The sequence below is a fragment of the Adiantum capillus-veneris genome, chromosome 16 (genome assembly GCF_014529385.1).
Source record: "Adiantum capillus-veneris isolate H3 chromosome 16, ASM1452938v2, whole genome shotgun sequence".
Lineage (NCBI taxonomy): Eukaryota > Viridiplantae > Streptophyta > Polypodiopsida > Polypodiales > Pteridaceae > Adiantum > Adiantum capillus-veneris.
Genome location: NC_140946.1, coordinates 88,957,615 through 89,029,547, shown reverse-complemented (window position 1 = coordinate 89,029,547; position 71,933 = coordinate 88,957,615). Strand labels below are relative to the sequence as shown.

The window sequence follows — 71,933 nt, the reverse complement described above, 5'->3', positions numbered from 1 at the left end:
TGGAGGACTCTTTTCCTAGTTCATTTTTATCCTAACTTCTAGGAGCCATATTACCAATGTTATTATCATTCTCACCTAGAGAACTATTAGAGGGGCCTTCTTCCTCTGCCTTGTCATTGGCTTTATGGCTGATAGGGTCAAACACATTTTCTAGAAGGAGGACCGAAGGAGTTTTCATTCTTGTAATTGGCAAACTTCTTGTTTTTATGGTTTTTAACAACTTTCTTCTTGTGTACTGGTTGGAACCCTTGGCTCTCATCTTGAGGAGACTCCTACTAGACTTTATCTTCTTGGGTAGCAAGGGGCCTTAACTCAAGACAGTCTTTAATGAAATGGCCTTGTTTCAAGCAGTGGAAGCAAGCATTGGGAGGGGTTTTGTAGGACACTCTTTGAAGGTGCAAGGATATGCCCTCCGAGTCTCAAATAGGAATACAAGTTTTGAGGTCAACTTCTATGAGGAGTTGGGGATTTCATTTGGGGTTGATACCACCCTAGCTCTCTACACCATGACTCTACCAACACAGTTTCCTATGTTCAATAGGCAGGTTAGGGAAATCAACCCAAACAAGCACTTTAGTCGGCTTTGGGCCTCTAGGGTTAAATCCATTATACCAATTGAAGATAGACAAGGGGGTAGACTTGATAAGCCATTGGCCTTGGCTAACAATCTGCAGGGCAGCAGGGGAATCATAAAAGAAAAACAGGTAGTAGTTGTTGAGGAGGTACTAAACATGTGAAATCCTCACATTTCCCTTTTCCTCGTTCTGAGCAATCCAAGATTTTAAAGTTTCCATAGAGGGTCTAACCCCATGACAGAGTCCTATCACAACTCTTTTCTTAAGTTGACTATGCCAATGTTGTAGAGCATTAATGGGAACGGTAACCCCCTCCTCTTCAACAGGGTTGTCATCATCCTCCTCAAATTCATCATGCATAGGGTTATAATTATCTTCAGCCGGTATTTGTACATTAGCAAGCACCACAACGTCGTGCGCAAGTGAAGCATTGCCAAACTTGTTCAAGCCTTTTTGGAGTGAGAAAATGAACATTATTGGGCCCATGGACAACAAGCTTACCTGAAATATTTGGGGCAATCATAGCAAGAGGAAGGTCCTTCTCATGAATTGTATGCACCTAGAAAGGGGACCTCATCGGCTATAGAGCAGCCGCAACAATGTAGGAGAAGGATTGCCTATTTCCCGGAATGCTACCATCAATGCCCCATGCAAAGACATGGGGCCTGCCCCCAAAGGAGGAAAGGCGCAGAGCGAGGTTAACACCGCACCATAAGAGCGTCACAGCTAGAGACATGGGAAAGGGGTTCAATGAGAGGAGGAGGGAATGGAAAGGACAGGGGTATGGTCATGCAGCTCAAGAAAATAAGGTTTTAATGTCATATCAACAATCCCAAGAGACCTTATACGACGGGGCTTGAACTCAAAACTTGCTCCTTGAGAGAGAGAGAGAGAGAGAGAGAGAGAGGACCACTATGAATAGCGTAAAGAGGGCTATAATAAGTTGAGCGCATCGCCAACGAGACGACACTCAGCTTGCTTGGTTGCCAGCTTCACGCAGCAGCCATCGATTGACGTTTCCTCTTCCCCAATGGAACCCAAGGCGAGCCCGGAAGACAATGGATCTGCCCCGCCTCCCCGCTTGCCTCTCTCCAAGATAATAAAATCGGTATTGCGTTCCTCCACTCCAGTAGCTGCGTGCGTGCGTGCGTGTGTGTGTGTGTGTGTGTGTGTGAGAGAGAGAGAGAGAGAGAGAATTGACAGCTCAATCACATGGTCCACACGTATCTGGGTTTCTTCTTAACAGGCAAGGAAGCGCATCCTCATCACCGGAGGAGCTGGTTTCATTGGATCCCACCTAGTAGATCGGTTGATGGAAGATGGGCTTAATGAGGTAACTGAATTGGATTCAGGGTTTTGTTGGTCCATAAAGTGCATAAATTTACTCTCTCACATACATTATCATCATACAAATAGTAAGATTCAACCGTGCAACTATCTTTTCTGTGGAGCTCAGTCTTCAATACGCATGTGTATGATGAGTTTCTTCTTTCGGACTTTTCATAATCTTGCTTGGTGTGTGAGCAACAAGCTTAAATAGTGCAGTTTTTTTGGTTGTTAGGTTATTGTTGCAGACAATTTCTTCACTGGAAGCAAGGACAACATTCGCCGATGGATAGGCCACCCAAATTTTGAACTTATTCGCCACGGTTAGTTCTGCTACGTTTTTATAGTTTCTAAAAGCAATGTACTATGATTGTAGTTCTGCTACTTATTCGCCATGGTTAGTTCCACTGCTATTTTTGAAGAGCTGTGATATATGTGAAAAATTGGAAGTTTATAGGATTCCCCCCTCCCCTTAGAAAGATAGTGCAGGTGTTTTTTCCCAAATTTACTGCACTGTCAATATATTTGTGATTCTCTGCAGATGTGACATCTCCTTTACTGGTGGAGGTGGATCAAATTTATCACTTGGCATGCCCAGCCTCCCCAATTTTTTATAAGTATAATCCTGTGAAGGTAGATTGGAGATTTTTGGATGTAGGTTTTAAATGAAAGCACACATCAATCTGCTACAGTTTTTCTAATGGGTTAGACTGATTTGTACTAGACTACGAAAACCAATGTGCTTGGGACTCTGAACATGCTTGGCCTAGCCAAACGGGTCAGAGCGAGGTGCGTCTTAATATTTCTTCAAACAGATTTTTTATTCCATACTGACCCCCTAGTGATAACCAGAAAGGAAAGATTCTGGTACCAATGAAATGAAAGATGATGATGGGGGTTAGGATTAATATATCAAAGTGCCTATTGCTGTATTCAAGCCTGAGTATTTTTTGTTTTCTCTGAATATGATATGCAGATTTCTTTTAACTTCAACATCAGAAGTTTATGGAGATCCATTGGAGCATCCCCAAACTGAAGAATATTGGGGCAATGTGAATCCGATAGGTTGGGCTCAGACCAATTTCTATGTCTTTAAACTTCATACTCATTAGCCTTGGTTCTTTCACGAAGTTTTGAGGGTTTTCTGGAATTGCAGGAGTGCGAAGTTGCTATGATGAAGGAAAAAGAGTTGCAGAAACCCTGGCTTTTGATTATCACAGGCAGCATGGTCTAGGTACATTTACTTGAGGAAGTTTAGTCATGTGCATTTTTTGTGGGTGTTAAATTTTTTAAATATGGATTTTGTTTGCATGGAGATATCTTTCCAGAAAAGGTGAGGCAGTAAGTGACATATTTTCTTTAAATGTGTGTCTTAGAAATAAGGATTGCGCGAATTTTTAATACATATGGGCCACGCATGAACATAGATGATGGGCGTGTTGTTAGCAATTTTATTGCGCAAGCTCTGAGGTATTGTCGCATCTTTTTTAACAATTCCTCAATATTTTTGTTTTGTCAAAATGTTTTTTGATGTGATTTTTGAATGCAGAGGTGTTGAAATGACGGTTCAAGCACCAGGGACACAAACACGAAGTTTTTGCTATGTTTCTGATATGGTATGGAGATAGGATATCTTCTGAAACATTCCTTTTTCTATTCTTATATAACTCCTATGCACTTCCTTTTATGTGATTGATTTACATTTCTTGGCTTACGGATTGTCTTAAGCTGTTCTTTTATGTGTAGGTGGAAGGCCTTATCAGACTTATGGAGGGAAATGATACCGGACCTATAAACCTTGGAAACCCTGGTAACAATCTTCTTTTGATTTTTTGTATTTGCTTGATTCCATTAGAATCTTCAGTTTTTGTAGATCAACATCAGTTGAGCAGACCATGCCCTTATGTTAGTAATACTTATGTGTGTGCAGGGGAGTTTACTATGGTAGAACTGGCTGAGTCAGTGAAAGAGGTATCTATTCGCTCGGGTGTATGTGTGTGATTAGTCCTCCGCATACTTTAAACTGCGCTTTTCCTTTTGCTATATTTTCAATTTTCCTAGTTTTGAGAATTGTTTCATACAATTCACTGTTTTGACATTTGAAAACAGCTGGTTGCACCGTCAGCTACTTGGAAGATGGTTGATAATACACCAGATGATCCTCGCAAACGCAAGCCAGACATTACCAAGGCAAAGTCCATTTTGGGTTGGGAGCCTAAGGTAACTCTTCGAGATGGTCTTCCCTTAATGGCTGCCGATTTCAGAGAGCGCCTAGGCGTCGCCACTAAGCAGCAGTGAGAAGTTTTTCTTGACAACATTAGTTTAGTATATACAAAGAGATTGAGAAAGGTGGGTGAACTTGTCCATATGGGCTGAGTTCATAGCCAGGGAAGAAGTTTTGGTTGTAGAGTTCCTTCTTATTCTTCGTGTGATAGCAATTGGCTGCCATGTTAAAAGGCAACACATTTTTTCTAATACAAACAGGTTGACAGAGTTTTGAAAACTTGGATTTGAGATTTGTTTGATGAAAAGAATATTGCAATGCTGTCGGTCTAATCTCTTGTGTGTGTGTGTGTGTGTGTGTGTGTGTGTGTGTGTGTGTGTGTGTGTGTGTGTGTGTGAGAAATGAAATGAAATGAAATGTTATATTAACGTCTTCAAAAGGCCATAATGACCTATGAGACCCGAAAGTTACAAAGTGGTAGATCTGATACAAAGTTAGAGTAACAAAATAACCTAACAACAGTACAAAACAAAGATATATACTATGGGGTCCTAAGTTGATCGATGTGAACCAAACAAAAAACTAAGCAAAAAATGGGCGGCTCGTTGGGATAGCTGAATCACAAGAGATCTAGCATCGGTCGTTGGCGAATCTCATCAATTTCCTCCATGGTTAGTAGTTTGATCGGGCGTCGTGCATGCCTGGCCAGCATGCTCTGGATTTTCTGTCGTAGCCTCCGTCGATGCTGTGTAGTTCTTCGCAGTCGCGGGTGCCTGGATTTCCCCAGTTCAATAGCTCGGTCAATCAGTGTGCCTCTGGTGTGAGACGAGGGGGAGCTCTGCTGTGGGAGTGGCTCTTGCGGTTGTCTCGTGTCTGCTCTGAAGAAGTCTGTGATCCGTCTTTGAGACTGGCTAGCCTCACCCTTCATCAAGCTATCTCTGTGTCTGCGCAGCTCGAGCAAGAACAAACCCAGACATCTCTGATCTTCGTATCCCATGACTCTTGAGAGTGGTCCAAAACCTTCTCTGAACAAGCAATGGAAGCGGCCTCGTATCTCGTAGTAGACGGGGCAGCGACATGTATAGTGTAGCTTTGTCTCCGGTTCCATGTTACACAAGGGGCATGTTCTGTCCTCTGTTGGTACTCCGTTGATCTCCCAATCTCAATCCGCAACTGGTGAGAAGATGTGCGTAACTGCCCAATAGCACATCATATCCCATGAGACAAGTGGGTATCCATGTATTTGGGTCTCGCCACAAAAAGCTGGAGAAGGTGGTTTCTGTAGAAAGCCAACTTCGTGCCTAATTCTTGTGCTGGTTGTATCCATGTCCTTCTGGTGTCTAGCTGGGTCAGGTCTTGGCGTATGAGCTTGGTGATCTTTGACTGTGTAAGAGTGAGAGATGGAATGGTGGCAGCCGGTCTATGCTGAACCCATGTGCCTGAAACCATGATGTCATCTCCCCATACCAGCATGTTGTATCTCCTTGTATGGCTAACTATCGAGAGGATTAAAGTGCTATGCGAGCATATCTGTCTCTAGGAAGTTCCCGTGTGCGGTTTAAGAAGGAGACTGATCTAGTGAGTGCCTCCACCACAAGTAGTGGGGCCGCTAGCTCTACTCGGATAATGGCCCGTGGTACTGATGCCTTGGCTCTAATGAGCCGCGAGATCATAGAGACGAGAGGTTTCTCCATGTTCCCCCGTCTGTCTGAGCGACCCGGCCTCCCGTGGTGATCCAATGAAGGTCCCCATATCTCGGTTCTATAGAGCGATGCTGAAGCCACCAAGGTGTCAAACAGCCAGAGCTTCGTCCGGGGCTCCTGAAATTGAATCTGCGAACACATCCTCTCCAATCTACCCAATGCTGCGTGGGCTCTAGTAAGTCTGGTCTCTGCTGCTCTTCTGAGTGAGAATGTAGGTCCGCTAAAAACCACTCCAAGGTAAGTGTAAGCGTCTGTGTACTCCACAGTCTCTTGGCCGTATGTGAATGTAGGTGCTGACCTCCTGATCCACTGTGGGGTGGTATTAAACACCATAACCTTGGTTTTACCAAGTTGACAGACAAACCACTTTCGTGGGCAAACGTATGCAAAGCATCCAATTGACGTTGCATTCCCTCTGGGGATTTGGAGATCAACACTATGTCATCAACATATAACAAAAGTGGAATCCATGTCCCTGCCAACTGAGCACCTTTATCCCCATCGCTGTCAATGTAGTCAGAAATCTCATCCACATACATACCGAAAAGAGTGGGAGAGAGTGGGCAGCCTTGCTTCATCCCAATAGTGGAGTGAACCGGTGTAGAAAGTCCCTCCGGGGTGTGTACATGCCCTACTACTGATCTGTACAATGTCATGATCCCCCAAATGAGTTCTGTGGGTACTCCCATTTCCTGTAATCTGCGCATCAGTCTAGCTCTGGGTATCGTGTCGAAAGCTTTGCGGAAGTCCACAAAGCTACAATAGATCCGTCTCCCATGACATCTGCCTTCCTCGATGATGGCCCTGAGTGTTAGGATATGGTCAAGAGTAGAGAAGCCTCTCCTGAATCCTGCATGCCCAGTGTTGGGGTATAAAGCCCAATGTGGTCGCCCAGGTAAGTGGGCGGGCCGCCAGGTATGTACACATTCTTTTGTAAAAACCTAATAAGAACTCACTATGCTCTACACATTACAGTAGAGCGAGTTCACCATATCGTCGTGCTCTTCTTCTCGCACTCTCTCTCGCGTCGCACTTTCGCTCGTACTCCTTCAACTGGTATCAGAGCTCAGATCGAGGCTCGGGGCAGCACTGCAGGAGGCTAGAGTCACCAACTCAGATTGGAGTGAAATTCGACAGGCGAAGACATGGCCCCAAATCTCGTGGGCAAGGCAGAAGGGCTTGGTGTTGTCAGAATTTCATTTTGAGGTCATCTCGGCCACCGTTTGGCTTCGACAAAGGTCTACGTAGGCCATTTTCGAATACGTGGTCTCGACGGGTGCAGATCCGACACTGCAAATTTGGGGTTTTTGGCCTACGACTGCAGGTGCTGAGGATATCGACACTCCCAGAGTGTTGATTTGTGGCTGTCTACACATCGAAGGACGGCTCACAGTTCTTGGAGGCGTGTCACATACGACACGGGCGCATCTACACACAGACTGTAGGCGACATCCACTAGTTCATCAGGTAGCTTGTGTTTGCTGCTTGATATTCCAGATTTCATCCTGACATTGCAGGTACTTCCACATGGGATGTATTGTCAGAGATGATGTATGTCTGTTGAGGGTTTGCTGGCTGTGAGTCACGCAGCAAACAACCGCCGCAGCGGTTACAGCATACAGTGGGAAATTTGTGAATGTATGACTTTGTGGGAAGTCTATGTACTGTCAGATTTACTGCAGCCTTTGTTGAGGGTCGAGTGAGGTTTTATTGAGCTGGGGGATTCTCGAATGTTGAGATCCTTTCGGTGATACAGGTCTTGGAGCGATCCCTCGAGCACCCTTAGATAAGCAGCTAGGATGTATTGACTGTGAGTGACAGTTGGGATTGCATCTTTGCTTTACTGCCGTTGAGGCATTGTCGCTGTCTATGCTTACAAAACAGTGACAGGACAGTGAGAGACAGTACAAATGCAGAACAGGTTTACCCGCAGCTTACAGTGGCAGAGAGACAGTGTTTTTTGAGCTGTTTTTAGTACACCAGTGCCATTTTACAAAGGAGATTCTGCCAAAATTTTTGCATAATCTGAAGCTTTCTTGGTTCATTTGACAGGTTGATATTGGTTCAGAGGTCAGTTTACAGGGGAAACTCTGCCGAATTTTTCCCAGAAAAGTAAACTACTGTGAAGCGTAGCTATGGCAGGATCACAAGACACTGCTCTTTACAATATCAAGAAGGTGGATGGAACCAATTTCCCATTGTGAAAGAAGCAGATTTGGCACGTGTTGGTACAAAAGAAGCAGATAAAACCTATAAAGCTCAAGAGGATAAAACCAGAAGATATGGACGAAGATGAATGGAACGAAATGGATGAATTGGCACTTTCTACCATTATGCTGACTTTGGCAGAAAGCGTTTACTTCAATGTAGCAGACGAGATGTCGGTTTATCAAGCATGGATAAAGCTGAGTGATCTTTATGAGAAGCAGAGTGCAGTTTCACAGGTATACTGGCTTAAGAAGCTTGTTGACTTGAAGATGAAAGAAGGGACCCCTATGTCCAATCATCTGAATGAATTCAACACCATCTACAGTCAGTTGTCAGCTCAAGGTGTCAAGTTTGATGAACCTGTTAGAGCTATGTTCCTGTTGATCACATTGCCGGAAAGTTGGGACACTTTTCGCACAGCTTTGAGTAATTCTGCACCTCCATATGGTTTGAACATAGCAGGTGTAGAAGGAATTCTGCTTACTGAAGAAACCAATAGAAAGACAATGGACAAAGGCAAAGGAACAGCCTTAGTTGTCAGGGGAAGGACCAAAGAAAAGTACAAAGGTGGAAAGAGGAATCAGTCTCGTAGCAAGTCCCGCAGTGCCAAAGGCAAGAGTGACATAGAATGCTACCATTGTGGCAAGAAGGGTCACATGAAAAGAGACTGCAGAGAATGGAAAGCAGAAAAAGGCAAAGAGAAAGCTGAAGACCATGGTGAGAAGAATAAGTCCTCAGTGAAGATTCAAGAAATAAATGTGACAAACACTGTTGCAGAGGATGACAGTCTAGTGTCAAGAGACATCTACTTCTTGAAGAATACAATGGACTCAGCTCTTCTTACAACATATGATGGAAATGCAGTGAGTGACTGGATTATAGACTCAGGGGCATCACTTCATGTGTCTCCAAACAAGGAGTGGTTTACCTCTTATGTGACCACTAAAGATCATGTTCGGCTAGGCAATGGGCAGACATGTGAGATCTTAGGTGTTGGAGATGTTCAATTGAAGTTTCAGAATGGCTCTTCTTTCACGCTGAAGAATGTGAGACATGTTCCCGCAATTACAAAGAGCTTGATCAGCACAGGTTTACTTGATGATGCTGACTACGTCACCACTTTTGGACAGAACATGTGGAAGATATCCAAGAGTTCTATGACAGTAGCACATGGAGTAAAGTCTGGAGGACTTTACATGATTTATGTATCAAATGTCTCTAAAAATGTAATCAATGTAACCGAGCAGCCGAACGTTTCTTTGTGGCATAGCCGGTTAGGACATATGTCCAAGAAGGGAACGGAAATCTTGTCTCGTTCTGGTTATTTGCCTGGCTTTTCATTTAATGATTTTGAATTCTGTGAACATTGTCTGTATGGTAAGCAAACACAGCAGCCACATAAGCATAGAAGCAGTAGAAGAGATACACAGTTGGCACTTGTTCATAGTGATTTGTGTGGACCTATGCCTAACCTATCTCTAGGGAGAGCTTCTTACTTTATGACATTTATAGATGATTACTCGAGGAAAGTATGGGTTTACTTTCTCAAGCACAAGGATGAAGCGTTTAGTGTTTTCAAGACGTTTGTGACACTTGTGGAGAATCAGAGTGGCAAGAAGCTTAAATGCTTACGCACTGACAATGGTGGAGAGTATGTTTCAAAGGCCTTTCAGGACTTTTGTGAGTCAAAAGGTATAAAACGTGAACTTACTGCTCCTTACAATCCTCCTCAAAATGGTGTTGCTGAGAGGATGAATAGGACCATACAAGAGAAGGTCAGAAGTATGTTGTTTAATGCACAGCTGCCAAATGGGTTTTGGGTTGAAGCTGTACCAACAGCTGTTCATCTTGTAAATAGATCTCCTAGCAAGGTTTTGCAGAAGGATTCAGTGCCAGAGATGATATGGTCAGGCAAGGTGCCCTCATACAAGCATCTCAGAGTCTTTGGCTGTGAGGCATATACTCACGTTGCAAAGGAATTTAGGAACAAACTTGAGCCAAAGAGTAGAAAGTGCATCTTTCTAGGCTATGGTAATTCTGGTGAGATGGGGTACAGACTTTGGGATCCTGAATCCAGAAAGGTTATCCGCAGCAATGATGTTCACTTTAATGAAGCCAAATATCATTCTAAACCAGAGAAAGTTGAGGAGATTAGAAGAGTTGTCTTCCAAGAAGATGGACCTGCACGTGCAAGACAAAATGTCAGGGCTCAAGAGGAGCAAGGACAGGATAGATTGGAACCACAGGTTGTGGCTGAGCCTGAGCCACCTATTGTGCGTAGATCTGGACGTGTCACGCGACCTCTTGATAGGTTTGTTCCATCTATGAACTATGTCATGTTGACTGATTGCAATGAGCCTTCATGTTACAAGGAAGCAGTGCAAATGAAGGACTCCGGGAATTGGCAATTGGCCATGCAGTCAGAGATGACAGATCTGCATAAAAACCAAACATTGAAGCTAGTTAAATTACCACGGGGCAAAAAGGCTCTACCCTGTAAATGGGTTTACAGGTATAAGATCACCGCTCATGATAGTCAGCCAAAGTACAAAGCAAGGCTTGTTGCCAAGGACTTTAAGCAAGAACAAGGCATTGACTTTGATGAAGTCTTCTCTCCGGTGGTCAAGATGACTACATTGAGATGCTTTCTTGCATTGGTTGCCATATTAGATTTGGTGTTGCACCAAATGGATGTTAAGACAACGTTCTTGCATGGTGATTTAGATGTGGAAATTTACATGCAGCAGCCAGAAGGGTTTGTTGAGAAAGGCAAGGAAGATTGGGTATGCCAGTTGTTAAAGAGTCTTTATGGCTTAAAACAATCATCGAGGGCATGGTACCATAAATTCCACAAGTTTATGCTTTCTCAAGGCTACAAACGTAGTGAGTTCGATCACTGTCTATATACAAAGAAGGCTAAGGATGGTAGTTGGCTGATCCTTATTTTGTATGTGGATGACATGTTGATTGCTGGCAAGCACTTGGAAGAAATTTCAACTTTGAAGTCAAAGATGGCAAAATCGTTTGACATGAAAGACATGGGTGAGGCAAGTCATATACTTGGTATGCGCATTGAGAGAGACAGATCAAAGAAGTTGATTTGGTTATCTCAAACAGAGTATATTGACAAGGTTTTGCAACGTTTCAATATGGAGAAGGGAAAGGCACTGAGTGTTCCATTGCCACCATATGTGAAACTTAGCAAACAAGATTGTCTTGTGTCAGAGGAAGAACAGGCTGAAATGGATAAGATTCCATATGCGTCTGCAGTGGGTAGTTTGATGTATGCAATGATTGCTACTCGCCCAGACATTGCATTTGCAGTGGGAGTAGTAAGTCGATACATGTCAAACCCAGGCAAGAAACATTGGGAGGCAGTGAAAGGAATATTGAGATACCTGAAAGCTACAAAGAGTATGTGTATATGCTATGGGAGTCAGGAGCTAAGTGTGAAGGGTTTTACAGACTCAGATTATGCAGGTGACTTAGACAACCGAAGGTCTACGTCAGGGTATGTCTTTCCATTGGCTGGTGGAGTAGTATCATGGCGTTCTAGATTACAAGATTGTGTTACTCAGTCTACTACAGAGGCTGAATATGTTGCAGCATCAGAGGCATGCAAAGAATCAACTTGGCTTAATCGACTAGTAACAGATTTGGGAATCAAAGAAGAGATGCCTGTGTTATTTTGTGATAGTCAAAGTGCTATACAATTGGCTCGCAATCCAGTTTATCACTCAAAGACAAAGCATGTGGATGTGAAGTATCATTTCATCAGGGAAATGCTCGAGGATAAGCAACTTCAACTTGTCAAAGTTCACACCACAGAAAATCCTGCTGATCTACTTACAAAAGGACTTCCCTCAGAGAGCTTTGCGCATTTTCGCAAGCAGTTAGGTGTAGGGTAGTACATCACTTCTCTACATCTCTTGTATATTAGCTTGTATAGTAGCTTCTCTCACACTTAAAGTACCACATTGGACTTTAAGTGGGAGGTTGTTGGGGTATAAAGCCCAATGTGGTCGCCCAGGTAAGTGGGCGGGCCTCTAGGTATGTACACATATTCTTTTGTAAAAACCTAATAAGAACTCACTATGCTCTACACATTACAGTAGAGCGAGTTCACCATATCGTCGTGCTCTTCTTCTCGCACTCTCTCTCGCGTCGCACTTCTGCTCGTACTCCTTCACCCAGTTGCACGTATTCCTTCCCTCTCTGCCCATCTACTCAGCTGTTGCTCAAGAATGGATGCATACAACTGTGCCAGTGTGTGCCCAATCATAATAGTGCGATAATTCCTAGGCTCCATGGGGTCTCCTAATTTGAAGATAGGTACGATCGTAGATAGGCTCCAAGTGTCCGGTAGGCCCTCACACATGGCACGGTTAAACATAACTGCTAGAAGCTCTGCTAGTAGGTCTTTGGCATGCATGAAATGCTCAGCTACTAGGCCCTCATGATCATATGCTCTCCCAGTCTTCATCCTGTCAATAGCTTTCTTCACCATCTCAGCAGTGAAAAAGACACATGTATGTGGGCATGGGTCGGGGGGGTTGGGGAGGGGCGGTTGTCCAGGTACTATGTACAAAGATGATGCGTACTAACCCCAGGTCTCTGTGGAGGAAATAGCAAGGGGGGGGGGGGGGGGGGGGGGGGGGGGGGGGGGGGGGGGATTGCTCATGAAAGAGCCGCCACGCCTCACGCGAGTCTTGACTCAAGAATAGCTGATATAGATCCTGCTCGAGTCGAGCCAAAAAAGCCCTCTTCTTCCGTCGCACCAAGCGTCGGAAGTCCATCTATGATTGTCTGTGAGTGAAGTCCCCCAACAGCACCTCCCTTTTAAGTCTGGCTCTAGTCTCGCGGCACTCCTCATCGTACCAGCTGTTCTGAGGCATGCTCCCAGATCGGCGGCTCTGCTCAGGCTGGGTGTGTGGGTATGCTTCTGTTGTTGCCTCATGTAATGTCTGTGTTAGTATAGTAGTTAGCTCCTCCAGAGGTCGCCCCGGGTCCTCAGTGCATAGGCGTCTGTAGATTTCGTCCATGTATACAGAGTCCGTCTCCCTTGTGAATGTGTAGCGAGTAGGGGCTGCTACTCGTGGCCTCTGAATTGGAAGGAGATAGTCATTGACACCAGAGCATGATCCCTTGCCACCCCGACCAGTCTGGGCCCAACTGTGAGATCCTGGATACTAGAGATGCGATTCGGTTGTGCCATGATATAGTCCACCGTGCTGGCTCCATGTCTATGTGGGAAGCATGTAAAACCTCCCGCAGCAGGAAATCTCTGTAGGCCGTTCAAGATGGCCAATCCATGTGCAGTGCCCATGTCTATCAGGTGTCGCCCATACTCAGTATATTCCATATCGTGTGATAGTCTGGAAAGGCCCGTCTTTGCCACATCTATCTCTCTTAGCATCTCCTCTATAAAACACTGCCTGGTGATGGGCAGTCCTAGCATTGAAGTCCTCGAGGATGATAATGTCACCGTCCCTAGAGAACTCCCATATGTCATTATCCAAAATAGAGAAAGGGGACTGTCCTCTGGGTGGTGCATAAACTGATGTACTCGGGGGAAAGTAACAAATAGCTAGATAGAGGTATCTGCCTATCTCTGCTTTCAGTCTCACCCACATGTACCTAGCCTGCTCATCCCTGCGGGCTATATGTATCAGTGGCTGCAGATCCTCTCTAAATAACATTGCCTTTCCTCCCGAGCCCCGCCCTCTGTGCTCTGAGCGTGTCTCCTGTCTGTAGGCTGTCTCCCACCTATATCCACTGATGTGAGGCATGGATTGCCCAGGGGCCTGGTGTGTCTCAGAGTAGAAGATGATGTCTCTTCCAGTAAAGCTATCCTCAAAAGCACCCCATCAAGACGCATAGATCCATTGCAGTTCTAGGCAGCTACTTTGAGTGTGGTACCATAAGTCTTGCACCGTCATGTGGAGCGTCGCTCAAGTATTACCACTTTTCCGTCTCGGTAAAAAGCGATCTTGCCGTTTCCCCTTGCCGCTCTAATCTCCGGCATTACTTCATGCATATGAGCGATCTGCGAGAGGGTGAGATCGTCCCCGAGAAAGATGTCAGTCTCTTTAAGAGTTGGTCTTTTCTTCAAGAATGACTTCTTTGCTTCCATGGAGGGAAAACGGAGGATGAGTGCTCTCTCTTTTGAGGTTTCTCCACTGCCTCCATTTTTCTTTATGTTGCCCACTCTCCATGCCCTTGTGTGTGTCGGCTCATGAATCCCCATCAAGGCTGTGAGTTCTTTTACTTCTTCGTCCACATTGCCTTTGTCTTTAAGACCGCAAATTCTCACATGTAAAGCGCGCACCCTTCTCCTCTGCTCCTCCTCTAGTGTCTGGTTAATGATGTTGTTGGGTGTGGACGTGGGCGTTATCTCCTTGTCTTTTCCTTTCTTGGCCACCTTGATCCATTTCTCGGCTTCGTCCGCCTTCTGTTGGGTTTTGGTAAGAACATCCACCCAAGAAGTCATCATTTCTTTGTGTTGTTCTTCTCCCTCTTTGATGGCTCGTACTTGTTCCTTGATCGTGTTGATTTCTTGGATTACTGAGGGTTGCAGTTCGCCCTCTTCCAGTGTGTTTCTTAATCGGGCTTCGGCGAGTTCTTTCTTGAGTGACGTGATCTCTTCCTCTTGGGTCGTCACTCGGTCTTCCAGCGTGCTTATCTTGCTCTCTTGGATCAGCACACGTCCTTCGAGAATGTTCATTGTGCCCCAGAGATTGCGGTTCATCTTGGTGATGGTCTCCGTCATTTCCTCTTTGCATTTTTGAATGGCATCTTTTGAATGGCATCCTCTAGGGGGTCGGCTTTATCGTTCGTCTTCCTCATGCTTGATCGCCTTCCGCAAGGGGGTTAGATGTACGTGTGCACCCACCCTAGCAGCGGGCGCGGCAGTTGGGTGTGTGGGGGAGTCGTCCGCAAGGGAGTCGCTAGATGCACGTATGCACCCACACTAGCGAGGCGGTACGGCCCGGGGGAGAAGACGGTAGTTACAGATTGGAGAGAGAGAGAGAGGGGGGGGGGGGGGGGGGGGGGGGGGGGGGGGGGGGAGGGGGGGGGGGGGGGGGGGGGGGGGGGGGGGGAGACATACTACGCGTAGAAGTTGGGGGGCTAGGACAGCGTGCAGCGGGCGCGGGCGGGGGGGGGACAGCAGGGCGCCACGGGGGTGCAACGCGCGAGCAGGGCAAGGCAGCGGGGGGGCGGGGCGGCGGGCGCGCGGATGCAGGGCAGGGCGGGCGTGAGGGTGCAACGCAAGCAGCGAGGAGCGCGAGAGACAGAGGCGGGGGGGCAAGGTGGCGGGCACGTGGGTGCCGTGCAAGGCGGGCGTGAGGGTGCAGCGCATGCAGCGAGGGGCGCGAGGGGCAGAGGCGGGAGCGCAAGCCAGTCAGCAGCACGCAGCACAGAGCCAAGCAGGGCGCAAGCCAGGCAGCAACACAACGCGGGCATCGAGCAGGGCACGTGCGCGAGCAGCACAGCAGCAGCAGCCAAGCAGCAGCACAGCGCGGGCAGCAAGCAGGGTCGCGCACGAGCAGCACAGCACACACACACAGAGAGAGAGAGAGAGAGAGAGAGAGAGAGAGAGAGAGAGAGAGAGAGAGAGAGAGAGAGAGAGCTGATTTTGGTTGGCAAGATGGTTTGCCAGAGAATTTTGCATTACTTGGCTATGGAAATGATGGATACAGGTGGTCGGTAGTTTACATACCTAATTGTCTGTTGCAAGATATTCATCCTATTAAGTGTTTACAAGGAGCATGAACTTGGGGCCTCACACTCTCCCATCCACATATGTAGGCCACTGTGACTATTCACCTTGTTTGTTTGGTGCTACATTTCTGTGACAAACTTTCAAAGGGTGTAATCCCACCTACAAATTTTAAAATGTTGCAAGATATTCATCCTATTAAGTGTTTACAAGGAGCATGAACTTGGGGCCTCACACTCTCCCATCCACATATGTAGGCCATTGTGACTATTCACCTTGTTTGTTTGGTGCTACATTTCTGTGACAAACTTTCAAAGGGTGTAATCCCACCTACAAATTTTAAAATTCACCTCTATATTTTACATTTGACGGTGAGAAAACCTGCAAATTTAAGGAAATTTAGCGTAAAAACCTTCTCATGTAGCCAATTTAGTTACAAATTTCCCATTGCAGGCTTTTCAGGTTTTAAGAAAAGAAATAATTTGGAGCATTGGTGCGCTCTTGTTTAAAAAAAGTTGCAAAATGTGTCTCGATGGAAATTTGATGTTAGCAAAAGTAAAGCAAAATGACACAAGATTTGTCTACATGTAGATTTGCTATCAGCAAAAATCAAAAGAAAAATGATACAAAATCTGTCTACAAAACCTTGGCGTCGTCGCATTTTGGATAGGTAAAAAGCATCCAAAGCTTTTAAGTTTGTGCTTTGGTACTTACAAATGATGACAAATACAACAAAGTTTTTTAGAAACATTTGAAAAAAAAAAAAAACAAATTCAAGGGTTTTCAACACCATTCCTATCGATAGGTCCCACTTACGAATTTTCTATGAAATTAATGAGATGCAACAAGTTTGCAAAGTGTAGAGGAGCTAATAAGGGGATGGGGTCCGAAGCTAGGAGGTGGTAAAATCTTGTCTCGTTAGTCGTTGACATTCTTTGGTATAAGTATGGACAATCTTTAGAATTACGAGAGCTTGACATGAGCTTGTTCTTTGAAGTCTATACCAAGTGGTTTGTTGACTCCTCTAGAACTCTAGAAGGGAAAACATCATTTGAGAACATATAAAGTATATTTTTTATTTCACTAGATATTTAGCTACTACACCCTAGAGATTATAATATTGGGAATGAGATTGATAACATATGCTTTAGTGAGCATAGAGGTAGGGTTTCTAGACAAAATACATTTAGGGCATGTGTCAGTAGTATCGGTAGGAACTAATCCGAAGATAGCCCAAGTGCCTCCTTCATGAGCTTTCCATCTCACTGATAACCCACTTTCATACCTTCCCTCTCCTTAGCTTCTTGTAGCTCTCCTCAGGCTCACTCTAGTCTCCCTCTTTCGTAGCTGCCCACTCTCTCTCTCTCTCTCTCTCTCTCTCTCTCTCTAGTTGGCCTTGTAGAGGAGGGAGAGCTTGCCACAAGCTGACCCTCAAGTTTGGAGGTCTTCGCTCTTGCTCATCATCCCTCCTTAGGCCGGGTTCACATCAATTGGGTGGAAGAAAGCTAAGCTGGAGCCTCTTACATGTGGAAGGCAGTGAACTCTCTTTCTTCCAACCTGCTAGTTTTCACAGCAGGGTGGAGGAAGGAGATGCTCTTAAGGGTGGCCAGAGATGGTGGAGGCATTCCATTGGTTCCTTTTGGCTGTGTCAGGGGTGGAAGAGAGTTTGGGGGGGGGGGGGGGGGGGGGCGGCGGCGGGGAGCTCTTTCTTCCATGACATGGCAAAAACTTTTGTTTCTTCCATCTCCTGATGTGAACCCCATTCCTCTTTTCTTAAGTTGTGATTGGTTGGAGCCTTCACAGCTAAGCTTCTGATGCCTTATGTGAATCCAGCTTTAGCTTCCCCACAGTGTTCTCCTCTTTTGATGGCGATTCTCTTTAGCTCAAGGTGTGTTTGCTTTTCTTCTCTACAGGTCTGCCACCCTCCACCTCCACACATGCCCACTGCCGCCCTGGAGTTGCTGTAAAGGTGGAGTTTTTTTATTAAAAAAATTCGAATCATTGCCCCTTCTTCGAACTTACCTTCATGCTTCAGCTGCTTTTGCAGTTCTTTAATTCTCCCTCTACAGAAATCCTGTGTTTCTCCCTACTTGCAAAACAGCCTGGAAGTGCGACGCAGCGGAAAAGCCTTTGTGAGGCCTCATTTCATAAAAAGAAGGGAAAATTACCAAAATGCCCCTCTAATTTGTGGAAATTCCCAAAATACCCCTCAAATTTCAAAAATACCCCCGATATTTTGTCATAATTTTCCAAAATGACCCTCAAATTTTCCAAAATTCCCAGAGATTAAATTCTTCCAAAGATTAAAAAAATTGTACCTTTCATAAGAAGACTGATTGTCTATCAATACAAGATACTAAAACTAGAATTTGAGTAAGTTATGTAGGCTTCGGAGATTAATTGCTTCATTATTTTTAAATATAATTGCCCTTTTTGTGAGGTAATTTGTGACAAATTACATGCTAAGCTCTCAAAAACGGATCTTGATTGTCAGAAAACAATAAAAAACTGATAAGCTTAAATAATCCACCAAAATAGATAAAAGGGTGTTTTGGGAATTTTTGAATTTGAGGGGTATTTTGGTAATTTTCCCTAAAAAGAACCAGGTAAACAAGCAAGGTGAGAGGCTACCACGTTTTCTTCTTCGCTATGATAAAGAGACTTGGATATAAAATTGAGCACAAGTTCTCTGAACATGTTAGAAAGGTGTTGGTTTGTGGTATAGCTTAGCTACAAAATCTTTTGGGAATGGCAGTGCTAGCTACCATCCATCCTTCTCTCTAATGAGACTAGCATGGTGGGAGGGGATCAAAGGTGGGAGTTATTTTGAGAGCTGCATGCAAAATCGACGTTGTGGATTCACACTTGAATTTTCAAAATATCCCCCTAAACACTTGAATTTACTATTTGTTTATTTTTTTAACAGATTCCCCATTCATAACATGAAGCCAATTCTCATATAATAACAAAGGGAAAATTACCAAAATACCCTTTTCATTTGTGGAAATTCCCCATTCATAAATCAAACCAGTTCTCATATAATAAAAAAGAGAAAATTACCGAAGTACCCTGGTAATTTGTGGAAATTCCCAAAATACCCCTCAAGTTTCAAAAATTCCCAAAATACCCCCATATTTTGTCAAAACTTCCCTAAATGCCCTTCAAAGTTTGCAAAATTTCAAAAATACCCCTAGTTGTAAGATTGAACATCTTCAAAGAGAGAATTTTTTGGAGATCTTCATAAGAAGATTGATTGTCTATCATTGTAAGACGCCAAAACTAGAGTTTGAGCTGGTTATGTAAGCTTTAGAGATGAATTGCTCCATTATTTTTAGACATAATTGCCCCTTTTTGTCAACTAATTCATGAGAAATTATGTGTTAAGCAATAAAAAACAGATCTCTACTGTACGGACACAAGGGTATTTTGGGAAGCTTTGAAATTTGAGGGATACTTTGGGAATTTCCACAAATTACAGGGATATTTTGGTAATTTTCCCAATAAAAAATGCCTGCATGGATGAAGTGGTTAGGGCCCCGGACTTTGAAGTGAGATATCCCGAGTTCAAGTCACCGAGGGTTGAGGAATGGTTGCCACCCGAGTTTACTTTTTCACCTTGATTTTTAGAATTGCCCCTAATTTACACCATTGCATCGGACTGCCCTCTTGCCCGATCCGGCATGCTAAATTGACTCAGAAAATTCATTTGTTTCCATTAGCTCTCATTACTACTCCGAACGTATTACAGTTTTTCATGAGGAAATTCTTACTTTAAATTTCTCTTCATAACTTTCGTTGGGCTAAAGAGCATTGGAAGCTTTAGTTAAGCTCATAATTTAAGGGGTTCTCCCTCCCAACATCAGAAAATATACTCTTCATGCAAATTTATAGAAGCATAGAGAAGTGAATCATCGTCTTGAGTCACTTGAGGTTCATGATATCCACTATTTGTCGTCATTCTGAAGCGTGGGTCTTGCAAAAAGAGAATTGACTTTAGGAATGCAAATTTGTGATAAAATAGTCACACAGATTTTATATACAGGTTTCTCTGTGAAGATTTCATTTTCTCATGGATATGGTTTAGGTCATGGTTAAAACAGTCCTCTTAGTCAAGAAAGGTTATCACATTGATAGTCAGGTGTGTAAATAGTGTACTCATGTTTTCTAGCAAACCCATTTAACATCCTACATCTACAGTTTTTTACTTGAAGGTTATGAAAAGGTGATCCTACTGAAACATTATAATCATCAGAGGATAAACCCACAAAAACCCAAAAAAAAGGAAGTGTTTTCTTGTAAAGCAAATTAACCTCTTAAATCTATACATTTTCGGTTACGAAACATGCTTGTTATAGTTTTAGTTATCATCGAAGACCTAGAGACTGCGCAACCTTCAAACCCTGCAACAAAAGTACCATCGTGCTATGTAGGAACATATGAGCTTGCCAACATGAGTCATAAAGACAATAGTAAGCTAAAGCTTTCACTCCATTCAGCTCTCTACTAGATCAAAGGCGAATATTAGAGTCAAAATCACTTTTGGTCAAGATCATTAAGAACAAAGAAGCTAGGTACACGAAAGGATTTGTGCTAGGGTGTGATGAAACAAATGACAAGACCATGGAGCACAAGTTCTTCCACAAAGAGAGAATCCACTCACTCTAAAGAATAATGAATTGACAGGGAATGCTGTCGTTCTTCGCTCTAGGCTTGGACAAGAGGTTGTCTAAGGGTTTCTGCCCTCACAATTGCGGTGTTCTCAATCGTGCATATCATGTACGAATCCAAAATTGACAGAACGTATGCACCTAGCCAGATCACCAATGCTACCACAAAATATGCCACCCCAATTGGGCATGCCAATGCAAATATGAAAAGCAGAATTCCAAATGCCATCAACATAAGCCCTGCAAAAAAAGAAAAGAACCATATACTGTGAACATTGATTTTGCATGTAGATACACACACAAATACCTGCATCCATATGTATGCATGTCCTCATCCACATGGGCGAGGGCATGCACACGTACAAACACACATATATTGGAAGTGTCATACCAGAGTGCTGAACATAGTTTTAGCATGTAGATACACAACTACATGCATCCATCTGTATGTGTGTGCTTACATGTATACGAAGATACAGACATGCATACACACATACATCGAAGTGTCATACCAGAACGCTGATGAGTTCTCATCCAAATCTCACTCTGCGACAAAGGCACAAAAATTGGAACTCCGATTGAAGAGTTTGGCTCCACATACTACTGACAAAGAAGCACATTAGCAACATGATTAAAAATACAAAAACTGCCTCAAGGGTGGCCTAGCCATCACATGCATGTGAATGCATGTGAATGCGCACACATGCATCCATCTGTATGTGTGTGCGTGTGTGTGTGTGCGCGCGTTTTGAGGGAAGGGGAGAGGAGAATTTTACCTGCAAATTGTAGCCCAGCCAGAAGAGAGCCCAGATGGCGAGGTTGGCGGTGAAGATGCGGGGCAGGAAATCATGAGAGGTGCTGAGCGCGACCGGAAGGTAGACGGTGACGTATTGAGCAAAGAGCAGCACGGATGGCAGCCCAATTATGTTGGCCACCGCATTTGCCGACTCTCCACTGCATCAACATCATCAGAAACATGAGAAGGAGCAAACAGAAATAAGCAAATAGAAAAGAACGCATATTGCTAGTTTCTGAAGTATACGGATTTTTTAAAATATCCACAGATTTCAAGGGTATTTTGGTGACTTTCCTTTTGCATGATCTACAATACTTCGTTGGGTATCGCTCTAAAGACCACACGGTCTTGAATGATTGTGAGCAGTGAGATCTATGTAAGAGAAGTTGAACGCGAAAAATGGGATCACCATTTCAGCAGATGCAATGGAATTGCCTTGCACGAAAGACGGGATCACGATTCTAGCGGATTCAGTGGATGAAGCGTGGAGGCAAGTCCACTGCATCTGATGATATGGCAATGCCGTTTTTCGTGCTCGACTTCTCCTACAAAGATCCCCACGCTTCGAGGCAAGTCCACTGCATCCGGTGAAATGGTGATCCTGTTTTTGGTGTTCTGCTTCTCCTACATAGAAGCCACCGCTTTGAGCACTGCTTCTACTGAAATGGTGATCCCGTTTTTCGTGTTCGACTTCTCCTACATAGATCCACCGCTACATTCATTCAAAATCCTGCGGTATTTAATGAAGGCCCGTCATGGGATCTACGGTTGCCGATATTGAAAAAAGTGGACAGCAGGGAATAAGTCTTCGCAATGTCTGGCCCTTCTGAGATTGAGAGGCACTGCTCGAAAAAAACCCGTCTATAACCTTCACAAACCCAAATTATCCCTCAACTCAAGAAAGCACAAGAGGTACAGAAAAATTATTCTCTCTCAATCAAGCCCAATATCGCATCAGATCGGCCTACCCCATTTAGCAAAGTGATCAGAACATCAAGGCTCTGATAACATGTCATAATAGGCAGCGGAAAATACAGTGCTGACATAAACTTGCCTTTGATCGGATAGACACCTGAACTCGAATCCGTCTCGACTTCTACATGATGATTTGCCACATGAGAACTTGCAATGCCATATACACACAAGGCCATGGTGGAGGAGAGACACAGATAGAAAATCTCTAGGCACAAATATGGCCGCACATGACACCAGCAATCAAAAATTCTACCTCAGTGAGTCGAGCACAGCCACAAAACAGCCCCCACTCTCTATCACTTGTCCCTATCACTTGCCCCCAAATATGGCCGCACATGACACCAGCAATCAAAAATTCTGCCTCAGAGAGTCGAGCACAGCCACAAAACAGCCCCCACTCCCTATCACTTGTCCCTAGGAGATACCATGTTACGTGCAACGGAATTCAAATGGTGGACTTTACACTTCAACAAATCGTTACTGACTCCTTGCTTGAATGGTGCTACTTAGCACAAATGATGGTTCCTTTTATTTCCTTGTAGAGAAATAATTTTTCAGATTTCAGCCCATTCCCTCGCCGGAAGTGTGTTGAACCTGCTAATGCTACCCCCTGCTGCAGCCCGGTACTTCGACAGCCCATTGAGCCTCTTCGCGGCCATTCCCTCGATGCATCAAGTGCCCATTGCTGTCCATCATCGGCTCCATCATAATCTACGTTTTCAACCCTGCATTACACAATAGATCGGCTGCAAAATGCAGCCGGCTTTCAGCCCTTGATTCCTTTCACATAGGGACAAATCAGCCCGAGATCTACCCCTTGGTAGCCATCAACAATCCCTCATCGAGACAGATCCAAAGGTGCATGACAACCCTGGAGGTGCTTCATCTTGAAGAATTTCAACGGCGACATTCGCCGTTCGAGTGAATAGAGTCTACATTGATGTATTGCATATGTGTACATTCCATTTACGCAATCAAAAGCAAATACCCCACATCAGCAACGGTGTGGAGGGCATAGTTACAGGGAATTGCCATTTTCAGGTCCCAGTTCCCTGTTCCCATCCCAATTTTCCGTTCCGGATCCCCGTTCCGTGTTTCAAACGTGAGTATCTGAAACAAGGAATGGCATTTCATGCATGTTGCCGTTCCTCGTTCCGCTTTCCCGTTCCGGGTAACTATGGTGGGGGGGCCTTGAGAGGGTTTGGCTGGGATCCCATGGGGTCTCTCTCTCTCTCTCTCTCTCTCTCTCTCTCTCTCTCTCCAAAGTTTGGTAGATTGCTTATGCCATTTCCCTCTTGAATAACGGGTCTTGAGTTCAACTCTTGTCCGATAGATTTTGAGGTCTCTTCGGATAGTTTCCTACGACGTTAAAATCCTCTTCTTCTTCTTCTTCTTCTTCTCTCTCTCTCTCTCTCTCTCTCTCTCCCACTCCCCCAAGGAAATGAAAGGAACCATCTCTTGTGCTAAGTAGCACACCTTCAAGCAAAAAAAGAAGTAAAGATTTATGGAAGTGTAACGTCTAGATCTTCAGCATTTCAATTCTGTTGCACTTGACATCGTCCTATAGAATTGTCAAGACTATTGACTTTTAGAGATGTGCGTGTGATAGTTACTCTCCTATTGCCCAAAAAAGCCAGCTCTAGCAATTGTATCGTACAACAACAGCTTCTTGCAATGTTCTGAAAACGCACTACCCGATGGAGGTGGCCTTGAGCCAAACGGCAGTGCTACTCGACGAGGGCCTTGAGCCAGCATTCTAAAATCCTCCAACAGCAGCGCAACCCGACGAGAGGCCATGAGCCAACTTTTTAAAATGCTTGCCCTTGACTGGCATTTTGAACTACACCTTTGAGCACCATTTGTTTTGCCTCGACAAGGGAACCGTTAAAGATTTATGGAAGTGTAACGTCTAGATCTTCAGCATTTCAATTCTGTTGCACTTGACATTGTCCTATAGAATTGTCAAGACTATTTACTTTTAGAGATGTGCGTGTGATAGTTACTCTCCTATTGCCCAAAAAAGCCAGCTCTAGCAATTGTATCGTACAACAACAGCTTCTTGCAATGTTCTGAAAACGCACTACCCGATGGAGGTGGCCTTGAGCCAAACGGCAGTGCTACTCGACGAGGGCCTTGAGCCAGCATTCTAAAATCCTCCAACAGCAGCGCAACCCGACGAGAGGCCATGAGCCAACTTTTTGAAATGCTTGCCCTTGACTGGCATTTTGAACTACACCTTTGAGCACCATTTGTTTTGCCTCGACAAGGGTACCGCACCAACATCGATGGAGAAAGGGCTTGTTGGAGAAGCATCTTGAAACGCTTAATATACTGGAAAACAAAAGGAGTCCCTTTGGACCAACGTTTTGATACCCTAGGCTTTTGGTGGCCTTGGGGAAAGTGCACAAGAGCCAACTTTGTGCCAAAGGGGTTGTTGCCATGGTGTCTACAAAAGATTGTGAACATTTTAAAGATCAACTCTCAGCGATGACAAGTGCATTGACTCGTACTCATTGACTTGGATGAATCGATAGAGGCATTTGGCCGATGCCCTTGGTGCCAAGGGAACTAATCATCGGAAGGTCGCAAAATCCTTGTGCCGACAGACGAGAGTCTGTTCGGACCCGAAAATCTTTTGCAATGTGGTTGAGCGAGCCTCCTATTTATAAGAGGTTCTCACAAAATTGCTCCAAAAAGAAGGTGTGATTGTCACGTGCACATCTAGCCCTATGTGCATGTGGACAAGCTACTTCAAGTCCAGGGTTCGGGTCAACTTATGAAGTGTTCTGGCACCTTTGTGAGTCTGTTTGCAGGCCATGCATGTCCAAGCAAGAGTAGTTACATATCCTCTGGTTGCACACAACATGATCATCAGCATGACATTCAGTAACCATCAAGAGCGTTTTACAGTGCACAGAACCCATTTCCCCTATTTATCCATTTTTCACAGAAATCGTTCAGACGTACTAACATGCCTACTCGCTCCACTTTTATTTTATTCATTAGTGCCTGAGAAGCTCTCAAAGATTCCTTCGCTCCTCTCAAGTGAATGCTTCATTACCCTTTCAAAAGGGTTTTTTCGGTTTTGAACCCCCACCAATCCAACAAACACCCTATTGTTACTCCCATAACCATTCCAGCGCCCAGCTGACTTGCTCCGGAGGGCCTGTCGTGTAATTAAAAAAAACAAATCCTGCCTGCGCATCTGCTCCTCGGCTCCACATGCTACATTCGTATACGCTCCCTTCTCTCTCCTCCACATGCTGCAATCGGGATACCCTCCCTTCTGCGTTGCAGCCTGCAATCGAGACCTTCATGGCACCACTTGCTTCTCTGCGCATCTACCAAGATTCGCTCCGATTTTTTTTTCTGAAAATCGTAGCGCCTACTTATCCATTTTTCACTTATTATCGATAAGTGACTTTGTTGGGAAACTGGGTAGGGCAATTTTGCTAAGTTAATATAAAAGAAACCTGGCTGTCACTCAGTAGAGCAGAAGAAACCAAGAGAGCACAAGCAGAATTTGCAACAGGCCCTCTAGTATTTCTCCTCAACAAGACCTCAACAAAACCAGCGTTTGCAGATCAGCCTACCAGCGTTTTCTAATCAGCCTGCATCAGCGTTTTTACACAGCCTGTATCAGCGTTTTTACTTCAGCACTTGCACCAACGTTTAATGCAGCCAGCATCAGCGTTTTCATCAACCTGAACCAGCATTTTCAGCAACCTATACCAGCATTTTTCAGCGAGCAGTTCATAGCAATTGCAGCCAGCGTTTCTAGGTTCAGCCCGCTGTTCGCAGATTTCAGCATCTGCGTTTTCAGCGCATCGTCGCCATCGCCGTCCTCGCCGACACAGTTGCAGAATTCAGCAGATAGCAGATTTGCAGATTTCAGTCCCTAGCGTTTTCAAATTTGAGCCCGTCTCGTCGACATCGTCGGCAAGTCCATTGCATCTAGACCCTTGTACCAGATTTGTGCAATCAATAGCATAGACCTCTCTCGCCATAGAGAGAGGGGCCCTTGGAGGAGGGTTTGACAACAGCCTGGTGTCGTATTCTTCTCTCTCTCTCTCTCTCTCTCTCTCTCTCTCTCTCTCTCTCTCTCTCTATGCACCTTCATTCACAGTGTCATTCACTTTGTGATCATTTGCACTCTCTCACTAAAGGAACGGAAGGCTCTCCGTTCCGTAAGTAAAAGAAACCCTTGAGCACAGTTCGGAGCACTCATCTTGAGCAAAGTTCTACATTCACTTCCGCTGCACCTTACATTGGTATCAGAGCTTTGGCAGTGTTTTGTATTACTCAAGGAAAGAACCACAAGAATTTTTGTCACGTGACACATCCAGCCCTATGTGTCCGTGGACAAGCTACAGCATGATCAGGGTTCAGTCAATCCAGTCAGTCTAGATTTAGAAGTGATCTGGCACTTTTGTGAGTCTATTCGTAGACCGTGCATGCCCAATCACTTAGTGTAGATGCATATCCTCTGGTTGCACACAGCATGATCATCAGTATTCCCATCAGAATCCATCAGATTTCATCAGATTTCATCAGGGGAATTTTCCAGTGCATTTAGCCTATTTTACCTATTTTTGGCATTTTTCACTTATTAATTCAAGTGACTTTCCAACAAAAGTAGGTAGGGAAATGTTGCTAAGTTTGTATATAAGCAAACTAGAGCTAGCACTATTTGGCAGAAGAGGCAACAGGAGCCAAGCTCAGCAGGCAACTTCTCAACAAGACCTTGGCGGTTTTCCCCACCAAGCAAGAAGATCATCGCCAGAAACCCCCTTCCACTAGCGTTTTTGGAACTGCACCAGCCTGGCGTTTTGCATCAGCACCATCGCCAGAAGAACACAGCAAATAGCGTTTTTGTATCAGCATCGTCGCCAGCAGAAACCATCAGCCTAGCGTTTTTGGTCCAACATCAGCCTAGTGTTTTTTGTCCCAGATTCAGCCTTTGCAAGTTCAGCCTTGGCGATTCCAAGCAAAGAAGACTAGCAGATCCAGCCATAAAGAAGTAGCAGATTCAGCCCGGTAAGAACCTCAATTTTCAGCCTTAATGTACCTCAGTTTTCAGCCCTAAACTTGCAGATTTTCAGCGACAAAGACCCACAGAAACAGCCCCCAAAATCAGCGTTTTTGGACTAGCCGCAGATTTCAGCCCATAGCGTTTTTGGACAGCAGTAGAAAGATTGCAGATTTCAGCCCTTAGGTCGACTTCGTCACCACCGTTGTCATCGTCGATATAGCCTAGACTTGCATCAGTCTCATGCATACCGTTTGTACCAGATTGTGCAATCATAAGTAGACCACTCTCGCCGACGAGAGTGGGGCCTTCGGAGGAGGGTTTTACAACTTCTCTCTTCTCTCTCTATCTCTCAGTCTCATACACTTGCACGCACAGTGTCCATTCAATTTATTTGTGACCATAGCATTCTCTCATTAAGAACGGAAGGCTCTCCATTTCATAAGAACAAAAGGAACCTTGAGCACAGTTCGGAGCACTCATCTTGAGCAAAGCGCAAACATTCATTCCGCTACACCTAACATTGGTATCAGAGCTTTGGCAGTGTTCATTATCACTCAAGGAAAGAACCACAAGAATCACAAGAATTTTTTTTGCTTGTTGCGGTCGCACGAACCCAAGTTCGCTTGGGCGTGTCGATTCCTTATCGTGTTTTTGAAGAGTGACAGGAATCCCAGGAAAGAAGGGCTTGTCCAGCCTCCCCTTGTGTCTCTTTTCACTCATTGAGAGCGGACCGTGCACTTAGCGGCTGGCCAATCGACGTGAGGTGGGAAAAAGCAACCTTGGTGTGAGCGCAAGGCTGCCAAGGGGTGCGCCCGCAGAAAGGAGTAGAACTCGGGTGAAGAGAAGATCTTTCTCAAACACGGTTTGCAAGCGAAAGAAAACCTCAAGAACCTCAAGACCCTCAAGAACCTCAAGAACCAAGACCCCCAAGGAACCAAGTTCCTCGTGAACTTAAGAACCCAAGATCACAAGAACCAACGACTTCAGAATGGTCATCACTCGAAGCGGAATGGATACTTCGCTTGGAGGTGATGAGCATGAGAGAGGAGAAGAAGAATTTTCCCCACCAAGAGGTTTTTCCAACCCTCCCCCTTCCCCATCTACGACAAAGATTGCACTAACTCCTATGGAGGAGTTGAAGCAGTTGTCTATGGAAAGAAAGTTAGAACGCGAAGCAAGAGGAGCAGACAGAAAGGCCCACGAAGAAGAAATGGCAACCATAGATCGTGACTACGAAGAAGAAGTGGAAGCCATAGAGCGTCAGTACGACTTGGAAGAAAAAGAAAGTCAAGCAAGATTTGATCGCGAGACCAAAGCAAGAATGCAAGAGATGTTGCGACTCTTTTCTCAAGTTCAGGCACAGATGCAAGAGATTCGGGAAAAGGAGACTCTCTCAGTCTCTTTTTCTCCAAAGCAAGACACACAGGATTTGCATGATGATTTGAATGATAATGATGAGATTGATGAATTGAATGCCAATAAATTGCATGATCAAGATGTGATTTCTCACAAGCATGATGCGTTGCATGAAGATGATGTGATTGTTCACAAGGATGATGTGTTAGTGGATTGTTTTTCTAGAGAAGCTAACCACGTTGTAGATTCAATCAATCACGAAGAACCGATCTTGGCTTTCGAGTCGAGGTCCAAAGAACCCCCACAGGACGATTCGATCATTTAGGCAGAACCGATCTTGGCTCTCGAGCCTAGGTCCAAAGAACCCTCACAGGAAGTATTATGTGTTCGCATGATTGATAAGCACGCATTGTTCGAGTGTTTCATTCGTGATCGTTTCCTGTATTTTCGTCAGCGTCTTTATGTGATCCCTATTTCTAGGCATGACATATTATACGTTGAGCACGTTTCACTCATGAATGAGCACGAATGTATGCGGATTGTTCATGAAAAGTTGAAAAGTATATATGTAAGGAAGTCACATTACATGTCTCTTCGTTGGCATGACACAGTTGTAGAAAGAGCACATGAAAGTATGAGCACCAAGCATGGGCATTTCCGTTGTGAATTGCAACAATTGATTGCTCTAGATCATAAGCGAAAGATTCGATCTCATTGTTGGCGTGTATGTGATGAACGGTTTGGCATTCCGTCTCTTTGTTCATCTACATTGCATGCACAGTCTATTTGGACGACAAGATTTTTTCCACTCACTTTACATGGAATAGGTATATTCATGATATTATGTTGGAAATGGTTTCAAGAATTTTCAGCCATGGAGATTCTTGAAGAAGAAAGAAGCATGACTCTCGACGAAGTTGAAGCATTGAAGAAGCCACGGAGGACTTTGTGTCGCTTTCGGCGCGGCCCAAAGAAGCAAGCATTGCAGACCTTTATGAAGTTCAAGTACTGCACAACCCACATATCGGAGTGGGCCGGCGAAGAGTCCCTTCCAGGATTCCGGATTCTATTGGCGATCTCTCTCGACGCCATACAGTTCGGTACCAGTACCTCACTTTGAAAAGGAGGGGATGTCACGTGACACATCCAGCCCTATGTGTCCATGGACAAGCTACAGCATGATCAGGGTTCAATCAGTCTAGATTTAGAAGTGATCTTGCACTTTTGTGAGTCTATTCGTAGACCGTGCATGCCCAGTCACTTAGTGTAGATGCATATCCTCTGGTTGCACATAGCATGATCATCAGTATTCCCATCAGAATCCATCACATTCCATCAGGGGAATTTTCCAGTGCATTTAACCTATTTTACCTATTTTTGGCATTTTTCACTTATTAATTTAAGTGACTTTCCAGCAAAAGTAGGTAGGGCAATTTTGCTAAGTTTGTATATAAGCAAACTAGAGCTAGCACTATTTGGCAGAAGAGGCAACAGGAGCCAAGCTCAGCAGGCAACTTCTCAACAGGACCTTGGCGGTTTCCCCCACCAAGCAAGAAGACCATCGCCAGAAACCCCCTTCCACTAGCGTTTTTGGAACTGCACCAGCTTGGCGTTTTGCATCAGCACCATCACCAGAAGAACACAACAAATAGCGTTTTTGCATCAGCATCCTTGCCAGCAGAAACCATCAGCCTAGCATTTTTGGTCCAACATCAGCCTAGCGTTTTTGGTCCTAGATTCAGCCTTTGCAAGTTCAGCCTTGGCGATTCCAAGCAAAGAAGAGCAGCAGATCCAGCCATAAAGAAGTAGCAGATTCAGCCCGGTAAGAACCTCAATTTTCAGCCCTAAACTTGCAGATTTTCAGCAACAAAGACCCACAGAAACAACCCCCAAAATCAGCGTTTTTGGACTAGCCGCAGATTTCAGCCCATAGTGTTTTTGCACAACAGTAGAAAGATTGCAGATTTCAGCCCTTAGGTCGACTTCGTCATCACCGTCGTCATCGTCGATATAGCCTAGACTTGCATCAGTCTCATGCATAACGTTTGTACCAAATTGTGCAATCATAAGTAGACCACTCTCGCCGACGAGAGTGGGGCCTTCAGAGGAGGGTTTTAGAACGTCTCTGGTGTCGTATCTCTCTTCTCTCTCTATCTCTCAATCTCATACACTTGTAAGCACAGTGTCCATTCACTTTGTTTGTGATCATAGCATTCTCTCATTAAGAACGGAAGGCTCTCCATTCCATAAGAACAAAAGGAACCTTGAGCACAGTTCGGAGCACTCATCTTGAGCAAAGCGCAAACATTCATTCCGCTGCACCCTACAATATTTTTTGCTTATTGCAATCGCACGTAACCCAAGTCCACTTGGGCGTGTCGATTTCCTAATCGTGTTTTTAAAAAATGACAGGTAACCCAAGAAAGAAGGGCTTGTCCGGCCTCCCCTTGTTTCACTTTTCACTCATTGAGAGTGGACCCTCCAGTTAGTGGCCGGCAAATCGACATGAGGTGGGAAAAAGCAACCTTGGTGAGAGCGCAAGGCCACCAAGGGGTACGCCCGCAAGGAAGAGTCGAGCTCGGGTAAGAGAAAAGCCTTCTCTAACACAGATTGCAAGCTAAAGAAAGAACTCAAGAACCTCAAGACCCCAAGAACCCAAGTTCCTTGCGAACTTAAGTACCCAAGATCTCAGTGTATGGTCATCACTCGAAGCGGAATGGATACTTTGCATGAAGGTGATGAGCATGGAGGTGGTGAAGAAGAATTTTCCCCACCAGGAGGTTTTTCCGACCCTCCCCCTTCCCCATCTATGCCACGGTTTGCACCAAATCTTATGGAGGCTTTGGTCAAGTCGATGATGGACATGATGCTACAACAAGAGGCGCAACGCGTCACCTTTGATCGCGAGCGCGAGCAAGCGCGCTTGGCGCGAAGAACGAAGGGTAGCCTTGGAGTGTGAGCGTGAGCAAGCGCGCATGGCGGCCGAAGAAAGACGAACGGCCTTGGAATTAGACGTGCGGTGCAAAGAGACCAACGCATGCAAGAGTTGGTCCTACAGGTTCTCACCTCCAAGTCCGAGTCACTCAAGGACATGGGGGAATCATCAGGTAGCACAAGTCAAGAAGCGGATTCCAACAACCATGTCATGGAGAAGTTGACATTTAGTAAGTATGACGGTAAGATGGATGCTAATGTTATTCATTCTTGGTTGTATCAATTTAATGCTTATTTTGCGACAACTAAGAAGACAAGAAATAGCAAAGTTTTGACGGCAGCCATGTATCTTGTCGGTGATGCCATTAATTGGTATCAAGCGTGGCAAGAGGAGCAATTGGCCGCGCACCTAGAGGAAGCCAAGGAAGGAGTGCCCCTTTCTTTCAATTGGGCCGACTTCCAAGACAACTCAAGGCGCGGTTCTTGCCACCTCAGTACCTAGCGCCGTTAAAGGAAGATTGGTGCAATCTCAAGCAAAATGGTACTCCAGTCATGTCTTTTTCTAACCGTGTTTTGCAGCTTGGCACCCAATTACGCAAAAAAAATGCGAAGCGCAAAGAGGATTTTATTTTCGGGTTGGACGACTATATCAGGTTTGATATCTCAGTCTTCGATCCCGTAGATCTCAACAAGGCGGTAGCGATTGCTCTCGCACAGGAGATGAAGCACAACAAAGGAAAGCCTCAGGAGAACAAGTCTTCTCACGGTACCTCTCAAACTCCTCAGAATCCACCGAACGGTAAGAATGATAACTCTTCTAGCCAATCTTCCTCTAATCTTTCAAAAAAGAACTCTCAAAATGAATCTAAGGGTAAAGCTAGCACACTTGCTAAACCTAAGCTCACCCAAGATGAAAAAGTTGCACAAGGAATCATAGGAGGATACATAACAGCATAAGAACAAGTTAATTATTCCAAGGAAGGTCGATGTTATCACTGTCACGTCAAGGGTCATATAAAGAAAAAATGTCCTAAGAATGAATCTATTGAACCTAAAGAACTCACAGAACCCACATCCTGTCATGGATGCTTGAGAGTCGGTCGCTGCCTGCATCATCGCCTATGTCATCGCCTACATCATCGCTAGAAGGCTCTAGAAGAATCTAGAAGGATCTAGAAGTTTCTAGAAACATGGAGAAGATTCCGAAAGAATCTAGAAGTTTCTGGAAAGCTCTAGAAAGTTAAGAAGGATCCAGAAGGTTCTAGAAGAACTAGAAGGATCAAGAAGGTTCTAGAAGATTCTAACCTCCTCAAGAAGAACCTAGAAAGTCCTAACCTCCTCAAGCACTAGTATAAATAGGGGTCTTGGGCCACAAGCCCCTCAGTCTTGCCAACACTAGTTGTGAGCCTCTTATGAGGAAATCCCTCTTTTAGTTCTTATGTTCAAGTCTTGTCCTTGCAATCAAGCCTTGTCTTGTACTCAAGTCTGTAATCCAAGTCTTGTATCTAGCTCTCTTAATAAAGTATTAAGTCTTGTAATCAATATTAAGCTTATCATCAAATCCAAGTTCTTGTGCATTGTGAGCGCCTCCTCTTGCTCTCTTCTAGCTCTATACGCGCTCATAACAGTTTGGCAAGACTACCATCTCTTAATCTTCTCAAGCCATCATGGAGCCAACGATGGAAGGTGTCATCAACGCATTGCAAAGCATCCAAGCTCAATTACAAGAACTTCGCGAGAGTAACGCTCAACTTCAAGCAGGGCAACCCCTAATCTTCGGACCGGCGTTGCAAAATCTCAACGTCAAATTCAAGAGCTTCAAGAGACAAGCACACATCAAGCACAAGCTGCAAGATCTAGCTATTCTCAACAACATAAGAAGGAGCCGAAGGTCAGCATGCCTGAAAAATTTGATGGGACTAGATCAAAGTTTAGAGGTTTTCTCCAACAAGTGCGCCTCTTCATTCGAATGCAACGAGAGCGTTATCCAGATGATGCCTCTCAAGTAGGCCTTATTGGGACCCTCCTCTCGGGTACGGCTCTCTCTTGGTTTGCTCCCTTACTTGAAAAAGAATCTCCTCTTCTTCATGACTTTGAAGCTTTTGTGCGGGAGTTCTTTGCGACCTTTGGGGATACTGATAGAGCAAGGGTTGTTGAAACCAAACTTAGAAATCTCCGCCAAGGATCAAGACCTGCATCCGTCTATGCATCCGAATTTCAACAGCTCACTTGTGATCTGACCTGGCATGTGGAATATTTCATTAGCCAATTTCGGTGGGAATTAAAGGATGATGTAAAAGATCTTTTATTGACTATGCCAAAGGTTCACACACTAAGCGAGTTCATCTCTCAAGCAATAGAATATGATAATCGACTATTTGAGAGGAGACAAGAGAGGCGTCTTGGGGCACCATTGCGACCCCAAATAGAAGTGACACATAATGGCTACACACCTCAACAGGGCCATGAATCAAGCATTGAGCCCATGCAAATTGATTCAGCACAGTTTCAACCTCTCTCAGCCCAGGAGAAGCAAAGGCGACGCATTAATGGCTTATGTATGTATTGTGGAGAGCAGGGACACATGGCTCAACAGTGTCCAAGGAAGAGAAGGATGAAGGTTCATGGTGCAATGGCCTCAACGTGTTCAGAAAACATGGACGTCCAACCCCAATAGAGATCGATCGGTTGGACAAAGACAAGCAAAAAAAGGTATCTTTCTTCCCGCTGATTCCACTTCAAGTTTTATGCTACCAGTCAAGATCTATATGCCGGGTAGGCACATGGATTGTGAAGCATTACTAGATTTAGGCGTAACGGCGTGCTTCATGGACAAAGAATTTGCAAAAGAACAAGGCATACCACTTGTGGAGAAGTCTAATCCAGCAACTGTAGAAGTCATTGATGGTCGTCCCCTCGCTTCAGGGGATGTCAGGTATGAAACTCGCCCCATAGAAGTAACATTGCAGGAGCATGTTTCAAGAATAGCGTTCAATATTATACAAAGCCCAAGCAGTCCAATTGTTAATGGGCTACCGTGGCTTGAATTACATAATCCTGACATCGATTGGAGGGCTCGGAGAATTGAACCACGAAAAGTCCAAAAGAAGAAGGGAAGGCATAATAGGCCTATATATCTTGGAGCCAAGGTCTTCATGCGTGCAACCAAAAAAGTATCCAACTTTCTTGATATTTGCAACACCAACTGACGCGTCGACAACAAAAATCATGGAGGCATTGCCACGTCAATATCAAGATTACACTGATGTTTTTGAGAAGAAGAATGCAGACCTCTTACCAGAGCATCGATCCTATGATTGTGCTATAGAGCTTCGGGAGGGAACACAACCTCCTTTTGGCCCAATATACAAGCTATCTCAAGATGAATTGGTAGAATTACGAAAAATATTGATGAGAATCTTGCTAAGGGGTTCATACGGCATTCAAAGTCCCCAGCAGGAGCTCCAATACACTTTGTAAAAAAGGAGGACGGAACTCTCCGGATGTGCGTGGATTATAGGGGCCTAAACAAGATCACCGTCAAGAATCGCTATCCCCTTCCCTTGATCCCAGAGCTTCTTGAGCGCCTTAGCAAGGCAAGAATATTTACAAAAATAGATCTTCGTGGTGCTTACAACCTACTCAGAATCAAAGAAGATGATGAATGGAAAACAGCCTTTCGGACAAGGTATGGCCACTTTGAATATACCGTCATGCCATTTGGTCTCACAAATGCTCCAACTGTTTTTCAACATTTGATGAACGATATCTTTCGGGAGTATTTGGATTATTTTGTGGTAATATATATTTGGATGATATCTTGATATTTTCCAAGGATCAAGAAGAGCATGAGCACCATGTACGATTAGTGCTTGAAAAGCTTCGTGCATACGAGAAGTGCTCTTTTCATCAATCTAAGATGGAATTTATTGGTTATGTAATTTCTGAAAAGGGAATCTCCATGGATCCAAAGAAGGTTCAAACTATTTTCCAAGGATCAAGAAGAGCATGAGCACCATGTACGATTAGTGCTTGAAAAGCTTCGTGCATACGAGAAGTGCTCTTTTCATCAATCTAAGATGGAATTTATTGGTTATGTAATTTCTGAAAAGGGAATCTCCATGGATCCAAAGAAGGTTCAAACCATCCTTGATTGGGAGACACCCACCTCGGTAAGAGATGTTCAATGTCTCCTCGGATTTTCAAATTTTTATCGTATCTTTATACAGGGATACTCCAAGGTGGTTACAACACTCACAAGGTTGACAGGCCATAATAAGTTTGTCTGGGACTCCGCGTAAGCATTTCAGACTCTCAAGCAAGCTTTCACAACCGCACCCATTCTAATTCACACAGATCCTACAAAGCCTTTCATCCTAGAAACAGACGCTTCAGATTTTGCCCTTGGCGCTATTCTATCCCAAGTAGGAGAGGATGGTCGAGTACATCCAGTGGCTTTTCATTCCCGCAAGTTCTCAGCTGCAAAAATCAATTATGAAATCCATGACAAAGAGCTCTTAGCAATCATCGACTCCTTTGACACTTGGCGTCACCTACTTGAAGGAGCTCCTTATAAGATCACTATCTATACAGATCACAAGAATTTGGAATACTTCATGACATCCCGCGTCTTGAATCGTCGCCAAGCCAGGTGGAGTGGTATCCTATCAAGGTTTGATTTTCTTATCTCTTATAGACCTAGCCGTCAACAAGCTAAGCCAGATGCCTTATCAAGAAGATCCTACCTTGCACCTAGAGAAGACGACGCAGCATTTGATCAACAAGAGTCAGTGATTTTGAAACCTACACAGCTTAAGCTAAACGCCAACATGAGCCAAGCTCCTGAAGATTCTACTTTTCTTTCTAAGGTGAAGACGCAAATTGCCAAAGACCCACTTGCTCAGAATATTAAACAACAACTACAAGGACAAGAGGTTAATGAGGACTTTCAAGAAATTGATGGACTAATTTACTATAAGGGTCTTCTCTATATTCCACGAGGACCAACACGCATGGAGGTACTTCAGCAACGGCATGATCTTCCATCGGCAAGGCATTTTGGGGTTAATAAGACAATTGAGCTTCTCTCCCGTGACTTTTGGTGGCCTCAAATGTGGAAGCTTATTAAGGAGTATATAGGCACTTGTGACACTTGCAATAGATCAAAGGCCCCTCGTCATCGTCCTCATGGGTTGCTCCATCCCTTGCCCATTCCAACCAAACCATAGTCATCCATCTCCATGGATTTCATTGTAGAGCTACCCTTGTCACAAGGATTTGACTCCATTTTAGTAGTCGTGGATCGGTTTACAAAAATGGCACACTCCATTCCAACCACTAAAACCATCACCAGCGAAGGTGCGGCCAAACTCTTTCTACAGCATATCTATCGTTATCACAGATTACCGGATGACATAGTTTCTGATCGAGGCCCACAATTCATCTCTAGCTTTTGGAAAAGCTTATTCAAGCTACTCCGGGTACAAATCAACCTCTCCTCAACCAATCACCCACAAAGTGATGGACAAACAGAGAGAGTAAATCAAGTTATGGAACAATATCTCCGTTGTACTATCAATTATCACCAGGATAATTGAGTCGAGCTCCTACCGCTAGCAGAATTCTCCTATAATAACAGTTTTCATGTCTCCACCCGTCACACTGCATTCTTTACTAATTATGGTCAACATCCCAAACAGGATATCCACAGACACTATCACGAGGACGTGGCAGTTATTAACCATGTCACAGAGATGTGGCAACTGCTAACCTTGGTTGTTGGTTTCTTTCCAATGGGGTTTATTTTATTTGTTTTGAGACCCTCTTTTTGAAGTAGCAAACGGTCGGACATTGTATGGCCAATGTGAACGGTAGATTCACCCGCAGACGGGAAGTGGTCGGCACTGGAATTCGTATGGTAAGAGGATGTCTAGGCTCAGAGCAAGATCATATAGGTCCCCCCGTCGCACTTAGCAAGTTGGTGGATACTAGGAAGTGAACTCAATTAAGGCGTAAAGTCAAGGTGGGACTACCAACAAAAAGTATCCGACAGTTGGGCCACATTGCATTTTTGGATGCGGTCCCAATGAGGATAGATGGTCAGAAGACCAGTGGGAGCCCAACGGAAGCATCTCCTAAAATTTAGGGAACTGCTATTTTGGGCCACGAAATGTGTTCGCGTCATTACCTTTGGTATGACTAGGGGAACACTTTACAACTCTGCCGCGAAGTCAACTGACGCACCAGTTGAGATATTTTTAGCAGGAAAGCCCAAACTCGGAAACTGGGCGACGTGTCAGCTTGTGAGCGATTCTGCCACTCTGGGAGGCAAAAACGAGCTGCATATCAACAAAGGGGGCGCCATTTTCAGCCACAGGCGGATTGCAACAGGTACAGAAGCTATGGAATGCTTACCTTGCCCTCTATGTACAGTATGGTGACGGAAGTGATGCCCCGCACGCTACATACTGCTCTCTTTCTCCCCTACGTGCAGTTATGTGATGCCCCACAAGAGGGCTACTCATTTGACTGATGTACAGTTGTGTGGGTTCATGCTTTTGTGCTGAGGCAAGAGCCTCCTTGAGCAGGAACAGGGGTAGCTAACTGCTGCTCCAAAGCAGGCACTGGTGAGGGTCATAACCTCACCGTACAGGTGCAAAATCAGCGCTGTGTATGCGCTGTAAATTCACTGTTTTTCAGCCATACAGACGCCAGGATCATTGGGAATCGTGCCCCACTGGCAAAGGACAGTTAGGGGACTGTTTGGGGCTGAAAACAGGGCAAAAACCAGTAAATACAGCGTGCTGAATTTACTGTTTTTGGACAGGAATCAGAGGGTATACGACAGTGCAAGCGAGTTCCAGCAGGGGAATTGGTTTCGCGCAAGTTTTGGGGCTGTTATGCTGTCGAAATTTGGCCAAATCAAATGGTATCTAGGTGGATACACGTGAAGGATTCCCAGGACCTTACCTTGTAATTTACCCTCCTAAAGAATAAAGAAATACCGAAAGGGGCGCCAATTTTGGGGCCTACAGGTTGTCAGCGTCTGCTCGGAGCATTCTAGCTTCCGAGCCGTGTGTGCGATTAAGTGTTAATTCCCATTACAGGTTCTCTTTGCAAAGTGCTCTGTGTGTGTGTATAAAGTAAAGAATTTCGGGTGAAAGCCAACGCCTACCGCCCTACGGGCCGGTTTCAGACACTATCAAGTCAAGAATCCAGCTGCTATTCATCTTACACAACAATTATCTGCAATTCACAAAGAACTTACAATTCATATCAAAGAAGCTCAATCCAAGTATAAGGAAAGTGCAGATCTCCATCGCATGCAGCATCTAAAATAAAGAAGGAGATAAAGTGTGGCTCCTCCGACGTGATCTGCGTTCATCTCATCCCTGTCAAAAGCTTGATTATCGAAGACTTGGCCCCTTTAAAATTATCCGTCAAGTCAATTCAATCACCTATCGACTCCGATTGCCCTCATCCATGAAAATCCATCCGGTCTTTCATGTCTCAGTCCTATTTGTCACACATCTAAGATCCCAGGAAGAGCCCTACAACCACCTCCTCCGGTTGAGATTCAAGGACATGACGAATATGAGGTCGAGAAAGTCCTAGATTCTCAAGTTTCGCATGGCAGGTTACAGTACTTGGTCCATTGGAAAGGCTATGATGTTAGTGAACGAACCTGGGAACCAGCACACAATCTACAGCATGCATCTCTCAAAGTCCAAAAGTTCCATCAACAACATCCATGGAAGCCCAACTCAAGGAACACCACTGCTCCTCGTGGAACTCGTCGCTAAAGGAGGGGGTAATGTCATGGATGCTTGAGAGTCAAATCGCTGCCTGCATCATCGCCTATGTCATCGCCTACATCATTGCTAGAAGGCTCTAGAAGAATCTAGAAGGATCTAGAAGATTCTAAAAGTTTTTAGAAACATGGAGAAGATTCCGAAAGAATCTAGAAGTTTCTGGAAAGCTCTAGAAAGTTGAAGAAGGATCTAGAAGGTTCTAGAAGAACTAGAAGGATCAAGAAGTTTCTAGAAGCTTGGAGAAGATTCCGGAAGAATCTAGAAGTTTCTTGAAAGCTCTAGAAAGTTAAGAAGGATCCAGAAGGTTCTAGAAGAACTAGAAGGATCAAAAAGGTTCTAGAAGATTCTAGCCTCCTCAAGAAGAACCTAGAAAGTCCTAACCTCCTCAAGTAACCTCCTCAAGCACTAGTATAAATAGGGGTCTTGGGCCACAAGCCCCTCAGTCTTGCCAATACCAGTTGTGAGCCTCCTATAAGGAAATCCCTCTTTTAGTTCTTATGTTCAAGTCTTGTCCTTGCAATCAAGCCTTGTCTTGTACTCAAGTCATGTAATCCAAGTCTTGTATCTAGCTCTCTTAATAAAGTATTAAGTCTTGTAATCAATATTAAGCTTATCATCAAATCCAAGTTCTTGTACATTGTGAGCGCCTCCTCTTGCTCTCTTCTAGCTCTATACGCGCTCATAACAGTTTGGCAAGACTACCATCTCTTAATCTTCTCAAGCCATCATGGAGCCAACGATGGAAGGTGTCATCAAAGCATTGCAAAGCATCCAAGCTCAGTTACAAGAACTTCACGAGAGTAACGCTCAACTTCAAGCAAGGCAATCCCTACAACTCTTTTCTAACTCTGTTTTTAGAGTCCTCTTCTTGCAGAACAACTCTGCTTTCCCGGACGCAAAGTCCTTACTTGGGAATCTCAACTCTCGGATCACAACTAGAGAGACTACCTCTCTCCGATTCGTGGATCTACTTCCCAAACTTGGGTACGAAACCCTTGGGCTGATCTGGCTCTAGTTCCTCAGAGCGCTTTCTCCTGCAAAGGCTCATGCCCTCCTCTGCTCCTACTCCCTCAGTAAGAGGAAGTATACCTGCAAACAAATACTTAGAGATCATAACATAGAAATCGTTACCTTCAAAGTCTCGACGCTCGAAACGCAACTCGGTTCTCGAAAAGCAATTCCCCGAAAGAGATCTCTACATAGAAAATCCTCTCTTCCAATCCTACACACAAAAGAGGTGTGTTCTTGGGTTCATTCTCGTAAATCAACCCCGTCTCCGACGTTTATGGGCTGAAAACAGAGAAAAACAGCAACTTGTTGCGATGGAAACACGCTCCGTAGGCACTTCTTCGCGAGGGAATTTGCGCACTGGGTCTTGGCGACAACGGGTGCACTTGGGACAGTCATGGGCATCACCGGCAAATGTCTTCTTTGCGGGTGAACTCTGCAGCAGCATATCCTTCTTGCGAAAACTGATCCTCCTACTCTGAGTGAGAGCATGTGATGCTTTTATAGCTCCTGGCCACGGGCACGAATAGCTGAGCGCAAGTTGCTCGCGTAGAGATCACAGCCGTTTTTTTTTTTTTTTTTTTTACAGCGCTGTTCTGCCAAAAAAAGAGAGAGAAAACACTGGCTGATCTGTTGCCTTATTTATCAAATGGCTGTCCACTTCTTAAGTGGGCAGCCGGTATATTTTAAAAACAGTCTGAATCTGCCCAAAAACTCAATAAAACCTTATAAGTTAAAAACAATACTTTCACAGCACTTCCCAGGCGTCCCTGGATACAATCACATGCACAATTGCAATGCAGACATAGACTTCCTCGCGGAAAAGCATCTGCCTTCCCGAAAAGGCAATCCCGCTTTCTCAAAAAGCATCTGTTTTTTCCTCAAAGTTTCCTCTGAACCCATCTTCATTCAAGTGCTTGCTTTTCCTTGTGCACAATTCTAACACAATTCGGAATTTCCTTGACTATGGATATCCCCTTTCCGATGCACCCGTCACCCACCTTGTGACGCATCAAGAATACCCATCACCAAGTCCTTTCCTACCGAACTTACGGTACAATCTCCTTCGCGATTCTCTATGTCACCCATCATGACGCATCAGAGATGTCCGTTTCCGGATGGTCGGATACTTCTTCCCGATGCTCCCTGTCACCCATCCGATGTGACGCATCAGAAGTACTCGTTCTTGGTGGCCTTACAGATATTTCCGTTCTCAGTGCTCCCGTCATTACTTTGTACAACGCACTAAGAATACTCTGTACTCGGATGTCTCCAGTGAGAAAAACCCTCTCACTTAAAATTCCAATAATTCATTTAGAATTATTTTTCTTGGTGTTCCAAGCGAGAAAACCCTCTCACTTATAAATCCAATAATTCATTTAGAATTATTTTCCTGTCAAATAAAGCCAATTTAGCAGATTCTGGTAGTATGCATGACGTGATTGGTGACTCTCTTGTCAAAAGAGCCCGCTTGGAGGTTCGCAAGACATCTCCTCTCGAGGTGTCGGGCTTCGTTTCCGGTATGGACTCTCTCATTACACGAGAGTACCTTGATGTGTTGTTCACTGTTCAGCAAGCGACCTTCCGAAGAAAATTTGTAGTGTCTCCTCTTTCAAGATGTGATATGATTCTAGGCATTAGATTGTTTCGTGAGCATAACCCTCTCATTGATTGGGCGGACAATACTCTCACTTTCAATGCAAAAAGTGACTCTCCCATTGTCATTCGTGGGGAGGAAGTTGTTCATTCTTCACCTCTCATTTCTAATGTGAGGGCGAAGCTTGAAAAGAAAAAGGAGACGGAGACTCTCTCAGTCTTTTCTTCTCCAAAGCACAACACACATGTTTTGCATGATATAGATGTGATTATTCACAAGGATGATGATTTGCATGATAAAGACGTGATTGTTCACAAGGATGATGGTTTAGTTGATGCTTTTTCTAGTGAAGCTTACCTCATTGCAGATTCAATCAATCATGAAGAACCGATCTTGGCTCTCGAGTCGAGATCTACGGAACCCATTCAGGAAGTATTGTGTGTTCGCATGATTAGTCAGCGCGCATTGTTCGAGTGTTTCATTCGTGACAGTTTCTTGTATTTTTGTCACCCTCTTTATGTGTTCTCTTTCCATGGGCATGCCGTATTGTATGATGCACATGATTCACTCATGAATGAGCACGGATGTATGCCGATTACTCTTAAAAAGAAAAAAAGTTTGCATTCAAGGAATTCACATTCCATGTCTCTTCCTTGGCATGACACAGTCTCAGAACGAGCACGAGAAAGATTGACCATCAAGCATCGGCGGCATTTCTGTGATTTGCCATAGTTGATAGATTTAGATCAAAAAGTTAAGATTCGATCTCACGTGTGTTTGATGAACGGTTTGGCACTCCGTCACTTGGTTCATCTCAATTGCATGCACAGTTATTTAAGAAGCATAGTAGTTTTCAGTCACTCTACATGGAATGGATATGTTCATGTTTTTGTGTTGAGAGTGGTTTCAGGAACTTTCCTTCTCGAAGATTCTTGAAGAAGGTGGACCACGGTCCATAGCCGAAGATGGAGCATTGAAACAGCCACGGATCACTTTGAAAAGGAGGGGATGTCACGTGCACATCTAACCCTATGTACATGTGGACAAGCTACTTCAAGTCCAGGGTTCAGGTCAGCTTAGGAAGTGTTATGGCACCTTTGTGAGTCTGTTCGCAGGCCGTGCATGTCCAGGCACTTAGAGTAGTTACATATCCTTTGGTTGCACACAGCATGATCATAAGCATGACATTCAGTAACCATCATGAGCATTTTACAGTGCACAAAACCCATTTCCCCTATTTATCCATTTTTCACTTATTATTAATAAGTGACTTTGTTAGGAAACTGGGTAGAGCAATTTTGCTAAGTTAATAAAAAAGAAACCTGGCAGTCACTCAGTAGAGCAAAAGAAACCAAGAGAGCACAGGCAAAATCTGCAACAAGCCCTCTAGTGTTTCTCCTCAGCAAGATCTCAACAAAACCACCAACCACCGTTTGCAGATCAGCCTACCAATGTTTTCTAATCAGCCTACCAACGTTTCTACACAGCCTGCATCAGCATTTTTACACAGCCTGTATCAACATTTTTACTTCAGCACTTGCACTAGCGTTTGCTGCAGCAACATCAGCGTTTTCATCAACTTGTACCAGCGTTTTTCAGCAACCTGTTCATAGCAATTTCAGCCAGCGTTTCCAGTTTCAGCCCACTATTCGCATATTTCAGCATCTGCGTTTTCAGTGCATTGTCGTCGCCATCGCCGTCCTCGTCGACGCAGTTGCAAAATTCAGCACATAACAGATTTGCAGATTTCAGCCCCTGACGTTTTCAAATTTCAGCCCATCTCGTCATCATCATCATTGTCGTCAACATCGTCGGCAAGTCCATTGCATCTAGACCATTGTACCAGATTTGTGCAATCAATAGCATAGACCTCTCTCGCCATAGAGAGTGGGGACCTCGGAGGAGGGTTTGACAACATTTTGGTGTTGTATTCTTCTCTCTCTCTCTCTCTCTCTCTCTCTCTCTCTCTCTCTCAATCTCAACACCTTCATTCACAGTGTTTTTCCACTTTGTTTGTGATCATTTGCACTCTCTCACTAAAGGAATGGAAGGCTCTCCCTTCCGTAGGTAAAAGGAACCCTTGTGCACAGTTCGAAGCACTCATCTTGAGCAAAGTTCAATATTCACTGCCACTATACCTTACAGTGACTAAAAAAATTGTCAAGCATTTAATGTACCACACACACACACACACAATTTCTCAATTTGAGGATCTGTTGCAAAACATCCCAGAGAGCAAGCTTGATTAAGCAAAACTCAATTGGAGCATTAATCCTTGGGATTTAACTCAAATTTGGCATACATAGGCTAAAATGAAAGCTCTCGGGACGGGCTACGCATACACACCAATTGCAAGTGCTAATTTTTCTAAAGTGAGGAGTAGTTATTGAAGCAAGACGAGCGGAAGTAGGCTTGAATGCAATCACTGTAGAAATGAAAAATAGTAAAACAATAATGGAATTATGTATATACATTAATGCACTAATTGATGTTGACTATCAAGAAGAGTAGTGGCCCAAGGACTTAATCCGAGAACGTGCCCAATGCTTGGTAATCAAGCAATGATTAGAAGGCTTATTAGAGGAGAAATTCATTAACAACCAAGTGTGTATTGCACACAAGGTCAATGCTAAATGCGAGTTCCCCGCTCACCTAATCACCAAAGGGTAGTGGAGCATGCTCTTGCCCAAGTGGTGATTAGGGATTAGAATTATTCAGCTAATGCAAATAGAGATTAGGGAATGCTAATTGAAGAATGCTAATCACACAAATGCATACTAATAAACTTGGCTAGCAAACCATAGCACTGATACCGCTTGATGGGAATGCTATCGTGCTAGCTAGGGTGGATGAAAGGCAAACATCGTGCACACAAGTGAGTGTGAGTAGGCTAGATTGTTACTCAAGTGAATTAGGTTCCAAGATAGATTAACTTGGACTCATAAACACGATCTTGAGTAGTTTGCTAACCGATCACAAGCTCACCATAAACAAGAGAGATGTAATGCAAACATGGAATGGATTTGTTTATTCGTGAGATGAGCTTTAAGTAGCTCTACAACCTTGCACCACTACATGTGGGATAATTCCACCTTTTCTCTCCTTGACTTATACTCTAGTGACTGTAGGACAAAGCTCACGCCTTTCTTGCAAGCGTCAATCATAGTTTAGCTTACGACCTAGTCTGGCACTTTGTGAGCCTCTAGCAGGACATGCATGTTCAGGCAGGTCGTAGTTGCATACCCTCTCTTGCACAATATTGAATACAGTCATTTCAACATATAAGGGTGTAAACAGTCTCTTAATTCATTAATAATAAGTGACATTTAGCATTCTTTTTCCAAGATCGTGGAGGCTCATAGAGAAGACTGCTCGACCCAGCTTAATGTTGGTTTATGCATGAACCTAGGGGGTTACCTTTGAAGGCAAGGACTCGCAAAGTCAGTACCCTGTAGTACCAGCAGTACCCGCAGCACATCAGCCACCGTTTCCAACACTTCAGCCCTCCAACGTTTTCCATCATCAGCAGCCAGCGTTTAGAAGCTTCATCAGCCACCCTTTCACGCATCAGCAGGAGATGTGTAGCACGAGAGAGAGATAGATAGAGAGAGAGAGAGAGAGAGAGAGAGAGAGAGAGAGGAGAACAACACCCGATGGGTCCCAACCAACCCTCTTAAGGACCCCACACCGTTGCCGATGTGGTAAAGAGAGGGAGAATAGGACTAACTTTCATCATTAGAAGTAAGACAGAAGCTACATTCATGACATTGAGGATTTCATGACCGAAACAAAGAACAAGAGGCTTCAAGGTTTACATGTAACATGAGCCTTGACTTTACCTTTGAAACGTCCAAACTCATACTGAAACATTTCTGAAACGTTTCGTACGTTTCATGAGTGAAGAAACGCGTTTCTTGGCAACACTGTCTATGAGGCAATTGGTGCTCAAGATAGCAATCTATTAAGGAACAGGCTGGTAGTTGCATAGCCAAGGTGTATCCAGTGGAAAGGATCCTCTTCTGGGATGTCTATGAAGCTTCTTCATCGACTTGGTCTTCCTACATATATCCACTATGAGCTGCAAAGAGGGTGTTAAAATTTATGCATCTCAAGTGAAAGCCCAATGTGATCTTAGTCATCAATCTGTCTTTTATATTTGACATCTAAGTAAGGCAATTTCCATTGGGTAGTATATAAGCAGCCCCAAGCCCCCCTTATAAATAGATCCATTGCCATGGTTGGTTGGTTCAGAAACTCTCTCTCTCTCTCTCTCTCTCTCTCTCTCTCTCTCTCATGCATTCTCTCCATTGTCTTGTGCTTCCGCATCATTGACTTTGAAAGGAGTGGCACTCAAAAACATGTGTGCATCTAATAGCTAGCTTTCCAAATAATCCACAAAGTAGTCTCCTGTGACAGAGGGCGGCCCTCCCAAATCCACCGGCGCCAAGAGAGGGCATCCTCAGAACAGAACAATGGATGATACACACATGCCCTCTTGCCACAAGAACCAACTACATGAATGGGTAATAAAGAAGAGAGGACATCCTCAGAATGGAACAATGGATCCACACAAGCTATATCGTATCAGATTTTCTCACGCCACTCCCTCTCGTATGCAGGAGAGAGCCTCAGACTATTGTGACCATAGTCAATACAAAATGTATTTCTAGAAACAAGACACTAGATCCACTTTCAGCATTCATAGAGCGATGAGAATCATAGTGGCCGTAGTTTCAGTTTGGGAGCCACCTTTGAGGATCAATCCCATCAAACCCAAGTTTAATTGTCAGCTGCACTGTTCCTAGAGCAAAGACATAACAGTGGAGACCATAGTATACTGAATTTAGAAAACCGAGTCTTGTAATTCAGTATGGGTGTCATAGTCCTCACTCAATACCATTGAAAGGATTTGCTGGCATTGTGGAGGAAGACTTTCAAAAGCTTACTTTCATAAGCACAGTTGATTGGGCACTAACATAACAACGTAACAACATTAGGAACCATAGTTTAATCATGAGGAACGCAATCACCAAAACAACAATGTCATGAGGCCTATGTAAATTGAGAGTATAGCTCACTTCGCACTGACATAGCAATGTCATCAAGGTTTAATCATGAGCATAGCTAACTATGTACTAACATAGCAATGTCATAAAGCCTGAAGGACTCTCAAAGGGAAGAATGCAGTACTTGTGACGAAGGGTACCTTTGGCCATCGAGCCTCTCGTCGTGGCATGCAACTTGATAGAGGATGTAGGGGATGACCAGCTGCAAGAAGGGAAATGCCAGCAAGCCCAGCCACCGTGGCCCATACACCAGTGGATGACCTACAATGCCATCCAATCAGCTCTCAAGATGATAGCTCCCGAGTCCTCTCTCTCTCTCTCTCTCTCTCTCTCTCTCAGACACACACACGCGCACACATTGTAGAGAGAATAGCATGTTAGCTCCCTCTCTTTCGCACAGAAACACTGTAGAGAGAAAAGGGGGGGGGGGGGGGGGGGGGGGGGGGGGGGACGGGGGGGTACCGTATGCGCTCCACCACAATGGCAGGCTTTCGTCGGTGCTGCTCCAGCTATAGCTTGCTACCACTATACTGGTTACTGTTAACAAAAACGGCAGCGTTACAGGATTATTGCCGGCAGCCATGGCTGCTGCACTTTCCTCTCCTCCCTCCCTCTCTGATCTTTTCCTGCGCAACGAGGGAGAAGGTGACGAACGATCGGGGAAAACGAGAGAGAGAGAGAGAGAGAGAGAGAGAGAGAGAGAGAGAGAGGACGTGAAGCTCAATGTGAGGAGATCGTGACCTCCACACTAGCAGATTGCCAGGCTGCCAACTCTTGGTCCAAGGCAATCTGAGAGAGAGAGAGAGAGAGAGAGAGAGAGAGAGAAGCCTCGCTGCTCAGTTGACCCACATTGTGGATTCTGGAGAGAAGCCTGGCTCTTTGTCACAAATGGAGGAAGACACAGAAGAGAGAGAGAGAGAGAGAGAGAGAGAGAGAGCATTTGCGACAATTAAATGAGTCCACATGTACCTGCCCCTAAGACCCTTCATCCATCCAGCCTCCAGGTTGTCAAATGAGGAAATGGGGCCCACGCAATTTCACACACTCGATGGACCCGACTAAATAAATCGTCTGTCCAGTGCGCTACACATTCCAAATTCCAATTTCCTAAACCATTGATCTCTTTACAAAGGTGAAGTGGGAAGAGGACTATTATGCAGAAGTCCCTGAAGCAATGTTCGGGAAAAATCATTTTTACAAACATACAAAAATCCCTCGAGGACAAATCTGAACCGGAAATTTTACAATACTAGCAAGTATTTTTGGCAAATTATACTATTTTCCATGTATTTAAAGCGGAATTTCTCCTTCTTGCCCTCTCCTCAATCGGCTACTTTGATTTTGCAACCGGCTCAAGGCTTAGCTGAGGCACACTTTTCCCGAACACTGCCTTGAAGTGACTTTCTAAGCTATTCGCTTCTCTCGTATATTAAGGACTAGTACGGTCGGCTGCGTTCGGTGGCCTCTCTCTCTCTCTTTCTCTCTCTTTCTTTATCGTGCGCAGAGGACTTTTGGATTGTAGCCTTCAAATCGCAGCTCTCGACGCATGTAAAGGGCACTCTCACTGCCGTTATAGAATACATATAGATGAGAGCCTCCATCTGGTGTCATTTTTCAGTTTTGGGGATATCCCTCCCCCCTCCTTTGTACATTACGAGTACGGCGGCGGCCTCTCTCTCTTTCTTTCGCTCCCCTCTTTATCGCGTGCTTCTCTGACTTTTGGCATTTAGCCTTCATCTCACAGATAGAGACACGTTAAAGGGTTACTACCTCCACCATATTATTTGTACATTATTCTTTGTTCTAATTTTATTTGCCTCTTTTTCCAAAAAATAACTTATATTTTTGTAATTTAAATCTATTTTCTTAAAATTTTTCTCCTTCCTCCCTTCCCTTCAATTGATTGTTTTGATTTTTCAACCAGCTCTAAGCTAAGCTAAGGTACACATTTGTCGAACACTACCCAAACATTTGTTGCCTCGTTCACTTGCTCCGTTCATTGGCCCATACTTTAGCTTGACTAGTTTGGCCAACGACCTTCGATCACCTCTGTGTGTGTGTGTGTGTGTGTGCGCGCGCGCAGTTGGGAGGCGCAAGGAACACTAGCCGGATTGATTTGAGCTCACCACGTGTCACGCGGGGGGGGGGAATGCACAAAAATGTATGAGTATTTGATGCATTTTTGTACATTCAAGTAGGAATGAAATATCATTCCAATGTTTTTGTACAATAGATAAACGGAAAGAGTTTTTGCTTTAAAGTATAGGAGGTAGGTTCTTCAGTGACGAAAAGTAGCAAAGTCAAAAAGCTCATAAGTAAAGATATAATTCTCAACTGCATCCATCTATACTCTTTATACTGCAGCTTAAAATTTTCAAGGAAGGAGAAGGCATCCACTTGTCACTCTTTGAAGAAGTGACAAGCCTTTTCAAATGTAAAAGCAAGAGACTTTCTATTCCACATAAAATAAATGTTGAAGTTTGATTGTACATACCAAAAATGGGATAACTTTAGTGGAGGTTTTGTTACTTAATGCGAATTTATTTTTTGAAGATATAACAAAAAAAAATTAAATGATTTTTTTTGTTTAATGGAAATGTAATTTTTGAAGATATATTTGGTTTTATCTTTTCAAGGGGCTTTTTTCAAGCCCAATATAGATATATTTTAGAAAATTTTGGAAGTATGTATTTCTTCAAGGAGCTTGAGAAAAAGAAAAAAGCTCGCCTAACGTCGACTTGGGGTTGTCACACTTTGAGGACATGCATGACATGCAAATGCAAGGATCGTTATCCACATTATTGACCATGAGAGAGAGAGAGAGAGAGAGAGAGAGAGAGAGAGAGAGAGAAACCACATTGCTTGTGTGTGTGTGTGTGAGAGAGAGAGAGAGAGGGAGAGAGACCATCACATTGCATGTGTACATACACATATACATTTATGAAGGAGAGAGAGAAAAAGAAAGATTTTACCGTTGAGCTCACGCACTTTTCAAATTTTCAAGATATTATTTTTTAGTATTAGTGTATTTTTAAAAGGATAGCTAAAGTTTTTCACCCGTAAAATATGGACTAAATGCCCAACAAATACCAACCCTCACATAACACCCCAAATGGATAGAGAGATTTTCTAGTTGATGGACCTTTTACCAATTCTTGGATATTTTGTTCTTTTTATTTTTAAGAGTTAACATGTGAGCCATGCTTAAAAATCTATAAATTCCTTAAATTTGGCAAGCAAGGATGCCAATCTAAAATCAACGAGAGAGAACACCCCAAATGGGTAGAGAGATTTCCCAGTTGATGGCCTTTTACCAATTCTTTGATATTTTGTTCTTTTTATTTTTAAGAGTTAACATGTGGGCCATGCTTAAAAATCTATAAATTGCTTAAATTTTGGCAGGCAAGGGTGTCAATCTAAAATATGAGAGAGAGAGAGAGAGAGAGAGAGAGAGAGAGAGAAAGGGGGGGAGGGGGAGAGGACAATTATTAAGTGTCATATTTAATATGTTGAAATGCAAAGTCCAACAAATGACGCAAGAGGAGAGAGGAAGACATAACAAAATACTCACGTGTAGCAACAATTTAAAGTGACTTTAAAAGTTACAAGACAAGCCTTCAACAAAAGTGAATATCTATGGGTAGGAGGAGGAGAGAGAGAGAGAGAGAGAGAGAGAGAGAGAAGATAAACAAGAAGAAAATTTTTAATGCCATCGGAACAATCCCAAAAGATATATCTCACAACATGGGTTATTTTTGTTTCATCTTCTCTCTCTCTCTCTCTCTCTCTCTCTCTCTCAGACACACACACGCGCACACATTGTAGAGAGAATAGCATGTTAGCTCCCTCTCTTTCGCACAGAAACACTGTAGAGAGAAAAGGGGGGGGGGGGGGGGGGGGACGGGGGGGTACCGTATGCGCTCCACCACAATGGCAGGCTTTCGTCGGTGCTGCTCCAGCTATAGCTTGCTACCACTATACTGGTTACTGTTAACAAAAACGGCAGCGTTACAGGATTATTGCCGGCAGCCATGGCTGCTGCACTTTCCTCTCCTCCCTCCCTCTCTGATCTTTTCCTGCGCAACGAGGGAGAAGGTGACGAACGATCGGGGAAAACGAGAGAGAGAGAGAGAGAGAGAGAGAGAGAGAGAGAGAGAGAGAGAGAGAGGACGTGAAGCTCAATGTGAGGAGATCGTGACCTCCACACTAGCAGATTGCCAGGCTGCCAACTCTTGGTCCAAGGCAATCTGAGAGAGAGAGAGAGAGAGAGAGAGAGAGAGAGAGAGAGAGAGAGAGAGAGAGAAGCCTCGCTGCTCAGTTGACCCACATTGTGGATTCTGGAGAGAAGCCTGGCTCTTTGTCACAAATGGAGGAAGACACAGAAGAGAGAGAGAGAGAGAGAGAGAGAGAGAGAGAGCATTTGCGACAATTAAATGAGTCCACATGTACCTGCCCCTAAGACCCTTCATCCATCCAGCCTCCAGGTTGTCAAATGAGGAAATGGGGCCCACGCAATTTCACACACTCGATGGACCCGACTAAATAAATCGTCTGTCCAGTGCGCTACACATTCCAAATTCCAATTTCCTAAACCATTGATCTCTTTACAAAGGTGAAGTGGGAAGAGGACTATTATGCAGAAGTCCCTGAAGCAATGTTCGAGAAAAATCATTTTTACAAACATACAAAAATCCCTCGAGGACAAATCTGAACCGGAAATTTTACAATACTAGCAAGTATTCTTGGCAAATTACACTATTTTCCATGTATTTAAAGCGGAATTTCTCCTTCTTGCCCTCTCCTCAATCGGCTACTTTGATTTTGCAACCGGCTCAAGGCTTAGCTGAGGCACACTTTTCCCGAACACTGCCTTGAAGTGACTTTCTAAGCTATTCGCTTCTCTCGTATATTAAGGACTAGTACGGTCGGCTGCGTTCGGTGGCCTCTCTCTCTCTCTTTCTCTCTCTTTCTTTATCGTGCGCAGAGGACTTTTGGATTGTAGCCTTCAAATCGCAGCTCTCGACGCATGTAAAGGGCACTCTCACTGCCGTTATAGAATACATATAGATGAGAGCCTCCATCTGGTGTCATTTTTCAGTTTTGGGGATATCCCTCCCCCCTCCTTTGTACATTACGAGTACGGCGGCGGCCTCTCTCTCTTTCTTTCGCTCCCCCTCTTTATCGCGTGCTTCTCTGACTTTTGGCATTTAGCCTTCATCTCACAGATAGAGACACGTTAAAGGGTTACTACCTCCACCATATTATTTGTACATTATTCTTTGTTCTAATTTTATTTGCCTCTTTTTCCAAAAAATAACTTGTATTTTTGTAATTTAAATCTATTTTCTTAAAATTTTTCTCCTTCCTCCCTTCCCTTCAATTGATTGTTTTGATTTTTCAACCAGCTCTAAGCTAAGCTAAGGTACACATTTGTCGAACACTACCCAAACATTTGTTGCCTCGTTCACTTGCTCCGTTCATTGGCCCATACTTTAGCTTGACTAGTTTGGCCAACGACCTTCGATCACCTCTGTGTGTGTGTGTGTGTGTGTGTGCGCGCGCGCAGTTGGGAGGCGCAAGGAACACTAGCCGGATTGATTTGAGCTCACCACGTGTCACGCGGGGGGGGGGGAATGCACAAAAATGTATGAGTATTTGATGCATTTTTGTACATTCAAGTAGGAATGAAATATCATTCCAATGTTTTTGTACAATAGATAAACGGAAAGAGTTTTTGCTTTAAAGTATAGGAGGTAGGTTCTTCAGTGACGAAAAGTAGCAAAGTCAAAAAGCTCATAAGTAAAGATATAATTCTCAACTGCATCCATCTATACTCTTTATACTGCAGCTTAAAATTTTCAAGGAAGGAGAAGGCATCCACTTGTCACTCTTTGAAGAAGTGACAAGCTTTTTCAAATGTAAAAGCAAGAGACTTTCTATTCCACATAAAATAAATGTTGAAGTTTGATTATACATACCAAAAATGGGATAACTTTAGTGGAGGTTTTGTTACTTAATGCGAATTTATTTTTTGAAGATATAACAAAAAAAAATTAAATGATTTTTTTTGTTTAATGGAAATGTAATTTTTGAAGATATATTTGGTTTTATCTTTTCAAGGGGCTTTTTTCAAGCCCAATATAGATATATTTTAGAAAATTTTGGAAGTATGTATTTCTTCAAGGAGCTTGACAAAAAGAAAAAAGCTCGCCTAACGTCGACTTGGGGTTGTCACGCTTTGAGGACATGCATGACATGCAAATGCAAGGATCGTTATCCACATTATTGACCATGAGAGAGAGAGAGAGAGAGAGAGAGAGAGAGAGAGAGAGAGAGAGAGAACCACATTGCTTGTGTGTGTGTGTGTGTGAGAGAGAGAGAGAGGGAGAGAGACCATCACATTGCATGTGTACATACACATATACATTTATGAAGGAGAGAGAGAAAAAGAAAGATTTTACCGTTGAGCTCACGCACTTTTCAAATTTTCAAGATATTATTTTTTAGTATTAGTGTATTTTTAAAAGGATAGCTAAAGTTTTTCACCCGTAAAATATGGACTAAATGCCCAACAAATACCAACCCTCACATAACACCCCAAATGGATAGAGAGATTTTCTAGTTGATGGACCTTTTACCAATTCTTGGATATTTTGTTCTTTTTATTTTTAAGAGTTAACATGTGAGCCATGCTTAAAAATCTATAAATTCCTTAAATTTGGCAAGCAAGGATGCCAATCTAAAATCAACGAGAGAGAACACCCCAAATGGGTAGAGAGATTTCCCAGTTGATGGCCTTTTACCAATTCTTTGATATTTTGTTCTTTTTATTTTTAAGAGTTAACATGTGGGCCATGCTTAAAAATCTATAAATTGCTTAAATTTTGGCAGGCAAGGGTGTCAATCTAAAATATGAGAGAGAGAGAGAGAGAGAGAGAGAGAGAGAAAGGGGGGGAGGGGGAGAGGACAATTATTAAGTGTCATATTTAATATGTTGAAATGCAAAGTCCAACAAATGACGCAAGAGGAGAGAGGAAGACATAACAAAATACTCACGTGTAGCAACAATTTAAAGTGACTTTAAAAGTTACAAGACAAGCCTTCAACAAAAGTGAATATCTATGGGTAGGAGGAGGAGAGAGAGAGAGAGAGAGAGAGAGAGAGAGAGAGAGAAGATAAACAAGAAGAAAATTTTTAATGCCATCGGAACAATCCCAAAAGATATATCTCACAACATGGGTTATTTTTGTTTCATCTTCTCTCTCTCTCTCTCTCTCTCTCTCTCTCTCTCTCTCTCTCTCTCTCTCACACACACACACACACACACACACACGTCTTGATAAAAGGAGATTTTGAAATGTTGTAGGAACATCCAATGAGATCTCAATATATCTATCTATGGTAGAGAGAGAGAGAGAGAGAGAGAGAGAGAGAGAGAGAGAGAGAGAGAGGCATACCAATCATAGCCTTCTTTTTTTTTTTTTCAAAAAAATGAGAAAAAGGAGTTCACTGCTCCTTTTTAAATGTCCACCTCGGATAGTCACTTCAACTAGAGGGTTTTGGCGGGGGGGGGGGGACCAAGAGAAGCATAGAAACTTTGAACGTCATAGTTACTGTATTGGAACAATAGCAAGATGCCTCTCTGTGACAAATGTGACAAACTCAAGACATATGTGGCAAATATATATGTTTGTGTGTGTGTGTGTGTGTGTGTGTGTGTGTGTGTGTGTGAGAGAGAGAGAGAGAGAGAGAGAGAGAGAGAGAGAGTGCGCTATGTGTACATATAGACATAATTGGAACATATCATGATGTCTCAAGACTTATGTGACAAATCTTTGCTTAAAGCATATATATATGTATATATATATGTGTGTGTGTATGTGTATGTGTGTACATATAGATATATATGTGTATACATACATCCATACATACGTACAATGATAGAAGCAAGTAAGAGATTGGAGCAGAGATATTGAATCCAATTGTGTTCCTATCATTGAAACCAATTCTAGAACTCACTTCATTTGTATTAAAAAAAATTATTATTACATTGAATTCTCTTAGATTTCATCTATGCACACCATGCTAACTTATCTTATCTCTATCATCAAGGTTGGTAGCATTGCTAGATCAAGGTAAACCAAATGAAGGAATCTCTCTCTCTCTCTCTCTCTCTCTCTCTCTCTCTATATATATATATATATATATATATATATATATATATATATATATATATATATACACACACACACACACACACCAATAGAATTAGAGCACTCCTAAACTTGTTGAACAAGGGCTAGCAGCTCATGAAAAATAATGTCTATGAGAAGCTTATAATCTTGGTATTAAACAATGCTTTGTAGCATCTATTAAGAGGTCGTGTCATGCATCACTTTTATAAATGCGATAGACTATACGTGTAGGAAGAGAGTATTGACAGTGTTCCACTTGGAAGAGAAGATAGCCCTATGAGAATAGAGGCATCGTTTCCTTGGCCGCAGCAACGCGCGGGTCACATACTAGTATAAAGAAGACAACATATTCGTTAGCTTTGAATATGTATTGCAGGTGTCAACGAACCTAAAAGTTGTTATCCATGTCCTACTGAAAAACTACAAACTTAAACTAACCATCCTTTACAATAACAAGTAGTGCTAGGTATCAAAAAATCCTTGTAGAAAGTGATTGTCTTGATACTTTAAAAGCTATGTCTCCTTTTTTGAAAAAATCAATAGGCCATTACTCCTTCTGATCCAAAAACATGACCAAAGCAGTGTAAAGTATCTCCAAAAATATTCTTTTGTATTTTATAATAATTTGTGATAGAAAAGCCATCACCCCTTTTGAACCAAATGTCCCCCCCCCCCCCCCCCCCCCCCCCCCCCCCCCCCCCCCCCTCCTTTTCTTAATTATATTTAGAGTCATTATGTACAGCAATAGTATTCCCAAAAAAATATTTTGCTTTTTTTAAAATGTAGTTTAAATTGTGATCAGAAGGCTATCAGCCCCTCTGATCCAAATGTTTTTGTAAAGTAAATGAAGTTTCCATTTCAACTTGCAAAGAAAGGAATAGATCCCTGAGTATCCAACATTCCTTTATTCAACTGGTAGTATGTCTTCAACTAGTACACAAGTTCTTAAGATGAGCCTAAAATTAGGCCATAGTGCAAAAATATCATTTATAATGCCTTCTTAACTGATTGATAAGCCAAAGCCCTAACATTAACTGACCATCTCAACCACACCCTTCAATAGTTATGTTGAGTTCCATTAGTATCAACCAAACTAGCAGACACTAATGAATCAACGTGAATGAGAGTTCCCAAGTTTAAACCTAGTAGCCATAAAAATTGGCCAATAGTCCCTAATATCCTGAGAAAACCAAAAAACATAAACCATGTAGAAAAAAGCTCCTAAAAACCTCACAACGTAAAATGCAATCCCCAAAATTACATCGGGTGGACTAACATAGTATATTGAAATGTATTAGGTAAAAAATGCCATCTGCTTTTATTGTTTTCTTCATACACCCAACTTGAGGACTAGTTTATGCTAGGTTTATATATGCAATAACATGTTAAACTAGTAGTAGGCACGTTTTGAATTTTAACCGTATTTAAATCCATGCAAAAGTTAAATAATCTATAGTAGTAAGGAAACTCCTCATTTTATGAAAGAAAAATGATACCATAAAATTTTATCCATTTATTTTGTTTCAATAGAGCTACCAGGAGTGAGTTTAATTACCATCAGACCCGCCAAAAACCATAACTTACAAATTAAAAGAGACCATTGGGAAGGAGCAAACATTGCTCAATCACTCCCAAGGTTACATAAAGAATAAAAACCAGCATAACCATAAAAAAATGCCCAATCAAGCTTCGTACAATGTTTAAACAGTATGGAACTTCCTTTAAAACCAAAGTGAAATAAATCAATAGGTTAAGAACAAGTGATGGTTTTTTTTTAAGCCAAAAAAGGAACCACAGCTTGTATGGCAAACTACTATCATCAGACTTTTAAGCTACTGAGAGAGACATATCATAGATATAAAATTACTAATGAAAGACACATCAATCAATAATGCAGTGTGATTATGGCACCGGCATGTGGAGCATCACCCTTCTCAATAATTTCCATTTGTAGACAATAAGTCAGCAAGCAGGCAACAACCCTAACTCACAAAATGAGAGAGAAGAAATGAGATTCAAGGCTAAGTGAGGGGAAATTACCCTCACCTTTAAATAGTAGCAGGTAGCGCCCATCACCATCTACAACACTCAAAGATTTTTAGCTAGGGATCCGGAGGAAATCTGTAGATACAAAAGCTAGACAATGAAGCATTGTAGTCCAACCATTTTATTTTACACGTGAACGAGAGAGAGAGAGAGAGAGAGAGAGAGAGAGAGAGAGAGAGAGAGAGAGAGAGAGAGAGAGAGAGAGCAAGCATAGCCCGTGCGAAGGCTAGAGAAGGAGAAAGGGGGGTATTTTTTTAAGTTTTGCAAAGCAGGTCGTTGGCACGGGTGAGCAGACCTCTCTATTTGGAGGCGTGCAGAAAATAAGTGATATGCTAGGAGGTATTAAATAATGTGTACTGCGTGAGGTTAGATAGGAGAAGGGCCGCACATTAGAGAATCTAGGGAGAGGGACAGGGTTAAAAAGGTAGTGTAATCCACAATACCCCAACAAGGGCAGGGTCCCACAAGTGTAATTGAATCAAGTAGTTATAGGGGATTTTTGTGCTAGAAGGGAAAGGTTTTATAAGTCATATTTTATGGCATCTAGAGATTATAAGGAGGAGGTGTAAGAAGGTGTAAAATACCTCAAGGGGAGCATTATCTGTTAAGTGTTAAAGGGGGGCGGGGGGGGGGGGGGGGAGAGAGAGAGAGAGAGAGAGATTATTATAAGGGATATGCTCTACTGAGATTACCTATCGAAAGGGTATTAGCCCTTGAAAAAGTGAGTCTCCTATTAGGTGTTTGATAAAAAAAAGTGATAGTGCAACTGAGGTGTTAGTTTATTCATACCATTAAAAGGGTATATGAGTAGTTGGGGACAATATTCTGCAAGTAAGCCATTGATAAAGTGACCTCTGTGTGTGTGTGTGTGTGTGTGTGTGAGAGAGAGAGAGAGAGAGAGAGAGAGAGAGAGTAGGTGATAATATTAATTATTCATTGCATGCCACTTAAAAATTAAAATGAAATAGCAAAAAAGTAAGCCCCATGTGCAACTCAGTAATCCTTCGTCATATTATTACCTTTTGTAAATACAAGGTGTTAATTACAGAGGTTAAGAAAGCACCAACAGACTTTGGGAGAAGTGCCATTAGAGCTTGCATTAGAGAGGTAGATAGATTCCATACTTACGTGTCACCATCACCACAAATAAAAACATTAGGATGTTAATAAAAGATGGTGGAAGATAGGTGTCATAAGAAACCTACATGTGTTATTGATGTCACACTAATGTAACACCCTAATAGACACTTAACGTGTGAAGAGGAGTCCATGGTGGTGTAGATGAGTATGTGGTATGCTCCAAAAATGCCTTACCTGTGAAATCTTCCTCTTTCTCTTGCTTGTTTGTCCTTCTTAAATAACCATGAGCCCATAGCACCTTTGTCCAAGAGAAGTTAGGGGTGATTCTTGTAAAAGAGTGGTTGTGGGGTCCTCTTGGAGATGGGGGGTTAGTGTTACCATATACATGTGGTAGTGATGTGTGTGAACACACTTAGGACCTCCGGGGCATTTTTTCCCTCTTTAGGAGGTTTTTTCCCCCGTGCATTATATATACGCCCATTATTCTAGAGCTATCCATCTTTCCATTGCACGCTAAGTAATACACTCCGTGTTGTGTGCCTTGAGCTTCCTTCGTCTTCTCCAAGCTATGTGTGTTTTCTTACAACCCTAATTCCAACAATTGATATCAAAGCAAGTTACGTCCTCTCACGCTTAGTCGCCAGCAGCTCCAGCACACGCTTGCTCACTTTCTTTGATTTCTGTGAGCTTTGGTGAGTGTTCGCAGATGCTGAGATTTTTTATTCGGGCTCATTTCGACCTCCGCTTCCACTATAGGCATACTACACAGGCTATTTTGTCATTTTTTGCAAAATTTTTGTTAGTGTCGTTTTTTGCATAACAGGTCCCTTATAGTCTTCTACAGTTTGTGCTATATACCATGTGTTGTTCCCTCTTTGTTTCTCCTCTTTTCGGGCAGTTTTCACATCAGGTGCAACATTTACCATGGTTGACAACAACACAGATGTGTTCAAGATGTTTGCTGCTGAGGACAGATTAGATGGGAACAATTACCCTATGTAGGCTTACATGATGCAACATGTTCTTGTGTCAAAGGGCAACTAGAATATTGTGCAGGGCATTGATGTACGTCCTGGTTTTGAGGATGTAGGCAATGTTGAGGATGTTGCAGGTCTTGCTCCAACGATTGATGCAGTTAGAGTTATTTTGCCTACGGTAGAACAAGCTTGTTGGGATGTAAGAGATGTGCACGCTCATGCATTCATTGCGTTGTCTGTGAAGAGCACTACTACTACTCACATTTGTTCGACAAAATTTGCAAAACAGGCTTGGGATATTCTGACTGATCTTTATGCAAGTCGCAATGAGGCAAAAATTGAATTGCTGCGTAAAGAGCTGGGGTCAAAGATTATGCATGAGGAAGATGAAATGGACACTTTTCTTGCTAGTGTCGAGGATATCAATGAACAACTTAGTTCTACAGGTGAAGTCATTTCAGACAGTTCCCTTGTGCAGACTGTTCTTGATGCCTTGCCAGATTCTTACCAAACTTTGGCAAGTGCTTGGAGACTTATGACCCAAGGAAATCCTGAAGTTGTCAAGTTTGATGCATTATGCACATTGTTGTTGCAAGAGTCGATTTTGATAAAAAAACAGGACAAGACGGCGTGTAGTTGAACACGCTTTTATTGCTGCTCAAAGAAAAGGTGATAATAGTAATGCAGCCACTTCTCATGGTTCTTCTGCGAGTGGAAAATCACTTGTTTCTAATGCTTTTGCTGACAGCAATTCGTCTGGAAATTTTGGTGATAAGGGCAAAAAGAAGATGCGTTGCCATTATTGTAAATATAATGATCATTTGATCAAGCAGTGTCCTAAGTTAAAGGCCAAAGAGGGTAAGAAGAAAGAGTGTGGTTCCATTGCAAATGTTGGTTCCACTACAAATGCAGCTATTGTTGAGTCTTCTGTGAAAGGAGACTGTGACGTTGATGTTGATGCAGAATGGGCTTTTAGTGCAGAGTGTACCTATAATCCTTGTGTCCATGATGCATGCATGTCAATTGCTGCAGATTCACATGTGTGATATTTTGACAGTGGTGCTACAAAGCACATTACCTCACATCGTGATTTGTTCACCTCTCTTGAGTATGTCCCTCATGGGAATTCAATCACTTGTGCCAACAATGACTCTTATCCGGTTCAAGGAGTTGGAAAGATTGTGCTTACTTCTGCAAATGGCAGTTCTTTCACACTTGTTGATGCTTTATGTACCTGGGATCAAGAAGAATCTTGGTCTTGTAGTCAAATTTGTGGATGACAGATGTACAGTACACGATCTTAGTTTTGGTGATGAAATTGTTGCATCTAGCATTTTATGCCATGGGTTGTATAAGCTGACTTTGTATGACAAGTGTGGGCAGAATTTTGCAAATGCAATTGTGGATTCAAAGGCTATTTCAGATGCAAAACTTTGGCATGCACGTTTTGGTCATCTGAATTTTGCCAGTTTGCTACGTTTGCAGAAATCTGATATAGTTGCTTCTTTGCCGCCTCTCGATGCACCTACCAAACATGTTTGTGAAGGTTGTATTTTGGGTAAGATGCAGGGTTCTAAGTTTCCAAAGGATGGTTCAGTTAGGGCCACATGCAGGTTACAACTTGTGGATAGTGGTGTTTGTGGGCCCATGCAAACTCAATCCTTGGGCAATTACCTTTACTTCGTGACTTTTATTGATGATTACTCGGGCATGCAAGGGTATATCCACTTAAAGTAAATTCCAAAGTTTTTATGTGCTTCAAACAATTTTTGGCTATGGCTGAAAATGTCTCAAAAAGTATTATGGGCACCCTCCATTTCGATCAAGGGGGGGGAGTATATGTCTCATGAATTTAATGCATTTATGGCTAATCATGGAATAAAACACCAATGTACAATGCCTTATACACCTCAACAAAATGGTGTTGCTGAGAGGAAAAGCAGGTCACTTATGGAAATGGCACGATGTATGGTCAAAAGTCAAGCTTTGCCGCATTCGTTTTGGCTTGAGGCAATCATGTGTGCCACTTATGTACAAAACAGGTGTCCTAAGAAAGTTTTTTAGTCTATTACTCCATATGAAGCATGGCATGATAGAAAGCCCTCTATTGAGCACATGCGTGTTTTCGGTTGTTTGGCATATGCTTTGGTGCCACAAACACAGTGCAAAAAAATTGAATGATAAGGTTGTCAAATGTATTTTGTTGGTTATAGTGTTGAAAGCAAAGTTTACAGGTTGTATCATCCACAAACAAAGTGTATTCTTGATTCACGGGATGTTGTGTTTGTGGAAGATTCTGTTCAGTCCTTGTTGTCATGTACTAGAAATAGTAATGTAAGCTCACATGACATTTATGACACTTTGTTTCCTCTTTTCAATGGTGGAAGTTCGAATGTAAATTCCAATGAGGCAAATGTAGAGCCTATGGGGGTTTCTGAAAATGTTACAAATCAGCTTATTACTTATGCAAACATACATGATGTACTTGATGAGGAAAGGGTTGAAAATGAGCAGGCTAGAGGTATGCCAAAATGGCTGGTGCATACTTTGCGTGAAAGTAAATTGGATGCACCTTTGTCTAGTCGTACTCGTTCAGGTCCTTGCCATGCATCTTATGCATCAAATTGTTATGCTTTGGCTGTGTCTAGCTTACATGATGTTGATGAACCTCTATCTTTTGATGAAGCACAAAATTCAAAAAATTGGATGGGTGCCATGCAATTTGAATATGATGCACATATAGAAAATGACACATGGACTTTATGTGATTTGCCTTCTAACAAAAAGGCCATTGGTACGAAGTGGGTTTACAAGTTGAAACGCAAGCTGGATGGTGAGATTGATCGCTATAAGGCTCGACTTGTTGCAAAGGGTTATGCACAACAAAAAGGCATAGATTATGAAGAGACTTTTTCTCCCACTTGTCGTATGACTACTGTGTGTTTTCTAGGTACATCAATCATACATTGCTATTGCTTTCTAGAATGGTGACATAATTGAGGAAGTTTATGTAACACAGCCTCGCGGTTTTGTCAAGAAAGGACAAGAGGATAAGGTGTGCAAATGTTATGGGTTGACGCGATCTCCTCGTGCTTGGTATGAGAAGGCTGACACTCATTTGGTCAAATGAGGCTTTCGTACAGTCCAACAGAAAGCACATTGTATGTAAAGTGTGAGGGTGATGTACTTCTCATTGTGGTTCTTTATGTGGATGATTTGCTGACCACTGGACCAAATGAGAGACATATTGCTAAATTTAAGGCTGATTTCAATGCTTAGAGACATTGCTATGTAAGTTTGGACTTGAGGATTGCAAACCTATTGCCACTCCCATGGAAACAGGTTTGAAATTAAGTCTTCATGATGATAGTGATCCTGCAGATGTCACTCTTTACCAAACTGATGTTGGATGCCTCATGTATGTATGCAACACGAGGCTGGATATTCACTTTGCATTCTCACAAGTCAGCAGATTTATGCATAGCCCAGGGTCTAAGAATTGGCAGGCTGTCAAGAGGATTTCTTGCTACTTGAGTGGCACTTTACATCTTGGCTTATTTTATCCCAAAGGGGGATCTCGCACGCGCACTTCAACTGGTATTAGAGCTCAGGGATTGGGAGCACCATTGGAGCTCATCTGGAAAGCAGGCAGAGAAGCAACAAAAACTGCAGCACGTTTTTGCAGATCTGTTTTGACCTATCAAAACGTCTTCATTCAAGTCGATTCCCACCAATTTTAACAGGTTTTTCATCCTGTTCAACTTTGCATAAGAAAGTTTTATCAAAATCTTCACCAATTTTGAGATACATCACTCAGACTGTCTGTAGGTCGTGAAGTACAAGCTGAAAATTTTTACAGCTCTGTTTTGACCTGTTAAAACAACTTATTTCATGTCCATTCTTGCAATTCTCGACCGTTTTTGCGTGGTCTACAACTTTGCAGAAGGAAGTTTCTGCAAATTTTGCACGGTTTGAGAGAAATTCAGTTCAGACAGCAGGGTGGTCTACCTCCATTGGTTCTTCTGCGTACAGGTTTTTGTTGTAGACTCTTTCTGCAATCTCGATCACATGCATATTTGATGTAAGATCTTGAGGGTGTGCTAAATCAAACAAACCGATGCAGCGGTTACAGAAAAGGGTTTCTGTGGTTGATGTAAGATCTTATGCGGTTTATGTATTGTGATGGAAATATGCAAAGCCTATTGTTAAGGGTCGTGGTAAGGTTTTATTGAGTTGGGGGATTCTCAAATGTGGAGATCCTTCTGGTGATACAGGTTTTGGATCGAGCCCCCGACATCCCCATAGTTCTGGCATCGACATAGGATGTATGTTTATGCGGTTAGTGCAGTATTGGTATGCATTTGCTGACCCGCCATTGTTGGCATTGCTATCATCTTTATGTGTATGCATTTGACAGTGTTCAGTTGGTCATACAACTCTTCTAGAGTTGGAGACACTGACAATGATAGTTCTTTGAGATTCTATCTTGCCAGTTTAGCCATTTTGATCAGCGTTTTAGTTCTTGTACACATTTGTTTTGGGTTCAGAAGTCAGTTTTGTAGGGGAGACTCTGCCAAAACATTTCAGGTTTTCTATCATCTTCTTTAGTGCAACAGATCTATCATTTTTTATTCCTTATCGAGTGATGGCTTCATCATTGGAGAACTCTTTGTTCAACATCGAGAAGTTAGATGGCACTAAATTCCATTTTGGAAGGAACAAATTTACAATGTCTTAGTACAGAAGAAGCAGATTCGGCCAATAAAGATGAAGGGGATAAAGCCTGAGGATATGGATGAGTATGATTGGCAGGAGTTGGATGAGCTTGCCAGGTCCACCATCATGTTGACTTTGTCAAAGAATGTGTACTTCAATGTGAACATGGAAAAGACTAGCTATGAGCTGTGGAAGAAGTTATGTGACCTGTATGAGAAGCAAAGTGAAGCATCACAAGTTTATTGGCTGAAAAAGTTAGTTAATTTGAAGATGGATGAGGGCACATGTGCAACCATCTCAATGAGTTCAACACAATTTTCAGTCAGCTTTCTGTGCATTTTACAATTCGGTCAAAGCAATGTTCTTGCTAGTTACATTGCCAAAAAGTTGGGATACTTTTCGTACAACCATAAGTAACTCAGCACCTCCTGGTGGTTTAACATGTGCTGATGTTGAGGGCAGCTTGCTTACTGAAGAGGTTAGCAGGAAGAATCTTGATACTTCTCGTGGTACTAGCAACGCTCCCGTTGTTTGTGGTTGATCCACAAGAAAAGGGCAAGCAAAATCAGAGAGGAAAATCTCGTAGAAAATCACGTGGTCGAAAAGACAATGAGTGCTATCATTGTCACAAAAAGGGTCACATGAAGAAAGACTATCGAAAGTGGAAACAAGAGAAAGGTAAATACAAGAAGCAGGAAGAAGGCAAGAGTAAGGAGAGCAGTATAAAGATTGAAGAGATCAACAATGTTTTCGTTGAAGATTCTAATGGAGACATTTATCTCATATCTGCCATGGATTCAGCATTTTTGGTTGCCATTGATGACTATGCTTTAAAGGATTGGGTTATTGACTCAGGTGCATCGTTTCATGTGACTACTCACAGAGAGTGGTTCAGTACATATGATGTAGCCCGTAAAGGTCGTGTTTGTCTTGGCAATGATTTTGCTTGCGACATAGTCGGTGTCGGTGATGTGCAACTGGAATTTCAGAATGGTTCTTCATTCATGCTTAAGAATGTGAGACATGTGCCGAAGCTTACCAAAAGCTTGATTAGTTTAGGACAATTGGATGATGTAGGATATTACTGCACATTTGGTGATAGTTCGTGGAAGATCACCAAAGGTTCTTTAGTGGTAGCACATGGTTCAAAGTCTGGGACTTTGTATATGCTACATGTATCCAATGTTAAAAACCATGTAATTTGTGTAACCGAGCAGTCAAGTGTTTCTTTGTGGCATCGCCGATTAGGACATATGTCTCAAAAGGGAATGAAAATCTTGTCTCGTTTTGGTTATGTTCCTAGCTTCAATTTCTCAGACTTTTCAGTTTGTGAGCATTGTCTTTATGGTAAACAAACACAGTCACCACACAAAAGGGGAAGCACTCGAAAAAGTAAGCCATTAGAATTAGTGCATAGTGATGTGTGTGAACCTATGCCTAACGTATCCATGGGACCTTCATTGTACTTTGTCACATTCATTCATGACTTCTCAAGGAAAGTGTGGGCATGAGGAGAATAAATCTTCGGATGGTGTGCTACGGATTCCTGCAGATTGTGCAGCCTGGAAACATATAGATGGAACATGGACGGATTTTGCCAGGGAAGCTCAAAATTTGCGCTTAGGACTGGCTATGGATGGCGTAAATCCATTTGGTCAAAGATCAACATCTTACAGTGTATGGCCCGTTGTCATCGTCAACTACAAAATTCCCCCGTGGTTGACTACGAAGAAGGGGCACCTATGGCTAAACTTGATTGTGCCGGGGCGATATAAAGTGAAGAATATGGATGTGTATCTTCGTCCACTATTGGAAGAGCTACAACAATTGTGGATTGGCATAGAGGTGGTGGATATGAGCCGACACACAGGTCGACGGAATGCTTTGATCAGAGGCATTCTAATGTGGACCATGCATGACTATCCTGGACTAACAGAATGCTCAGGTGATCTATTTACACTCCTCACTCAGAAACTGTAAATCTTGCTTTTTCTTAAGTTGATCTATTATCATGTGTATACATGCAGGGCTTCAAACAAGCGGATACAGAGCATGTGTCACATGTGGACCTAGACTGAATGCACGTAGGGCGCCCTCACTGAAGAAGCAAATCTACGAAGGTCATCAAGCGTATCTTCCAGAGAATCATGTGTTACGCAACGGCTTTTTGGGAAGAGAGCCACTGAGGATGTCTGCACAAGCATGGTTAGAGCAGAAGGAGATGTGTGATGACGGATTGCTCCGAGGGATGAAGAGACTATCTCTATGGTACGAGTTACCATACTGGCCCCGACTCATGATCAATCACTTGCTCGATCCAATGCACACATTCAAGAATGTGGGTAATCTACTATGGGACCATCTGACCGGCAAGAAAGATACTTTGGGAGCCAGAGTTGACCTTAGAAATGTGGATCGTATGGAGCAATATTGGCCGCAAACAGCGTCCGATGGATCGATAAAACTCCCTAAAGCACCATGGATTTTCACAGGAGCCCAAGAACGCAAAGTAAAAGAGACCATTCGATCTTTGCGGACCCCCACTGGCGTAATGCACTCGCTCCGAACGTGTTTTACTAAAGAAGGAAAGCTTACCGGTTTGAAGTCACACGACTGGCATAAAATGTGTCAGGTATGTTCATAGTGGAGTATATCATAGTGAGAATTGTGTAACAAATTTGTGTGTGGACGTACTTTAATATCATTGCTACACGTGTTTTGCAGTTTATTTTACCGGTTTCCATTGAGGGATGTCTGTCTCTTGACGTCCGTAACACAATCTACAAACTTGCGAAGTTGGTACAATGGATCTCACAAAAGGAGATCAACGTGGACTACATACCATTCACCAAACTTAACGCTGCGGAGGTTGTGTGTATGTTTGAGAAACATTTTCCTACTACCATGCTAATCATTCAGGTGCATCTTCTTGTTCACATAGTTGATGAGGTGGAAATAGCCGGCACAATACATTCCAGATGGATGTTCTTTTTATAATGTTTCATGAAAATGCTCAAGGGATATGTGCGTCAGAAGGCACGTCCGGAGGGTAGCATGGCAGAAGGTTGGATGGTATCAGAGTCCCTAATGTACATTGGAGAGTTGTTAGACGGAGTTGATAAAGCCCGGGACACGCTATGGCGAACCATAGATGATGAGCGCATATCTGGAATTGTCATGTGCAATCTCGGTGTTGAGAAGAAGATGACGAAAGATCTAGAGGCTAAAATCAACCGATTTTGCATGCTTCACAATCTAGTCATGCAGAAGTGGATCTCACAATATGAGGATGCAAAGCAAGAGCGACAAAGGGCAAGAATCGAGTGGAGACGGGGAAGACGACCACCGATGCACTATCCGACGGGTCTGGAGAGCCTACCAACATTCATGAGCTTAAGATGGTTGCACAAGCAACTGAAGGGCGCACAATAGTGCGGTGAAGAAGTGACTGAGGAAGAGTGGGAGTACTCTAGGGGTTGCGCGACCAAAGGTAAGTTTGCAATGTACGACTAGTAACTTTCTAGATGTTTGAACGGCCACTCATAATCTTTGTTGGTTGTAGTATAAGTCATACACAGGAGCATGGTGTAAAGGTCGACATTTTAGGGGGAACGGATCGACAAAAAACGTTTTACTCAAGATTGTGGAATCATGGCAAAATTTGAACAGTCTAGTCGACCACGGTCCTCTGATGCAGATCCTGTGGTGGCGAAACTCACTTACTTCGGCACGCTACAAGAGATTTTGATGATCGATTATAGAGGATTTTTTGTCGACTTGTTCGACGTGCAATGGTTTAAGATAATCATGGAGAGTCGCAACGCTACTGTGCGTAGAGGAGAGTCTGGTTTTCTTGAGGTGGATTCAACTAAGAAATGGACTGACCTAAGAGACACTTTCGTACTACCCGAGCTACCATGTGCCAATCACAGCGGCATCAATGGAGGAGATCGGAGAAGATGCCCAGTCAGAAGCCGTGGAGGTGGTGCCAGACGAACATGAAGCTGCTACTCTCTATGGGGTGCATGCAGAGGATCTACAAAATGAAAGAGAGGACATCTGTTTAAACGGAGAGCTCTATATAGATATAGGAAGTTATGCTGAGCTATGCGAGGATGAGAGAGAGATCTTTTAAAGCCATAAATATTGTATTTGAACAAGTGTGCTCCGTTTTGTAAATTCAGAGTTATGCACTTGCCTCTTTCATCACTCAAGTTGAATAGAAGAAGAACGCTTTTTGTTGCTGCTAGCCTTTGAACATTCCAAAGCTACAAGCATTGGAGTGTTATTGTACGATTCTCCGGCTCTTTAAGTATTTGCGTCATTGTGTCATTGCGTCATTGTAATTAATGGTCTTTGCGTCCACTCCAGGTACGTATGCTCTAGGTATGTTCTCATTAGCAGAGACGACGAGCACCTCCTCCTTCTCCTCTCTCTCTCTCTCTCTCTCTCTCTCTCTCTCTCTCTCTCTCTCTCTCTCTCTACTTGTCCATGTTTTCTACTTCATTCATTCAATATTAAGTTTAAATGTTCGTGTGTTTAATGCAGGTATGGATGATGATGGGTTTCTTTCTTCTTTGTCACCCCAGCAGAGACAGTGGTACGTGGAGCTTCATCGCTCAGGCTCACCATTGCGCGTTCCTACTCCATCCGCATATCCCTCTGTTTCGGAGTCCTCAGCGCACTCCGAAGCTTCGATGTCGACGAGATGATATTCACACTCGTCTAGGCATCGGCGCTCTAGTGGTGGTGGCGTGGTGGCGGTGGCGGTGGTGGTTGTTGTGGGGGTGGCGCCACCGATGCTTCGACACCGCCTCGTGTTCGACGAGGCTCTTTACCCTCCCCTTCTTTGCCCGTCCCGACACCAGCCACCGCATCGCCATCGACACCAGGTTTTGCGCGGCTGAGTGCCGTTCCCCACAGCTACACACCACTAGCTACTCCTCCAGGAGTCACTCCAGTGGACACTCCTCGCTTCGGGGCTCAGACTCTAGTGGAGACACCTGGCGTCCATACCCCCGTTAACATGCCGCTAGAGACCCCTGTCGAGACACCCAGGTTCACGCGTCAGCGGCGAGAGGGCTTGCCTTACTCCATCGACTTCAGCGGCGGCATCATCTTGGATGATGACTGCAAGAAGGTGATTTCGCGCATGCGTGGTCTTTGCTCTCAGGTGTTTAGACACTACATACCAGACACCTGGAGTGAAGTAGCGAATGAATTAAAAGACAGAGTCATCAGCATGCTTCATGACGAGTTTCCCGTTCCAACACAGGATGATCGCTTCAATGAAGATGTGATGAAGGTTCGAATGCGCGAATACTGCAAGCATAAGCGTTTCGAAGTGCAAAAAGAAATCAAGCATGGATGGAACAGACCAGATTGGCTGGCCAAAGAAGATTGGAAGCATGCGAAGAAAGAAGCGTTCGAGAATCCCGACAAGTGGAAGCAACAAAAGGAGGCATCCAGAGCGCGACCACTTGGGGAGCGGCGGGTGGGCATCATTTGAGATCGATTTTGTAAGTGTTTTCGCATCTATGTTCGATAGTTTACGGTTTATGGGATTTGAAATTCTAACATAATGGATTCTTTGTATGTTTTGATAGTGGTCGTTTACAGGAGGGGGATATTTTTGGGCGAGCAGTTTCCGGCGAGCGCTTTTTAGGAATCAGGTGAGCAGATTCCTAAAAAGATTCTCCCTTCCTCTTTGTGGACTATCTCTCTCTCTCTCTCAAAGAGAGAGAGAGAGAGAGAGAGAGAGAGAGAGAGAGAGAGAGAGAGAGAGAGAGAGAGAGAGAGAGAGAGAGAGAGAGAACTATAGGTATGGAAGCTAGACAAATTGTTTCAAAAACAATATAGACAGGGGTACTTAAAACAACAACTCCCATTAATAATAAAAAAGTTACATTTTATTAAACTTGCATTACATAAACAAGAAGTGTTCATCTGTTGGAAGGCCCGGTTTTAGTAGTTGATGTGCTACCTTCGATTGGCATATTAAGATTCACCACGTTGCTTAGCTGCTACCTCATTTCCTCCTCATCCTCCTCTGTGATGAGCCCAATTTTCTTCCAGCAAGAGAAAGCTAGTTGTCCCGTCTCGTTCAAATTGATTAAGCTCCGCATATTGAGTTCCTTGCGGCATTGATAGAGGCGATACACGTTGATGGTTGACTTGAGAGCCTGACAAAACTAGTTGGCTCCATACAATGCCTCTCCATTTGGAATGGCTTCCATGGCATCCCAGGCAGACTTTATTTTACTCGCAAGATCGTCGCACATAGTGAAAGAAGGAGAGGTGTGCTAGGAAGCTAGTGGACGCTTTCACAAAAAATAACTCAAGTTATGGCAATTTATAGCCACTGTGGTAATATTATATTATTTTATACGCGATTTGACACATAAACAACCAGTACTCAAATATGAAAAAAAGTTGCAAATGAATGTATTCCAATGTGACCATCCTAAGATAAAATTAGAAAGTAGTACAATTTTTTAGGTAAAGCATACTAAGAAGAAGTGAGCATTGTCAAATGCTATGCATCCATGCCTGGATAAGTCCGGCTTCGACTTAGTGCCTTGAAGATATCAACATCTGCCAGGATTGGTTGATGGATAAACATGTTCTCATTTTGGCTTAGCCCTAGCACACGCAGATAAATAAAATATAAATGTTTACATGCAAGATATGGTTATTGCTTTGACACCCGTTCCATGAAGTCTGGGCATGTGCACGATGGCTGGTTGCTAATACAAACTTTGTACATCCCGACATGACCATCTTCACTGTTCGTCTCTAGTTTGAAGACCTCACTAACACCATCTGCTGCACATATCTCTTCTACGACCTTCACTCTCAGGGCTAGTGCTAGACTGATCTTGCGAGCAGCATCCTCAGAAATGGAAGTCCGATACCGTACACGTAGACCATCTTGCACTGTGGATCTTGCACTGCCTTCAGTAGTGGATGCATCTTTTGACTTGAAAGGAGAGTTTGTCATATTTTGTTCTTGAGCAACTGGCGTTACATTACATACTCCTTCTTTGCTTAGCTCCACTTGATACCCCCCTTCATGCAATATTTGCACCTCATCCTCCGATAGGTTGGTGCCCACATGCACGGGCCAAGTGTGTGGTGGATGAAGAGGCTGCGGCTCAATGTTCTGGTCTACTATATGACAATGCAAGACATGATCCGGACAAAACCAAAACCATTGACGCACCACACCATTTGGATGTTTTCGATATCCTTCAAACGATGGGGCTGGTATACCAAGGCTAGAACCTGCTATACTGCATCCACACCTGCGTCCGCCTCTTGGTGTGCCGCTACATGTGACCCTACTACCTTGTGGAGTTCGACGTATGGCCCACATTGCCTCATTGACCTTGCGCTCAACTACATACTGCCCACTAGAACCTATACTTCGTTTTGGGGTTTGTGATATCCCTTCTTCTGCAAAGTTGATCTTACGTGGTCTTCCACACTTCTCGCGATCTTTGGTGACCGAGTTGTACTCAGGCCTATGTGATGCATCATCTTCCACGTTGATAACCTCATTTGGCTTCCGTTTTTGCCTTGATGTCTCCTTATCTCCTGTTAATGGAGTTGGTTGTTTATACATTGGAGTGCCCTCAGTAACAGCATTCACTGCTCTAATCACTTGGCTATGACGTTTTTCATGGCGTTCCGTAAGCTTTTGTATTGATGGACCCTTCCCAATGTGTTTTCCATGGCTGTATGAAATGGCCTTTGTGCTCTGGAAGATGGAATTTGCAAGGTCAGTTGTACATGCATCATATAATGATATGCGTTTACGGAAACCCTCCCCTGCTAGCCAGCTGCCATGCTTGCTCTCCGCAAGGTTAGTGCGTGGAGTGTTTGGTCCATCAGAGCTACTTTCTACGCATGTCATAATGCC

The 71,933-nt window shown here is 43.4% G+C and overlaps 2 protein-coding genes across 4 annotated transcripts; one reads left to right on the top strand and one right to left on the bottom strand.

Annotated features, from left to right (window-relative positions):
* Positions 1-1,516: 1,516 nt before the first annotated feature.
* Positions 1,517-4,457, top strand: LOC147439415 (UDP-glucuronic acid decarboxylase 6-like). Its single transcript, XM_086485272.1, has 12 exons — positions 1,517-1,683; positions 1,822-1,908; positions 2,137-2,224; positions 2,443-2,534; positions 2,626-2,690; positions 2,878-2,966; positions 3,058-3,135; positions 3,278-3,371; positions 3,451-3,517; positions 3,648-3,711; positions 3,832-3,872; positions 4,011-4,457. The coding sequence occupies exons 1-12, from the start codon at positions 1,606-1,608 to the stop codon at positions 4,197-4,199; spliced, it is 1,032 nt and encodes a 343-aa protein (XP_086341398.1). The 5' UTR covers positions 1,517-1,605; the 3' UTR covers positions 4,200-4,457.
* Positions 4,458-20,229: 15,772 nt separating this feature from the next.
* LOC147439414 (uncharacterized) lies at positions 20,230-47,916 on the bottom strand. Of its 3 annotated transcripts, none has more exons than XM_086485270.1 (6): positions 47,712-47,916; positions 47,461-47,624; positions 47,139-47,259; positions 21,200-21,377; positions 20,936-21,023; positions 20,230-20,663 (listed from the first exon to the last, which is right to left on the bottom strand). In XM_086485270.1, the coding sequence occupies exons 2-6, from the start codon at positions 47,579-47,581 to the stop codon at positions 20,461-20,463; spliced, it is 711 nt and encodes a 236-aa protein (XP_086341396.1). In that variant the 5' UTR covers positions 47,582-47,624; positions 47,712-47,916; the 3' UTR covers positions 20,230-20,460. The 3 variants fall into 3 exon arrangements, with proteins under 3 accessions (XP_086341396.1, XP_086341397.1, XP_086341395.1); XM_086485271.1 differs by having other exon boundaries at positions 47,740-47,916; XM_086485269.1 differs by having other exon boundaries at positions 47,848-47,866.
* Positions 47,917-71,933: the final 24,017 nt, after the last annotated feature.

Bases quoted from the DNA above. Each gene is read 5' to 3' on its own strand.
- LOC147439415 (XM_086485272.1), top strand. From the start codon at position 1,606: ATGGAACCCAAGGCGAGCCCGGAAGACAATGGATCTGCCCCGCCTCCC. The intron at 1,909-2,136 runs GTAACTGAATTG...TTTGGTTGTTAG, and splicing joins TGGAAGATGGGCTTAATGAG to GTTATTGTTGCAGACAATTT. The intron at 2,225-2,442 runs GTTAGTTCTGCT...GATTCTCTGCAG, and splicing joins TTTTGAACTTATTCGCCACG to ATGTGACATCTCCTTTACTG.
- LOC147439414 (XM_086485269.1), bottom strand. The intron at 21,378-47,138 runs GTACCCTTCGTC...ATGTTGATGCAG, and splicing joins GAGAGGCTCGATGGCCAAAG to TGGAGAGTCGGCAAATGCGG. The intron at 20,664-20,935 runs GTATGACACTTC...CTTTTTTTGCAG, and splicing joins GAGAACTCATCAGCGTTCTG to GGCTTATGTTGATGGCATTT.